This window comes from Lolium rigidum, chromosome 2 (genome assembly GCF_022539505.1).
Source record: "Lolium rigidum isolate FL_2022 chromosome 2, APGP_CSIRO_Lrig_0.1, whole genome shotgun sequence".
In the NCBI taxonomy this organism is placed as follows: Eukaryota; Viridiplantae; Streptophyta; class Magnoliopsida; order Poales; family Poaceae; genus Lolium; species Lolium rigidum.
Window position 1 is genome coordinate 194,237,489 of NC_061509.1, and position 69,215 is coordinate 194,306,703.

Below are 69,215 nucleotides of genomic sequence, written 5' to 3' on the forward strand. Positions count from 1 at the left end.
TGGGGAAGCACAATGCCTTGGGTTTCTTGCTGATCCCCGCCTTCTTCAGCATGTTGATGTCTTGAGTGGAAATTTTCGATCTTTCCCACTCCGCCGCCCCAAGATCCACGGCGGCCATGGAGGATTCCGCGTGCTGTGCCTTGTCAATCGACGCGGTGGCATCAACAATGGCGCAGGGTTTGCAGTTTGGAGGCGAGGAGCTTAGGAGGTTGTGGATCGCAGGAGGAAATTTGCAGATGAGAGAAGGAGGACGGCGCGAGCGGAAGTGCTCAAGGAGGAAGGAGACGATCTTATATAGGGGTGCGGTGAAACGACGAACCGTTGGATAAGGAAAATGTGTGACAGATGATAGCCACGTGGCAACAAGGGTAAAAAAGTAACTCAACGTTGGGGAGTCACGGTGTCCCCCACTTGCACGACGTGTCCAGATAGTGGATCAATTGGGCCCGCATGGCAGCGAGAGAAGACTTGTCGCAAATTTTTGACTAGCAATCGTGGCTATCGTCAGCAATAACGTCACCTTGGCAGAAGAAAAAATTCGACTGAACAGCTTCATAAAAGGCGACACGGAAAAATAATGCTGAGCCTTTGATCAAATACAAGTTTTTGATCAAATGCTCGGGGGCTACTTTGGAAAAAAGGAAAAGATCCGTAATGACAAGATAGAAATGGCGTGAGCCTATGACCAAATACAAATATTTGTTCATAGCCTCGGGGGCTACTCCCATCGGGAGCGCTGTTCGTGCACCCGAGAAATTATAAAACTTCGGGAGATAAAAGAAGATATAGCGGCATAAGGCATGGAGCCTACACCCAAGTACAAGTCCTTGGCTGTAGCCTCGGGGGCTATTCCCATCGGGAACGCTGCTCGCGTGCCCGATGAAATTATAAAAAAGAAAGAAAGAAAGAGAAAAAGAAAGATAGAAGAGCAAAAAAGTATATTTCGAGTTATAATTAACTCTACATACACTCCCATCGGGAGGGCAATATAAGTCATTTTTGACTCGATAAAATGTGCCATTCCAACAGCCGAAAAAGCACTCGACAATATATTCTCAGAACGCCGAAGTTGCGAGCAATTTCTGAATGCCGCAAATTTGCGAAGGTAAGACCCCGGATCCGTTCCGTCGGGCGTGACATCGCCAAAGACCGCGCTCTCGCTACTTTTATCCGTATCAACAGATATGAAGAAAAATCCTAACGGACGCGTTAGGTACCTGATAAATTTTACTGGGACTCGACAGAATGGTAAGACCTTAAGCGGCACCTGTCGAAGTTTACACCAGTATCCCGAGGTCATGTCCAGGGACGTGATCTTTGTTGACGTCAGAAACCCACTGGCGGGCAGAGACGGGCAACACCGTAGAGCCGGGAACAACTAGGGCTGCGGCTGGCCCTAGTCCCTCTGAGCGACGGCCCGCAAAGCCTCCTGGTCGCACGCACCGATGTTTATCACAAGGGCGTGCCACCTGACCTATACCCGGTCAGGAAGGTGTGGATGATGCCTCGCTTAGTTTCCTGCAGGGCACACACGTAAACATTAAATACGAGCCTCGATCGGCTCTTAGGTTATCCTGTGAATCGGCTCAAAGAGCCGATCCACCCATGATTCAGACGGGGTGTCCGAATATATGGTGGTCCTGCTTGATCAATGTAAAGCTAATGAGATCTACGACGATTTAGGGTTTTCACCGCATAATCGGATCATCCTACTCAGGTTCGGGCCTCGCGCTTGCGCACGGTGACCGTAAGCCGATCCTAGACAGGGCCTAAAAACCAACACGAGGTTGATCCCCGGAACATCCGTTCTAGGACTAGCAAACGCCACCCTACACGCCGCCGGATCCTCCGACCCCTTGTAAGGCCTAACTATTGCGGATATTAAACTAATCCTTGTGGAACAAGGAGCAATCGTAACGGATCAGATCTACTAAACTATGATCAAGCGGGGTGCCGCCCCTACGCCTAAGATAGGCGTAGGGCGGCTAGACATGCAAGGGTTGCACTACGAGAGCATGCAAGCATGAAGAACAATGCTAACCCTAACATGTCTAAGATAACTACGTTGCTCGCCATCAAAAAGGCTTCAACGACGAGCAACGCATGAACAACGGGGCAGGCTTAGTGCTGCCTAGATCGCAAGATGCGATCTAGGCAGCATGATGCTTACCGGTAGAAACCCTCGAGACGAAGGAGTTGGCGATGCGCCGAGATTTGTTTGTGGTTGAACGTTGGTTGTTGTTTTATTCCATAAACCCTAGGTACATATTTATAGTCCAGCGGACTTTCTAATGTGGGCGTGCACTAAACCGTGCACGAGATAAACTCTAACTTTTAATCTAGATACAATCTACTATAATCAAAGATACACGGGCAACCTAGCCCAAATTCTCCGTGCAAGGCCGCTTCATAGATCTTCAATGTGTAATCTTCCAAGCCCATCTTGATCGTGGCCCACCTCCCGATTTAGCCAAAATCCGGTGATAACACATGCCCCCTCGGTTTTGGTAATGATAATTTCAAAACCACTCGTTTTTCCTCCGAGGGGTCGTGTCATGGCGTAACAGAACCGTCGCAGCACGCTTCATCATGACGACTTGCCTTCCCAACTTCTCTGCACGATTTGACGGTTTTGGTACCATATCCTCGAAAACTGCTCGAAAATTAAATCCCCATCTCCTTTTATTTAACCGCATCAAACAGTTCTCCTCTTCACCCCCTCCGCATTAGCACTCCAAAAACCCTCCCCGCAACCATGTCTTCTTCCTCTTCCTCTTCTTCTTCATCGGATCTTTCCTACGTGTCCTCTCCCATCCGAGAGTCGACGCCCTCGTGGGGTACGCAAGCGGCGTACGACATCCTCGCCCCAACGAAGTGGGACAAAAAGGACCACGACTCCTCCGTCAGGTCCGAGGATGACAAATCCCTGACCGATGGGGAGAGCGACCCCCGCTTCCTTGCTGACGGGGAACCGGAGGAGGAGAGCGATGACGATCGCTTCTCCTGCGTAGCTTCACCACTTCCGAGGAGGTGAAGGAGGAGGAAGAGGAGGAGGAGGACGAAGACAGCTCCTCCGACGAGCCACCGGCGAAACGCCGCCACCTCTGGCCCGGGAACCTCAGCGACGTTGACAGCGACGACGACGCTGACGAAGAGGATGAAGACAATGAGGGCCCCGTCGGCGGCCGCTGGAGCAGTGATGACGAGCCGGTAGGGAGCAGCGCCGACAGTGGCGATGCCGGCGACGACGACGACGAGGGCAGCAGTGGCCCCTAGATAGGATCTTAGCATAGGGCTAGCCGTAGCAGGCGGGGCAATGTATCCCCCTAGGACTTCCTTTTGAGAGCAATCAGCTCTTCTATGTAAGAAATCTGGCTTATTAATGAAGAAATTCCCCCAATTTTGATTTTGCCGATTCCCTTCATGATAATTTAGCCGATTGTCTTTCGTACTAGTTCTGCCGATTACCAAACTGGTCGATGCCCAAAGAGCCGATAGCATCGCATCGGTCTCTCACGGTAAATTTCGAGATAGATCCATCCGGGCCCAAACCCCTGGCCAAACAAGGCCATGCCATAATCGTGTAAACCCTAGGCCTTTCAGACATTCTTCTGCCGTATCCTTTCCTTCCAGATCCTCTTTGCCTTCAGAAGAGCCCTAGGACGGTTGCCGGGTCAATTTAAACGCCGAAGTCGCCACTTCTGCAGGACAGGCATCACTTCTGTGGTGACTTTTATAATCCTGCTCTGTTCTCTCTCAGCGACCATCGCTCAACATTAAACTGAGATGCAAAGCCAACCGATTTAGCAAAATCGGCTTCCCTATAGCAACGGACCTCTCATAGCAAGTTGCCCCCGAGCCTCAGCCGGGGTGGAAATAATGATGAGGACCCGTAATTCAGGCGAACAGGGCTGAGCGCGACCATGGTCCGAGAGTGCTATCGTGCGTGGCCAATCAATCGATCACCTTTCATCCGTTGACAGTTTATACAGCCGATTCAGCAGGCTAGTAATCTGGCGCTGAGTAGGTGCCCTCAACATAGTTCTGGGCTTGTCGCTGGATCGTCTTGCATCCTGAAACTGATAATTTTGTAACATCAGCACCATTCTTCAGGCAAATCGCAAGGCGGAGTTAGCCGATTCCAACGAAATCGGCTCCCGCAGCGAGAGAACCTCCAAGGTGAGCTGCCCCCGAGCCTCGTCGGGCGAGAATAGCGAGTGAGCGGATCACGTCAATCATCCTCGGTTTCCAACTCGTAACGCCGTAGCCGCCCGTGGCGAGGCTGCAGCAACTTCGGTGAGACCGTCCTCGCATTTCGATGCTCTCCGGACTCCGGGCACGACGTCTCCCGGAAGTGACGAGCTATCGAGTCAAAACTGGGCAGCCGATGGCTTCGTCATTGGCGTTTCCCCTGGCCGCTCCCATTGATTCTTAAGTCGATGTCTGCACATCGGCTATGCTTGAAAATTTTTGAATTTTCCGGCCGACTTGTGTATCGGCCCCCATACTCCAATATCTATCATCCAAGGGTGAGACTGCTTTTCCTGGTGTTTTATCCTTCTATGTGCCCCCCCGAGCCGATTCTGTCAAGAGAATTGATGGTATCGGCTCCGTTGGATCATGTGTTGAACCCGGGCAGACTGGATGTTGAGGATAATTTTGGCCGATCGCTAGAATCGGCCTCCCATTGTCTTCTCGGTGAAGGTTTTGTGATGTCCCTTCACAAACATTTTTGGGGCCGATCACAAGGATCGGTCTCGCCACGTTTATCCATCGACATTTGCTTTTGTTACACGGTCAGGCCGGTGGATAAAACCAGCCTAACCCCGTTCTTTGTCACGTCGATGCGCTCACAGTCGTCCAAATTGATACCTGAGAGCGGCTCTTGGCCTGATGTCTCCCAAATGTCCATGCCAGCTGTTGAAACCTCGACTGAATCATCTGCACGGACGACTTCCACTTCATCTCCATCCCACTGTATCGGGCATTGGTGCATTGTGGATGGAATGCAACAGTTGGCGTGGATCCAATCTCTCCCTAGTAGGACAGCGTAGGTACTCTTGCTGTCGACGATAAAGAACGTCGTAGGGATAGTTTTTCTTCCTACGGTCAGATCCACATTCAAAACACCTTGTGCGTCAGATGCTTGGCCGTTGAAATCGCTCAGTGTTACGTTGGTCTTGATCAGATCCGAGCTGGAGCGTCCCAACCGACGTAGCATGGAGTACGGCATAATGTTGACTGCCGCTCCGGTGTCCACCAACATCTTGTTGACAGGCTGCCCATTGATGCAACCTCGCACGCACGGGGCCTTCAGATGCCTGTAACTCCTTTCCTTTGGCTTCTCAAAGATGACCGGCCGTGGGCCGCAGTCCAATTGCGCCACAGGTGCTTCATATAATCTTGGAGCGCTAAACTCCGATGGAAGAATGAAGACCATGTTTGTGCCAGCCGATGTATCATCATCGGCTTTCTTCTGCTTGGGGCGCCACTCTTTCCTTTGTGGCCGACCTTCTTCGTCCAGGGTTCGCCGGATTCTGGCGGCCAGATCAGGCCGTGCCTTCTTTAGCGTGCGCAGGTACAATCTTTCAACTTCTTCCAATCTACGCAGACGCTGCACCCTTCGCTTTTGGGAACGGCTGAGCCCATCAGGGCACCACCTGGGCCGATGATACTTATCTTCTTCATCATCGTCCTCCAGTTCCTCGAGATCTTCTACCCGAGCGGGCTCAGCATACTTGCTCCGAGGTGGGAGGGGCCCTAGACGCTCGAACACGGACACGTTAGCGGAGTCCTTCTTCCTCTCGTTTGCATTCTCGGCGGTTCTCGATTGTCGGCAATCGGCTCATTCCCGAGTCCCGGACAATGTTTGAAGAACGGACAGCTCCGGTGCCTATCCATGTTATCCTCCCCCTTGACCTTCTTTCGGCGCGACGATTGTACCCGTCGTCGCTTCTATCATGCTGACGGTACCTCCTGACCTCTGCATCAGACCGACAATCCCTTTCATCGTCTACGTCGTAGTGCCGACGTCGGTCGTGCTGCTGCTCATATTTGTGGAGGAGGCGCTCGGAGAGTGGACGCTGATACCGCACGCGACTTATTCCCTCCCCGTCGGGTACCGCTCTGTCACCATCTTGGGGCCGGTCGCGTGGATCGGCCTCCTCTTCATCGTTGCCACGGGAGTGGCTGCTTTCTGCTTCGTCTTTGCCGTGGCGGGTTGCAAGCCCTGCCATGTTGACACCAAAGGAGGACTTTGGCTGGCCTATGGAGTGGATGAGATCCACCATGTTGACGCCGGGCGACGGACTCGAGTTTCTATCGAGCTTGATATCGTGCGGCCGGGTCTTCTCAGAGGAGCCGATGAGTTCGGCTTCGAGGGTTGCCTTGACCTCGTCTTGTTTTCTTTTTAGCTCCTCGGGCAGGTCCTCGTACTTCAGTGACCTGGTGTGTTCTTCTGACGGGGCGGACGAGTCCACTCCATCGAGTGCGCCTTCAGGTGTGAAACCCTTCCACTTGACGCCATGGGAGCGGGTTCGGTGGAAGGAGCCGATGAGTTCGGCTTCGAGGACCGCCTTGATTTCGTCGTGCTTCTTCTTGAGGTCATCAGGCAGATCCGCGTACGTGACCGGAGTGTCTTCCGCCATCTCGGATGTGGATGGCGATGTCGTGGATGTTGTCGACTGTCCCACCGGCGTGCGCGAATGTGTTGACGTCGAAACCCACCGGCGGCGCAGGACGGGCAACACCGTAGAGCCGGGAACAACTAGGGCTGCGGCTGGCCCTAGTCCCTCCGAGCGACGGCCCGCAAAGCCTCCTGGTCGCACGCACCGATGTTTATCACAAGGGCGTGCCACCCGACCTATACCCGGTCGGGAAGGTGTGGATGATGCCTCGCTTAGTTTCCTGCAGGGCACACACGTAAACATTAAATACGAGCCTCGATCGGCTCTCGGGTTATCCCGTGAATCGGCTCAAAGAGCCGATCCACCCATGATTCAGACGGGGTGTCCGAATATATGGTGGTCCCGCTTGATCAATGTAAAGCTAATGAGATCTACGACGATTTAGGGTTTTCACCGCATAATCGGATCATCCTACTCAGGTTCGGGCCTCGCGCTCGCGCACGGTGACCGTAAGCCGATCCTAGACAGGGCCTAAAAACCAACACGAGGTTGATCCCCGGAACATCCGTTCTAGGACTAGCAAACGCCACCCTACACGCCGCTGGATCCTCCGACCCCTTGTAAGGCCTAACTATTGCGAGATATTAAACTAATCCTTGTGGAACAAGGAGCAATCATAACGGATCAGATCTACTAAACTATGATCAAGCGGGGTGCCGCCCTACGCCTAAGATAGGCGTAAGGGCGGCTAGACATGCAAGGGTTGCACTACGAGAGCATGCAGCATGAAGAACAATGCTAACCCTAACATGTCTAAGATAACTACGTTGCTCGCCATCAAAAAGGCTTCGAAGACGAGCAACGCATGAACAACGGGGCAGGCTTGTGCTGCCTTGATCGCAAGATGCGATCTAGGCAGCATGATGCTTACCGGTAGAAACCCTCGAGACGAAGGAGTTGGCGATGCGCCGAGATTTGTTTGTGGTTGAATGTTGGTTGTTGTTTTATTCCATAAACCCTAGGTACATATTTATAGTCCAGCGGACTTTCTAATGTGGGCGTGCACTAAACCGTGCACGAGATAAACTCTAACTTTTAATCTATATACAATCTACTATAATCAAAGATACACGGGCAACCTAGCCCAAATTCTCCGTGCAAGGCCGCTTCATAGATCTTCAATGTGTAATCTTCCAAGCCCATCTTGATCGCGGCCCACCTCCTGATTTAGCCAAAATCCGGTGATAACAATCTTGAAGTAGGTTTTTGCGGATTGCCACTAGAGCAGTTAACTAGTACCTGATCCGTCAGATGAACTAGCCCCAACTACCGTCATCCCTGTACAATATAGATGTTTATGAGAAGAAATATAGAAAAAGTCGAAGCTGTCGAATAAAAATAAACAGTAGAGATTTTCCTTGACCCTACGATTCAAGCAAAATCTCGGGGGCTACTGACATAGGCATCCCAAATGGGCCTGCCGAAGATAGTACCCGGGGTTTATCGAAGGCCCATTACCCGAAGAATAAGAAGATTCGGAAGCCCAAGATATTATTAAGGAAAGCTAGAGTTGTAATAGAAAGTCTTATTTGTAATCTTACAGGATGAGTTAGAAACCTCCCCGGGACTTTGTAACTTGTACAGCACGAATCCCTCGGCTCCGCCTCCTATATAAGGGGGAGTCGAGGGACGCAGAGATCATCGAATCATTGTTTACAAACCCTAGTTTTCATAATCGTCGAGTACTTTTCGGCTGAAACCTTCGAGATCTACTTGCCCTCTACTTCCAACTAAACCCTAGCCTACAATCCACATGCATTGACAAGTTGATACCTTGTCAGTCACTCACACACTTTTTCTTTTTTTCTTTTTGTATTTTTCTTTTTCTTTTTCTCACTATGTAAGGATACTACTATCTATGTAAGTATGTCACACTTCTTTTGCTTATCTTTTCACACGAGCTTGCTTCGAAGCTTTGCTCAACACACGCACACCCTCACGGTCGGGACGCTTGCGCAATGCTTCGCAACACTAGAAAGCCACTCTCGATAGGAAAGGTACGCAAAAGAGGCTAGGGCTACAAGTTAGGAGCAAGTTATACCACTTGATGATGGTGGCCGACGATCTTGAACTTGCTATGGTGGAGGTGTCGAATGAACCGCTTGGATCTTCGGGGTGCCGTCGTCGTTGTCGATGTTGCGGAAGCTTTGTGTGACATAGGCATCCCAAATGGGCCTGCCGAATATAGTACCCGGGGTTTATTGAAGGCCCACTACCCGAAGAATAAGAAGATTCGGAAGCCCAAGATGTGTTAAAGGAAAAGATAGAGTTGTAATAGGAAGTGTTATTTGTAATCTGGCGGGATGAGTTAGAAACCGTCCGACTCTGTAACTTGTACAAAACGAAACCCTCGGCTCCACCTCTTATATAAAGGGGGAGTCGAGGGACGAAGAGATCATCGAATCATTGTCTGCAAACCCTAGTTTTCATATTCGTCGAGTACTTTTCGGCTGAAACCTTCGAGATCTACTTGCCCTCTACTTCTAACTAAACCCTAGCCTACAATCCATAGGCATTGATAAGTTAATCCCTTGTCAATTGGCGCCGTCCGTGGGAATTAGAGGCGTAAGGATCCGATCTCGATGGCACGTTCAAGATCTTCGACATCGTCAACCGGAAGCAACACTATGGATCGAGGTAAACAGATCGCCGCTGGTCTTGTTGATTTTGTTCCTCACCCACCCTCCCGTTTGGATGCATATGCGTATCTGGCGGAGCCCTTGGAGATGACGTTCGGAAGGTTCCACTTTCGCGTCGAGAAGGAAGGATCGTATCGTGTCGAAATTCCGATTTCGTCGGGATCGTCGGCGGTCGATTCTGATTTTTCAAGCTATGCATCGTCAACCGAGTCGAAGAAGAAACTTCGGCAACACGTTACGTCAAGCATCGAGCAAGAGAGAAACTCGCCAAGACCTTCAAGCAACGCATCGTTTGAGTCATCCGCGGACTCATATATAAGCGATGGCTCAAGCGATGTCGACAGCTACGACTTCATCGACAAATCTCTCACAAGGGCAAGGTCTTCATCAATCTCAACAATGATGTCACCGAACCCAACATAGATCTGAGTACAAAATATCATCAGATTTATGCTATCGAAAATCAAGAGGAAACATCGGAGGCTTTCGACGAGTTGGGAAATCCTTTTGTCGATCCCTCAGATCTAAGGAGAGGTATGGGCACTAAATATGTCGGGCCCACACCACGCGTCGAGTCCAACTTCCACAGCAGCTCTGGGATAGAGCGGCAAAAGCCATAGATGGTTCGTAACCAATGACGACAACAGCTACAGCTCAAGAACCGCAAGCTTATCAATATATGCTCGCACGAACCGCCCGAGAAATAGAAAAACAGACATACTGAGTTGAACAGAGAAAGGAGGCAGCTTCGCATCCAAGCAGAGAAGGGCAGATCTAAGTGGACAATCTAGAGTTTCGGGTGATAGCCACAGGGAGGCTCTGAACAGAGGAAGATCAAGGTTGCAACACATACCCGAAGCGTAAAGAGAGTACTTGGTTCAAAACCTCGACATGTCCTTTATGTCGATAGATACAAGAGGAAATATTATCCCTAAGACACCGTAAGCCGGGTATATGGCGACACAAGCTTACATCCTTGCATCCAGTGCCACCCCCAGGAGATCCAAGGGAAACATTATACAACATGGCATTGGCAGGAGTTGGAGCTATGGGGACAGCTGCTCGTAGCAACGCCTCCCGAAGGAGCGGCAAGGCAAAATAGTCCACGACCCGCGGCAAGAACGGCGGCAGCTCCGGAAGGACCAAGTGGAGCAAGAGACACAGGAGTACAAGCAAGGGTCGATAGAGCAAGGCAAAGCGTAAGGGATCATCGGCAGTCCCCGGAGCTTAATGACGAGGATATGTGCGGTCTACCGTGCTTCACGAGAAGAGTCCGAAAACTCGAGTCCCCTCAGATTCAAGTTACCCGATCACTTCAAAAAGTTCGACGGCCCGCAAGATCCGGAGGACTCGGTTAATTGATTACCTCGAGACGGTGAAGCTAACCGGAGGAACTAGAGCAACAGCCGATGCAAAGTATTCAGGTGCACTTAAGTGGAGCCGCACGATCTTGGATCAAAAAACTTCCGCCAGATCCATCGACAACTGGGAAAGTTTCGAGGACGTATTCGTCAAGAACTTCAGGTCCACATGCAAGAAGCCTCGCGTCGTTAGAAGAGCTGAGGGCGTGTCGACAAAAGCCAGATGAGTCAATGAGAAAATACATCCAAAGATGGAACATCATAAAAAACTCGGCAGAAAATATATCTGACGAGAGAGCAATAGATGCGTTTGTCGCAGGAATCAGGCGTGGAGATTTTGTCGAGGACTTGGGAAGGACCAATCCAAAAACAGTATCCGCGTTGATGGAGATAGCAAATAGATGGGCAGACGGAGAAGACGCTGTCCACAATAAACGACACAGTCGCCGTAAGAGGACCGTGGTCGAAATTATCGGCCGAGGCGACGATTTCCTCGGCAGCATCCGAGTTATGACGCCCCGTGGCAAATTTCGGCAGGATTTCGGGCAAATACAGGAGGAAGCAACAGAGATGATTATCGAGAAGCAATGAGCAGCGAAGCGATAATAGGGACGACTCCCGCAACAGCAAAATAGTGGGCCAAGGTTTCCAAGACCTTTTGTGTCTCCCGAAGAAATGTTAAATGGACCGTGCCGAATGCATTTTTTCCTCGATAGCAATGGGAAAAGACAATCAGGACACCCGCGTAAAGATTGTCGAAATTTCCAAGCAATGTTCGGATGTGCGTAAAACGCTCACGCACGAGCAAGCACAGAGAAACCCTCGGGAGCCTAGGAGCGAAGTTCATCTACCGCCACCTCCCGCGATTACAGAGGACAATCGACACCAGCTCGAATAGCGGCAGCACCCGCACCACCACCCTATGTTGATCCTAACTCCAACGGAGCAAGTGTCGATGATTCGAAGGGAAGGCCATCCAATAGAGCTCAAAAAGTAATCTCACGACAGGTGTTTATGGCAGAGAAAATGCCTCCACCAACAAGCTTGAGTACCTTAATTGGTCGTGACAAGATATCGGCTTCACAATAGCAGCATCATCCGCAAGCAAGTTCCTCGACCAGTGGCAGCCAGCACTTATTCTCGCCGACAGCTATTGCGGGCTTTGATGTTTCTCGAGTATTCATAGATGGTGGCAGCAGCTTAAACCTTATGTATGCAGATACATTGAGGAAGATGAACATATCCTTAGCAAACCCGAAGCCAACAGTACACAAGGTTCCACGGCATCACACCAGAAAAACCAAGTTACCCATTGGGAAAGATCAACCTCGACGTTCGCTTTGGAACCCGAGAAAATTATAGAATCGAGAAACCGGAGTTTGAAGTCGTGGATTTTCCATCGCAATACCACGCTTTGTTGGGACGACCAGCATATGCTAGATTTATGGCAGTACCACACTATACATACCTGTTATGGAGATTGCCCGGACCCAAGGGACCAATCACGGTCAAAGGGAGTTTCGCCTTAGCTGATAAGTGCGACAAGGATTTCCATCGGTTATCAGAAACCTTCGGGATGCAAGCTGAATACTTGGCGTCGAAAAGCATGACTGATTACGACGTACTGCCATACGTTGGAAGGCCAAACAAAGAATCAACTTTCAACACAGAGAAAAATTCTAAGGAGGTGCAGCATTCACCCGACAGATCCAAAAAAGACGACATCCATTGCAAACAACATGGATATCGCATAGGAAAGCGCGCTCGTCGAGTTCCTCCGTGAGAACTCGGAAAATCTTCGCATGGTGTCCAGCCGACATGCCAGGAGTACCTGTGGAACTTGCCGAGCACCACCTAAATTTGGATCCAACAACGAAACCAATCGACAACCTTTGCGGCGTTTTTCGGAACCAAACCGCAAATCCATGCTATCGAAATAAATCGACTAGAGGAAGCTGGTTTTATCGTAGAGATATCTACAGTAAGCCACATGGGTAGCTAACCCAGTGATGGTGCCGAAGAAAAACACGACAGCCCTTCGCATGTGCGTCGACTTCACGTGTCTCAACAAACATTGCCCTAAGGATCACTTTCCCTCCCAAGGATCGATCAAATCATCGACTCCACGGCAGGTTGTGAACGTCTTTCCTTTTTGATGCATACTCTGGTTATAACCAGATCAGATTAAAAGAAGATGATGAAGCCAAAACAGCGTTTATTACACCTTACGGCGTGTTTTGCTACAAGACAATGCCCTTCGGTCTAAAAATGCGGGAGCAACATATCGTAGGATGATGCGTAAGTGTTTAGCAACACAGATCGGGAAAACGTGCAAGTATACATCGATGATGTCGTCATAACATCAAAAAAGGGGACAACGCTGATCGAGGATCTCAAAGAAACTTTTGACAACCTCGACAAATTCCGCCTCAAGCCGAACCCGACGAAGTGTTCTTTTGGCGTCCCAACAGGAGAACTTCGGGGTTTCTAGTTTCAGCAAGAGGGATTGAAGCAAATCCCGACAAAATACAAGCCATAGTAACAATGAGGAAGCCAACGAAGTTGAAAGAAATACAGCAGCTAACTGGGCGAGTCGCAGCTTTGAGCAGATTCGTCGCCAGGTTAGGAGAAAAAGCGTTACCATTTTATGCGCTGATAAAGCAAGGAGATAAATTCCAGTGGAACGAAGAAGCCGATCGAGCTTTCGAGGATCTGAAGCGAAAAATATCGACACCACCAATCCCGGTGGCTCCAAAGGAAAAGGAACCTCTCCTGCCGTATATTGCAGCCACACCCCAAGTGGTCAGCACGGTGTTAGTTGTCGAAAGAGAAGAAGAAGGGAAAATCCATGGAGTACAACGACCAAGCATACTTCGTGAGCGAAGTCTTGTCGCCCTCAAAACAAAGGTACCCTCGCACCAAAAGCTAGCATATGGAGTGTTCACGACAAAGACGAAAATTGCGCCACTATTTTTCGGCACACCCGATCATAGTGGTCAATGAAGCTCCTTTGTCAAATATACCGAACAACCCGTGAGTTACGGGTCGTGTCTCCCTTTGGGGAATAGAACTTTCCCTCGGGACATCACGTATGAAAAAGAAAAGCAATAAAGTCGCAAATACTACCGGACTTCATCGCAGAGTGGATGGAGTTGCAAAATACAGGACCCCCGCATTTATCGAGAACCCGGACTATGAACTTTGATGGGTCCAAGAGACTAGAAGGGGCCGGCGCAGAGTAGTACTCATATCACCCGAAGGCGACAAGTTGAAGTACATCCTTCGGATGACGTTCCCTAACGCGTCTAACAATGAAGCAGTAATATGAGGCTCTCATACACGGGATGAAGATGGCGAAAGCACTCGCGGAGCAACTCGATTAAAAATCTTTGGCGATTCACAGCTGGTAGCTCAACAAGTTATGAACCAATGTGACGCAATCAATGATAGCATGATGGCATACAAGGAGGTGTACAATGAGCTCGAGAAGTTGTTCGATGGATGCGAAGTAAATCATATTAGTAGATTGAGCAACGACGAAGCCGACGTTCTGGCAAACATCGGGTCGCAGTGGCCTTGCAGCCCCACCAGGTGTATTTTGGGAAGAGATAACAGAGAGATCCACCGAGTCGACAAAATCAAAAAAGAAGGAGAAGAAACCCCTGGGGCTACCAAGGAGAAGCAAGAGGAAGAAGAAGAAGAGCAAGACCTGGTCATGGTAATACAGTATACCATGGATGCAGCCATACATATCATATATACTCAGGAAAGAAATACCCGACGATCCAAGCCGAGGCAAGGCGAGTAATTCGACGCTCCAAAGCTTTCACAAGTGGTTAAGGGAGAATTATATAAGAGAAGTATCTCAGGCGTCTTGCAAAGGTGCGTCACACCTGAAGAAGGAAGAATAATTCTGAAGGATGTACACGAAGGAATATGTGGCCACCACGCAAGTAGTCGAGCTATCGCAGCCAAGGTTTTTCGGGCAGGATTCTACCGGTTAACAAGCAATTGAGGATGCTAAGGACATAGTACGAACTTGCGACGCGTGTCAAAGGTTTGCCGCAAAACCTCACTCTCCAGCAGCAGAGCTAGCACCAATACCTTTGTCGTGGCCCTTTGCACAATGGGGACTCGATATGGTGGGCAAGTTACACAAATCATGGCCAGGAGGAAAGGAATACATGCTAGTAGCCGTCGACAAATTTACAAAGTGGATAGAAGCGAAGCCGATAAATTCACCGGATGGAGCATCCGCAAGAAAATTCATAAAAGGCCTCGTCTTCAGCATTTGGAGTGCCCCACAAAGATCGTCACGTACAACGGCAAGCAACTTCACATCCAATGAATTCAAAGACTATTGCAAAGAGGTGGGTATCAAGCTGAACTTTGCGTCGCTTGCACATCCTCAAACCAATGGGCAAGTCGAGAAAGCCAATGGCATCATCTGCAATGGCATCAAGAAACGTCTGTTGGGACCTTTAGAAAAAGCTCGACATACCTGGCCTGAAGAATTACCAAGTGTGCTATGGAGCATCCGAACAACACCAAATACGGCGACACAAGAAACCCCGTTTTTTCTGGTCCATGGCGCGGAGGCAGTACTTCCAATAGAAATAGAGCACGACTCCCCTAGAGTCACAGAATATGACGAGGAAGCGTCAAAGACAGGCATTGGAAGACGATGTAGATGCACTCGACGAAGCTCGAGACGAAGTATTATCAAGGGTCACCAAATATCAACAGGACTTGAAAAATTATCACAGCCGACGTTTGCGGCCAAGATCTTTTCAAGTGGGGGACTTAGTTCTTCGGCTCACGCAAAAAAGTCATGAAAAACTCGAGTCACCATGGCTTGGTCCCTATATCGTCACGGAAGTAATTGGAGGAGGAGCATACAGAATAAAGGACAAGAAGACAGGGGTGGAGGAGCAAAACCCCTGGAACGTGGCGCAACTCAAGCGGTTCTACGCCTAGAGCTAAAATATAGTCCTTGTAAAAACTTCAATGTACCGAAACGCCCACGAGTTTTCGGACGCACTCTTTTCCTTTTTCTGGGCACCGAGTGGGGCCGGGAAAGGTTTTTAATGAGGCGGGCTCGTGGTGCTACAATATAATAAAGATAGTGGAGATATACTTCTTATTTTTCGACACGCTCGGGGCTCAAACGCCCAAGTCTCAAAATACATACAATATAGATTCACCGAAATATTTCGCCTTGGTATATTAATACCTCGCCAAATATAAAAAAATTGGGAGACAGCAATCATAAATATAGTGTACACATCAAAAAACATAAGTGCCTTGGTTTAAAAACCTCGCCATGCAAATATAGAACTTCGACATCAAAGATACTCAAAAATGGGTAATCTACCCATAAGGACAAACAAAGATGTCGTATTCCAGCAGAAAAAATAGATTTCAAGGAAGGAAAAATAGTGCGATCTTCGCCTAGTTAAGCTCGGGGGCTTCAACAACATAGAGGACCTCAAGCAACATACAATGAGTTCCTTCGAAAATATGAGATACAAGGTTTCTAACATGATACAAGTCAATTAAATCCCAAGATAGTATCCACCGACAAACCCCCGGTTGTTTTATGTTCAGCATAAGAACCCTTGGTAAAGAACTCGAGTCCATCCGAAGAAGTTCATCTATCATCGACTCGGCCACAGGAGCTACCATGGCATCGATTGAGTCAATATCATTTTTCCGACGCGTTTTCTTGGCCAGTGCAACCAAGCAACAATCTTCGTCAGTCCAACTTTGGGTAACAAATGTTTATCATAATCATGGCAAATCTCGCTCCAAAGAAGTGAGTTGAGCCCGCACAAAGTTATGGATGCGAGGAGCATCTCTCGAATACCTCCAATAATTCGGAAGAGTTTTCGGAACCTCGTTTCGCGGAAACAGATTCCTATAGACAAGGGTTAATGTCGACGTGCAAAAGCCGAGAAAATCGCGCACCCGGCAAGCACGATCTTGGAACCTAACAATTTGTTGGGTCTCGCTCAGGAGTGGCCCGTAACAAACACCCATGATTAAGGGAGAGGTTAACAAGAAGATTTGTCCTCTCATTCACTCTCGCATCTTCGGCAGCAGAATCAAGAACCGAGCCTCGTTAAAAGCGACAGGGCAAGAAATTGGAAGAAAGGCACAAGAAGATAAAGAAGAGGCATCAAAAGAAGGCAAAAACGTACCTAGCATATCCGTGCTAGCTTCTAGCATTAGCTCAAGCATACTATTTTCTCGGGTTGTGGCTCCCTTTGCTTCCAAGATACAGAAGCATCCCTAGCAGCCACAGCCTTCTTCGGCTTGATGAAGAGCAAGTTTTTCTCCTTCGTAGGCTTTTCGAGATTGTTCCATCATGGCCAAAGTTTGTTTCTTCATAGATCGAAGCCGTTGTCGAAGTTCTTGCAAATCTTCCGACAAACGTCCGCTTGATGAACTCTCGAGGAGATTGTGGTCGACTAGTATTTTCTTCGAGAAGGAAGATGCAGTGAAGCAGCTGCAGTAACAAGGAGGAGTCGAGTAGTTATCAAATATTAACCGGAAAAGAAAGGCCCAGGATCAATGAAAAGCACGAAGGGAAATTTCATTACTTGCTAGAAAATTTACATGGGTATTACAAAAGAAAGTTCTCCAGGAGGACTAAGTGAGTAATTGTCGCCAAGGCTAAAATGGCGACAAGAGCAAAAGAAATAGAAAAAGAAACAAGGAGGCATGCAACTAGACCTCCGGCCTCGAGGAGCCGGGAGTCGAAGTTGGCTTAATCCCGAGATACGCCAAGATTTTCTTCGTATTGGGCTTGGCCGCCTTCATCGTTGACTTCCACCTCGACCGTTCTATCCGATCGGTGTCGCCAACCTTCATCCAGGCCGAGAGTCCGTCGGCTGTCAGCAACCGCAGCAACAAGATTTTCAACAGCCCACCTTCATATTTTCATGGCGCATCTTCAGCCCAAGATCTTCCGATGGATTGAAAAGCTTGGCAAGGTCAAGGAAAGTCGAAGGTTCCTCTTTCTTCGGAAAGAAGTAGGGGAACAACGCCGACAAACCCGCACCGGCATTGGCCACGCCTTCACGAATTTCGCGCCCATGCAATTCCAAAAGAGAGAGTGCGTCAAGGAGAGGGTCGTTGACGGGATTTTCCAGATCAAAATCCCGATCCGTTTGGGCTGCCACGCGAGACAAAATATTAGTCGAAAACCAAGATACAGGAAATGCAACAAAATAGAAGAAATTGAGGATATTACTCAGCGTACGTCGACATTGCGACTTCAAACGCTTGATGACCCCTTGCTCACGTGCAGCCCGTGCAGCTTTTTGCTCGTGTAAGGCAGATTCAAGCATCTTTGAGCCTTTGCCGCAATTCTTCGACACTAGCGGCCTTTGCTTTGGCATCATCGCCTTCAGCTCTAGCTTCGCTAGCGGCAAGCTCAGCTCTTCTTACGAGCCGTCTCACTTTGCTCGAGTTTTCGAGCAAGTGTCTCGGCACGTTGGTTAGCCTCTCGCAAGTTTTTCTCGTTGAGATGTGGAAAAGAAAGATCAAAAATAGCGACAGAGCAGCAGGAGTAAAAAACCAGGGAAAAACAGCAAGTATAAAAGTCGTTACCTTCGGCTCGCTCGGCATACTCGCGGTACCCAATAAATTGGGACCCGATGCGGATAAGATCCTTGATCATAGGCTGTCAAAGAAGAAGAAAAGAAGGGGAAAAACTTCGGCATTACAAAAAGTAAGGTTCCATAAAAGCAAAAAAGAGGAAAGATAGATCTCGATAAACTTACATCATCCAAGAGCTGCGACGAATAGCTGCTCGCTTGAGGAGGAGGCTCAACGATCATTTCAACCCTTGCCCTTTTTGGCGAAGGGACAAGGGGGCTCGATGGTGGAGTAGTGGTGACGACGTTTTGTTGGGGAGGCGATGTTTCATCTCCTTCAACTAGCGTGTCTGAAACAAGCACAAGCACGTGACGTGCTTGTCCGAGGAGCTACGTCGAGAATCGGTACTTCTTCTTCCTCATCACTAGTGAACAAAAAGTCGACAAGATAAAAAGCAAGACAATATAAATATTTCGAGTACAAAAAAGAAGGGGGAGAGATAAAGTTGACTTACGAGCCGATGAGGGATTCAACATAAGGATCATAAGCTGCCTTCGGATGAGAAGGAACAACTTCTTCAGCCTTAGAAATGCCGTAATCCTCGGCTTCAGTCCTTTTCCTTTTGTTCTTTGGAGAAACAGCAGGAGGAAGGGATTCAGTCGATTCACTGGCCTCATACTCAACCTCTTTCTCATGAGAAGCCGCAGATTTGTGAGAACCCGCGACTTCACTTTCGTAGAACGTAAGAGCCTTGAGCATCTTCGGCAACTATACCCATTTCTTCGACTTCTCCATCCTCAGGAAGAGGAGGAAGGGAAGCCATAGTAGGGTGATCCTATAAAAAAATAGAGACAAAGGGAAAAATAGCGAGATATTAATACAATGAGATGCAGGAAAAATTCAGAACAAGATAAAAATTCGAGAAGACAAAATACCTCGGGGAGAGGATTGGTGGAGTTGTAGGGTGCCACGCGACAGGAGGAAGGAATAGGATCCTTCTTACTCAGCGAGGTAATTCTTCGAATAAGCTTCTCCAAGTCCTTCACGTAAAGATCACCGGAGAGCCTATTGGCGTCATTGGCACCAGCAGTACGTCCAAAGGGGATTTTTGCGAGCCCGAAGAGGCTGCACTCTAATTCTAAGAAAATAGGCTGTGATTTGGACACCGGATAACTCTTTGCCTCGAGTATTTTGGAGCCGATGAATACGAGACATAAGAGCTTCGTCGCCTTCTTCTCTTCTTCGGAAACTTCGGCGTCCCAGAGTGGCGGCGTTGAATCTTCGCGTTTCCGTCGAAGGGAACTATGTTGTGTTCCACGGAATTGGCGCTTTCTTCGTGTATATAGAGCCACCTCTTGCGCCATCCTTGGACAGAGTCGGGAAATTTGACGTCGAAATAATCGACATCGGTTCGGACACAGATAACTACGCCACCTATGTTGTAGGTGGCGTTGTGCGCGCCATTGCGGCGAAGGCAGAAAATGCGCTTCCAAAGAGCCCAATTGGGAGCGACTCCAAGGAAGCACTCACAAAGAGTGATAAAAATAGAAATATGAAGGATCGAATTGGGAGTCACCGGTGCAACCGAATCCCGTAAACAAAGAGGAGACCGCGGAGGAAATCATGGATTGGGGGAGAGAGGCCACGGATGAGATGATCAACAAAACTAACCCGATACTCCATTGGAGGGTTGGGATAGCTTTCTTCGCCGGGAAAGCGGATGGCGTCTTCCTTCTTCATAAGGCCAAGCTTTTTCATCAGATTGACGTCTTGATTGGAGATTTTAGATCTCTCCCACTCAAGATCTTCAGCAGCCATCGCGGATTCTGGAGTGCTGTGGCGAGTTAGGCGTACGCGCGGTGGCATCAATGGCAATGGGCAGAGCAATGTATGTGAGTGCGGGAAAATCAGAGAGTTGGGCGCAGTGGAAGGATTTGCGAAGAGGAATAGGTGAGCGGCGCAAGCAAGGGGATGAACGGAGGTTGAAGACAGGTTTATATAAGAATTGAGGTGTCGCGGAAAGCCGTTGGATGAGGAAATCGTGTGGTGAGAATCGATCTTCTAGTTACAAGGGCAAAAAAGTATTTTTACCGAGATAGGCGTTACCGTACGTGCGCCGTAAAAGCGGAGGACGTGTGTCCCCCACTTACACGACGTGTCAACGTGGTGGAAACGATGGACCCACAAGGCAGGAAAACTCGACCATTGATAGAGTTGAAGAAAAATTTGACAAGGGAAAATATGTCGACGAGAAAAATAAAAGGAGAATGGCGACAGGATAAGTTATTTGAATACATCGGGAGCTTTTGGTCAGAAACAAGTTTTTGCCCAAATGCTCGGGGGCTACTTTGACAGAAAGTAAAATTTCGAGTATGACAATATAGAAAATGTTGAGCCTACAACCAAGCACAAGTTCTTGGCTGTAGCCTCGAGGCTACTCCCATCGGGAGCGCTGTTCGCGCACCCGATAGAAAAAAAAAAAGAAGAAGAAGAAGGGAAAGAATATCGGGAGATAATGGCAATATAGCGACAAGGTGGACTAAAATGTTGAGCCTACAACCAAGCACAAGTTCTTGGCTGTAGCCTCGGGGGCTACTCCCATCGGGAACGCCGTTCGCGTGCCCGATGAAATTAACAAAGGAAAAATAGAACGAAGCAAGAGAGTATATTTCGAGTTATAATTAACTCTACATATACTCCCATCGGGAGAGCAATATAAGTCATATTTGACTCGATAAAATGTGCCATTCCAACAGCCTGGAAAAGCACTCGACAATATATTCTCGTAACGCCAAAGTTGCGATCAATTTCTGAATGCCGCAAATTTGCGAAGGTAAGACCCCGCATCTATTCTCGCCGGGCGTGGCATCGCCGAAGACTCGCGCTCCGATACTTTTATCCGTATCAACGGATACGAAGAAAAATCCTAACGGACGCGTTAGGTACTCGATAAATTTGACCGGGACTCGACGTAATGGTAAGACCTTAAGCGGCACCCGTCGAAGTTTACACCAGTATCCCGAGATCATGTCCAGGGACGTGATTTTGAAGTAGGTTTTTGCGGATTGCCACTAGAGCAGCTTAACTAGTACCCGATCCGTCGATGAACTAGCCCCAACTACCAATATCCCCGTACAATATAGAATTTTATGAGAAGAAGTATGAAAGTTAGAGCTTTCGAGTAAAAATAAACAATGGAGATTTTCCCCGACTCTATGATTCAAGCAAAATCTCGGGGCTACCGACATAGGCATCCCAAATGGGCCTCGCCGAATATAGTACCCGGGGTTTATTGAAGGCCCACTACCCGAAGAATAAGAAGATTCGGAAGCCCAAGATGTGTTAAAGGAAAAGATAGAGTTGTAATAGGAAGTGTTATTTGTAATCTGGCGGGATGAGTTAGAAACCGTCCCGGACTCTGTAACTTGTACAAAACGAAACCCTCGGCTCCACCTCTTATATAAAGGGGGGTCGAGGGACGAAGAGATCATCGAATCATTGTCTGCAAACCCTAGTTTTCATATTCGTCGAGTACTTTTCGGCTGAAACCTTCGAGATCTACTTGCCCTCTACTTCTAACTAAACCCTAGCCTACAATCCATAGGCATTGATAAGTTAATCCCTTGTCATTGTGGTAGCTGAAATGGCACTCAAACCGAAGTCCAAACACAAGGGGGTTAGTACCAAAACGAAAAACGAAGGTTGCTGTCAAAATTTCGGCCAGGCGGAACTTCCGGTCCTGAGGGGCGGAACTTCCGGTCCAGGGGCGGAACTTCCGGTCCTTCCGGGCGGAACTTCCGGTCGCAATCAGATCTGCGGACTGTTCGTCGATTTGGGCGGAAATCCAGGCCGAAATCCTTCGAATTCGAGGAAAATTTGGCACTAGAAGTTGTGGGAAGGTGGGGGAATTGCAGATCAACACCAAAGACAAGTTTCTATTGGAGCAAAACCACCAAAAACTCAACAAATCGAGAGGGGCTATTTTTTGGGAAAATTTTTGGAAATTTTTTTGGGCGAAATTGGTGGAATTGGGGGATGTGGGGGTCAAATCCGTGGCAACCAAAGAGCTGCTGATACCATATGATGTGGACTAAGTCCTTGGATGTGCCCGATCTTCACGGATTTGGATGGGATTCGTGGGGGAGGTGGATGAACGCGAAGAACGTGGGTGGATGGCGGGGTGGATCGAAGATACAAACGCAACACACACACACAACCGGTTGTTCTTCGTTGGCCCGATACACCAACCCAACGGAATTGCAAGAAAAAGACCCACAAGGAGTAGAATCCCTCACAAAAGGTTGGCAATAGCAATCGATAGAGTTCCAAAGAGGAAAAGAGTGCAAATAGATAGAATTGCAAAAGCAAAAGATCCAAAACACTAGAATTCCTAGAATGGAAGAGATCAACCGCCTAGAAGAGTAGATAACTTCGTAGATTCGTAGATCTAGAAGGGTTTCCCGCGGGAAGGAGCATAGCTCATGTTTTCTCTTACATCAAGTCTAATCTCAGATCTGAGCCAACTAGGCTATTTATAGTAGGTGGGGCGAAGGGATAAGTTACAACTAAAAGTGTTGTTGTACTGAAGTTCGATGGGGCGGAAGTTCCGATCAACTTGGGCGGAAGTTCCGGTCTGGAGGGGCGGAAGTTCCGGTCGGGGCGGAAGTTCCGGCCAAGTTCCGACCTTGTTCCGGAATTGCGCCATTGTCCCGCAGTAACATCCAGTATGGTTTTCGCCGACTTTCGGAACTTGGGCGGAACTTGGGCGGAAGTTCCGGTGGGCGGAAGTTCCGGTCCTCTGGGGCGGAAGTTCCGGCTGGACTCTGTTTCCTGGGCGCTGGAAGGCATCTTGAGAGCATCTGGCCGGAAGTTCCGGTCCTGGGGGGCGGAAGTTCCGGCCTGGGCGTTGTAGCTCCATCTTCATCATTTCCAGCTCTCTCTCCATTGGCTTGGTCTGCATGGCTTGCGTCTTGGTCGATGTACCTGATTGAACATAGGGTATTGGCATGAAGTAGCAAGCCATCCAAAGGAGTATCAAAAGCATACGTGGATAGGAGCGAATTCACCTCATCATGTAGAGCTTTAACTCGGGCTCGCGTCATTGGTCCACTTGGGGGACTTGTTGGTCTTGGTGTAGCGACGTCGGTGAGCGGGGCTACATCAAAGAGCCACCACTCCTTTGAATAAGATCGCTCTTAGTTGCCTTAAGCTCAAGTCGAGCGGTGGTGATGACAGGCACCCTCTAGCCGGCTGTGGTGGCGAGGGGAGGGCGCAGGCTGTTGTGCTATTTCTCGATGCAGGTGATAGGCGGGGTGGATTCCAGATGCGGTGGTTTGGAGTTTGCCTTCATCCTCTGGCCGGCCGTGGAGGCGAGGAGAGGAGTTGTTGCAGCTCTAGGCGATGTGGATCTGGAGGTCACTGGCGAGATGCTCGTGCTGCGTTTTCTGGGAGTTCATCCTCGGCAGCTCCTGATATCTTCTGGCTGCTGAGTCTCATGGCTGATGGGCAGCCACTCCCGCCCTGGTCGCTCTTCAGATGGCGATGGGTAATCTACCTCCAGGCCTGGTTGCCGTTGCGGAGGCTCTCTGGCGCCAAGACGATGTGCTCCCGCTGCTCCACCCCAAGTGGCGTAGTCCCCGGTGGTGAAGCAGATGATCGTGCTTGGTTGCGTCGATGTCGCGGTGGAGACGGAGCAGCTCGTAGCCCTGTCCTTGATTGCTTTTCCTTTTTTAGATACAGGGTGTTTTCTGTAACTTCTATGACCCTGGTTGTAATGTTTTACTTTTCGGGGGTCTTGCTTTTTTTTTTGAAACTTTCACTATATTATGGACAAGCAAGCCGCCTCATTAAAAACCTCTCGACCCCCTTAGGTACCTCGAGAGGAAAAGAGTGCGTCAAGAACTTGCTGCCCCTCATGATATAATAGTTACATCGTCCACCAGTTGTGGGTAGAGAAAAACAGGCGGATTCTCCAGCCAGAGATTACAATTTCTATCCTCTACTGACCTAGCTATAAGATCCGCCGCCTTGTTTGCTTCTCTTGGACAATGTCTCAGAACCGCCGAGTTAAAACCCGCCATCATCAATCTACATTCATCCAGGAAAGCCGTACCCACAATTCTATGCTCCAGAGGGTATTGGAAGGCCGTAACCACCTCGAGGCAATCTGACTCCACCTCGACACTATTACAGCCAATGCGTTCCGCTAAACGAAGGCCATCTCTCACCGCCTGTGCCTCTGCAGTAGTGACGTCAATCACGCCCTCAATCTCTACTCTGCACGCTGCTAGGAATTGACCTTGGGAGTCTCTGATGATACACCCTGTCGAGGCCATCCTAGTCTCCAGATCAACCGCCGCATCCGTGTTAATTTTTACCATACCATTCGGAGGCTTAGTCCATCCTTTTTTGCTAACTCCGCTTCTATTCTTCTTCGCCCGATTGCTGTTGGCCACCATTGCTTTGATTGACAGAGCCAACCTGCTAGGTATAGGCGCTGTGCCTTTATGCTTTAGTTCTCTGCGACGCCACCAGATGAACCAAGCAGCCGTTGCAATTACCTCCTTCACATCGAGACCCCCTAAACATGCTGTCATCGGATGCTTCGACCTTAGCAGGATTTCCAGAACCACACTACCTGACTGATCCTCATCCGCTGCCTTCCCAATGATTGGGTATATACCCAGGGCCTCCCAAACTTCTTTTTCTCTATCACATTTGAACAACATATGAGCAATATCTTCAGCACCCCACTCACAAACCGGGCATTGTCCAGAACCCCCTATATGTTTGTTTGCCAGGACACACATGCATGGAATTATACCATGGAGCGCCCTCCAGGTAAAAATTTTCACCTTCGCCGGGACTGATAGTTTCCAACACGTTTCCCAGACGGGGTTTATTGTTGAGTTTCCCTCCGCATCTCTCCTTCTCGATCGGCTTCCGTACTGGTGTTGCCATTCCATGTGATATGCCGATCGGACAGAAAAAATCCCATTCTTATTACCGTGCCAAGCTATAGAGTCCTCCTCCGCCCATGGCGATAAAGGAATTGTTGTGATCATCCTCACATCCGTTGGGCAGAAGTTGTCTTGCAGTAGTTGGACGTCCCAGCCTCCCGTGGCTGGGTCTATTAGCTCTTCCACCCTCCCGATTAAGGTACCATTCTGTGTAGAAAGGACCCTTCTAGTTGGACTGTTTGGCAGCCAGGGATCGCGCCAAACATTAATACTAGCTCCATTCCCTACTCTCCATATATAACCTCTCTTGAACGTATTCATACCTGCCATTAAACTTTGCCAAGTAAACGATGCACCTTTTTTGAGTTCCGCAGCCAATAGATTTCCAGAAGGGTAGTATTTAGCTCTTAGGATTTGGGCACATAAGGATTCTGGTGCCACTATCAACCTCCACACTTGCTTAGATAGCATGGCCAGGTTAAAACAGTGGAGATCCCGAAACCCCATGCCCCCCTCCTTCTTCGGAGTGCACATTTTCCACCAGGAGTACCAATGCATTGCCTTCTTCCCCTCTTTTTCGCCCCACCAGAAACGGGCGATCGCCGCTGCAATGGCTTTGCATATACCCTTTGGTAACTTGAACACCGACATAGCATATGATGGGATTGCTTGGGCCACTGCCTTGAGCAGTATCTCCTTCCCACCCATCGACAAGTTCTTGGCATTCCAACCGCTTATAATTTGGCATACCCGATCCACCAGGTGTTGGAAGCAATCCGACCGATCAATTCCAACATGAGATGGGAGACCAAGGTACTTTTCTGTCAAAGCTTCAGAGTCGATATGAAGGGCAGCACATACCGCCGCCTTCTCTGTATCCTGAGTATTAGGACTAAAGAATATACTTGACTTTGGGTCACTCACCAGTTGTCCCGAACTGGCACAGTACAAGTCCAACACTTTCCGAACAGCAGCAGCATTAGGCGCAATCGCCTTCATTAGAATCAGAGAGTCATCGGCAAAAAGTAAGTGTGATACCGATGGTGCCCCGCGACACACCCTGACCCCTTGAATACCACCGCTCTCTTCTTCATGTGTTAGCAAGCTTGAGAGTCCCTCAGCACAAAGTAGGAATAAGTACGGCGAGAGTGGGTCTCCCTGCCGCAGCCCCCTTGTAGGAGTAAACGTATCCGTCTCATCATCATTGAACCAGACCCTATAATGAACAGATGAAACACAAGACATAATAAGGTTAGTCCATTGTTCAGCAAAACCCAATCTGATCATCATATCCTTCAGAAAACTCCACTCCACTCGGTCATATGCTTTATGCATATCCAGTTTCACCGCACAAAAACCATTCTTTCCTTCTCTTTTTCCCCTTAGTGCGTGTACACATTCATATGCCACCAAAACATTATCAGTAATCAGTCTCCCTGGGACAAAAGCACTTTGGGATAGGCTAATGATCTCAGGTAGAATGACTTTAAGCCTATTGGCCAGAACCTTCGAAATGATCTTGTAGAGGACATTGCATAAACTAATCGGCCTAAATTGGGTAATCATCTCGGGATCATTCACTTTTGGTATCAAAATGATTGCCGTCTCATTCCATCCTGTAGGGATTACACCTGTCTGCAAGGACTCCAGAACTTCTTTTATTACCGCGTCTCCAATAAAGGGCCAGAATTTCTTGAAGAAAATGGCGTGCATTCCATCAGTACCAGGCGCTTTAAAATCTCCTATAGCAAACAGTGCATCCTTCACCTCTTTGTCTGTAAACGGGGCACTTAATCTCTCATTCATCTCCGCCGTGACCCGAGGTTTAACCTTCTGGAGCAACTCCTGAGACGTTGCCTCAACCTCTGACGTGAACAAAGGGGAGAAGTAGTCCTTTATAATTGGTTTTATCTGGGTATTCCCTTCCCTCCAATTTCCGTCAGCGTCCTTTAGCTTCACTATCAGGTTCTTTTTCTTGCGTGCTCTAGCATAATTATGAAAGTATGCCGAGTTCCGATCTCCATGAGATAGCCAATTGACTCGACTCCTTTGCATTTTATAGACCTCTTCTTGCTCTAGAATTCTCTCAATCTCTACTGTCAGTTCCTCTTGCCTTCTGGCATTCTCCTCTGACAACTCGCCTCTAAGGATTTCCTCTAGTTGCCTAGCAAGATTCCGTAGACGGGCTCTAGGTTTTTTCAGTACCGTGCCATCCCAAGCATGTAGTGCATCTTTAACCGACGCCACGGCCTTTGCCACGTCGCCACTATATTTTCCAATGCCTGCATCCCACGCCGCTCTAACCACTTCCCCAACTCCTTCCTCTAGTAGCCATTTTCCTTCAAATCTCCTCCTCCTAATCTTACGAGACGTCGCCGTCTCCTTATAGTACTCCGTATCCAGCAGGATTGGTCGGTGGTCCGACCGTAGACCCTCTTGGTTAGACAAGCACGCATATGGGAAGAGCTGCGCCCAAGCCTCATTACCACATGCACGATCCAACCTCTCCCTCATCCCTGCACAACGCCGACTCCTCTTCCTTCTCCACGTAAAAGGGTCGCCAATATAGCCAAGGTCTTCTAAACCGCAGTCCGTCAGGGCGTCCCTGAAGGCCTGCATAAGATGCATGGGTCTTGGGTTACCCCCTTCCTTCTCATGACTATATAAGATCTCATTCCAGTCTCCAATAACCAGCCAACTCATGTCAATTTGTCCATGGAGCTCTCTCAGACGCTCCCATGTCTTGTATTTATTCTCCCATGATGGCTCGCCATAGATCCCAGTCAGTCTCCATCTTAAAGCATCATCACCACCATTCACCAGAACATCTATATAATTTGTATGGATCGCCACCTCCTCAATTTTTACTTCATTCTTCCAAAGCATCACCAAGCCACCTCCCCGACCATCACTTTCTGCTACAATCACTCCATCCATTAGTGTTTGGAGTCTCAAACGTTCAACCCCTGTTTTATCCAAGTGGGATTCTGACAAGAACATCACTTGGGGGTTGTTTCGCTCCTGAATTTCACGGAGCGCTCTGACTGCCGCAGCACTACCCAAGCCATGGCAGTTGAGGGCTAAGATTTTCATTGGGACTGGCGGCACTCCTCGAGGGAGCCCGCCAATTTTTCCAAGTTTTGGGTATTTCCATTCCTCTTTGTCCTTGCCCTCTTATTTCCCTTACTGTCTACCGATGATGTGCTGCTATCATCAGGTGTTTCTCCCGTATTCATATCTGTATCCTTCACAACCAGCTGACCAGTATTCTCTGCCTCCTTTTCCGGGTCAACATCACCAAAGTTTACTCGTTTTCGAGCAGTATTGTTTACTTCTGCCATATTTGTATCAATAGGTTTCTTTGGACTAGTGCCAGTATCCTTGAGGTCGTCACTTTCATCGTCATCGTATGTGGACATACCTCGCCCCATTCCTCTGCCTAGACCACCTCTCCCCAATCGTCCTCCACCTCTGTTCACACTAAAACCTCCCCCAAAGCTAGTGCGTGGAGGGTCGGCATAGAGCCACTTTTTAAACTTCAAATCCTTCTCTTCATAAACCCCACGGCCACATTCTTTGAATCCATGTCCCAGTTTCCCACAAGCCTCACAGAAAAAAGCAAGCTTCTCATATCTAACTACAAATAGCTGTCTTTGAGTTTGTCTAATAATTGAGACACACCTTGCCAACGGCTTTCGAACATCATATCTCACCCTAACCCTGACATAGTTACCTCTGATCCCCTCCGTTTTCACCACTATCACTTCCAGCCCCGCACGCTCGACGAGCTGAGTTATGATCTTGGGCTTACAATATCCTTCAGGTAATTCATGGATTTGAATCCATATCTTAATGTGAAAGAGCTCCTTCTCCTCTGCCCTCGAGAGGCCATCATACGGCTCAATGATCACTACCCAGTTACGGAATAACCAGGGGCCATTGTCCACGATCCTCTCCCAGTCTCCCAGGCAAGACGCCTGTAGGGTAAAAAGGTTCTCCCCGATAGCTCTGAACTTCACCGTTTGCGCCAAATTCCATGCGGCCTTCATCTCTCCAAAGAACGCAGCATGGCTGAAGCTCTTCTCCGTTTGGACCCTCGCCAGTGCCATCCACTGGACACTCTCCAATATCTCCTGTTCTACCTCATCCACATCCAAATCGTTGAATTCCTCATCCTGCAGATCTAGCTGCTCAAGCATTGCATCTATTGTCATCGGATCCTTACCCTTCGCTTTCGAACTGCCATCACTTGTCGCCGAACGAGCATCAGAAGTTGACGCCATCTGGACTCAAGGAGTCGCGATCGCGCCGCCCCCAAAAACCCTAGCACGCCCCGCCACCGAAGCGCTCCGAACCAAGGCCGGGTAGGAGGGCTAGCCTCCCCCTTAGTCAGCCCGAGACCAGAGAACGCCGGCGTAGGGACGGATACGGTTCTTAGGCGTGTTGTTTGTAGGTTCTGTTGGACTCGCCGGCGGGATCGCCACCGGGAGGAGGAAACCCTAGAAAGCTAGGGGAAAAAACCGCTTATAACTCTCTTGCTGGAAGCTGTTTCCGGACGATGCTTTCGTTTCTTTTCGGGGGTCTTGCTTGTAAGATGTATTCCACCAACGTCTTTCTAATGCAGCATCGGGGTCTTTCCGGACCCCTCTTATGTTCAAAAAAAAAAAAAAAATCCTTCCTGGGACATTAGATCCAGACCGACCTCCCGATGAAAAGAAAAACAAAAATATCCGGCACAACCTTCCGCTCGAAACAAAAAACGAACCAGGCCGACTTCAGCCAGGCTTGGATCAGTTCAATCTCAACCGCTTGGGTTCGAGACAGTCACGGGTTCGGGCCATGAGGTGCAATAAAGGAATTTGCTAAGGTACTATTTCCCTATAAAACAGGGCGGTAGTCAGCAAAAGGATCCCACTATTTATATCCAACATAACTCGCGTTCCCCACTCCTTTTCACAATCCGGCGAGAAAGATATCAGGAATAATAAGAGATACAAAGAAAGGGGAGGAGGGCGGAGCCGTCGATTTGTCTAGGTCGGCGTCGATTTTGGCGCGGTGGCCATGGGGATACTAGAGCTGATGAAATCGCTGTCCGTTAGAGGCCAGCCGCCGCGGATCTGCCGGACAATTTGTATGCCTCTTGCTCCAAGGCACTACGCATCTTCTTTAATTTGTGACTTCGTGTTTGATGTAATATGAGATCTGAGCTCACACATCTTATTCTTGATATTGTCTTTATTCTTTATAAAAAGTGATAAAACTTAAGATCTGAACTCACCACCTCTTATCCTTAATTTTTTCTAAGCATTACAGTCCCTTATTTTCAAAATAAGTGTCGTCTAAATTTGCATGTATGTAGACGTGTTTTAATTGTAGATACATTCAAATTTAGATAAATTTGCGACACTTACTTTGGAACTTACTTTGGAACAAAGGCATACTAAATTTGTTACTCCCTCTAATCCATAATAAGTTTCGGAGGTTTAGTTCAATTTAGTCTAAATTTGAACTGAATCTCCGACACTTATTACTTACCAGAGTAAATAGCGTACCAAAATGTCTAAGTAGTTGTTGTAGTGAACTCTGTTGTTAAGTTATAGTTTTGCGGCTAAATTTGTTGAATAATTCAACTTATTTGGTCTGGCTCATATATTGATTCGTTGCATTTTTTATGACTGATTGTGAGTTTATGCGGCTAAGTTGTTTGTTGTTTTGTTGGGCTGCCCGCCATTGTCCGTGTCAAACAAGTCTCGTCCTGTCTAATTGCTTAAACCGGGAAGAGTTTTGTTCAGAAGGATTAGTTTGGTGGTCATAGCATAAGGAATTGATTTTGCTGTGATTTTGGTGGAGAGGAATAATGCTGCGGTTTTGTACCAGACTGCTTATATGTGCATAAAGGCTTAATTTTGAGACAGTTTTGTCCATAAGGAACTAATTTTGTGGCTATACAAGTTTGTATGTCTGCAAATACTATCCTTCAGTGATTGTGTAGTTGTGTAGGAGGATCCTCTCGGCTCTTCACTTCTTTTCCTTTCTTGCTTAGCAAGCCGTGATTATCGGAAAACCCATAACTCCCCAAGACCCCCTACTCCCTATCCATCCCAGAGGATGCCAGCGGGCGAAGTCCTCACGGCGGCCTGGCAGCGGTGTGGCCCACGTTCTGATGGCCGGCGTGCTGGATCTCAGCGTGGTGGCGCGGTGGGAGTACGTGGTGGTGCTGCGGGCATCTGCCTGCGCATGAGGTCGAGAGGAAGACGGGACACAGCATTCCTGGTGCTGCAGAGGTGGTGGAGGTTTGGCGCCAAAATCTGGGTGCCCCCTGGCACCTGCATCGCCCCAACCAACCCTCTCCCTCCTCCCACCCCTCTCCCTCCTCCCACCCCTCTTGGCCGCCGCTGTTGGAGGATACCGGCATGCGAGCAGCACGGCTCTATGCTGGCCTGCTAGTTCCCATCTACTTCGACGGCAACGTTTCTACGCTTCCCTCCCCGTGTTGTTGGTCTTTTCCTGCTCACCTACACTGCCATCTCCGGTCTGCTCTGCATGCCGACGGCCTATGGTGTCAACGGCGACGCCTCAGGGTGATGTTACCTCCTTGGAGGTGTTGGCATGACCCTGACCAGACTTCCTCTTCGAGCACCAGGGGAAACCCTAGGTCCGGCCTGCTGGACTGGCCCGCAGCGGCGTCTCAGCGTTGTTCCCTTCTTGAAGGCAAGTGTAGTACTGGCGTTGTTTTGGTACAGCGTAGACTGCTACACAGGGCGTGGACCTCCGAGGCACAATGTAGGCCGGCAGCAGCACTTCCCCGACGAAAGCTACACAAGTTCCAGCCGGTCCCTGCCATTTCACCCGCCGACTCTCTAGGTACATTGGTGCAAGGTATATTGGCATGTTCAGTCCTGGAGTTGCGACCCTCCCTGGAGGCATCTAGCAACGGAGATGATGCTGCCCTATTGCTCCGAGTCTCGACGCCTCACCATTCTTGGCTGGAGGCAAGGCTGGGCGAGGCCTAATGTCGTTGCTGGCTGAAGTTAAGGACACCTCCTCACCTAGTTGTAGTCGCTTGGTGTGGATGGTCGTCTGCGTGTGTGTTTTTGTGTCCCTCCTCTTTGGAGGTTGTACTCCCAATGTCTTCCTTTACAAAGAAATAAGACCCAAATTCTTTTTCGTTTTCTCAAACCCATATGCCCTATTTCATGGAGTTCTATGTTTTAAAGGAAAAATGGCGAGCGCCCATTCTGAAGGGAGTACTGCAGTGGGACGTTTGCGATTTTAGCAGAGTCATGTGTCACACGTAAATGCCCTGTAGCAGCTTCCTTGTGTTTTAAAAATCAAATGATATAGCATCTTTGGTGTTTGCAACTACGCTCCTGACAGTATTCTAGGACTTTCTTCCTGCTGTTTAGTGACTACTAACTGAACTGCAGATAATGGATCCACTTCTTCGGCCTCTACTATTATGGATTCACCTTGTCACCAAGGTGATGGTTCTCAATGTGCTGAAGTAATGGGGTCACAAGTCCATTTTCCAGAGGTATGAGATGCTGATAAATAATGAAACTTTGTAGCTGTAAGTGAAAGAAAATAAAAACATCTTTGCTTCAAGCACTGGACACATTTCTGATTGTTGGGTTGTAGGAATTGGTGATGCATCTGTAATTGGTTAAAAGAAATAAATATTTGTCAACCAATTAGATGTTAATTTGCCCGTATTGTTAATTTCATGGAAGCAAATTGCTGCTGCAACTGTTTTCTAATGCCTTTTGTCCCTGATGATTGTTTTTCCAGGACATCCTTCATCATATACATGCTCTCATGCTTATGAGAGATGCTGCTCGTGCTGCATGTGTGTCTCGTGGTTTTCTGCATTCTTGGAGATTCTATCCCAAACTCATCCTTGATATTAATACACTAGGACTAAACAAGGATGCATCTAAAGGAGTAATAACAGAGAAATTTATCACTAGAGTTGACCGCATCATGCACAATCATGCTGGCACGGGATTAAACATATTTAAACTTGTGACATACCCTTGTTCCAATATTCACCCTAGTTATGTTGACCGATGGCTTGAAATTGCTATTACGCCCGCAACTAAAGAATTGACGCTACAAATGACCCAAGGTGGCGAGATAGAATACAACTTCCCGTGTTCACTTTTATCTTCAGATAAGGGAAGCTCATTGCATTCTATTTTCCTTGCGGAATGTTCCTTGCACTCTATGGTGCAAGTTGGTTCCATGCGTAGCTTGACAAGTGTGGGTTTGAGTTCAGTTCACATTACTGGGGAGGAACTATGTTGCTTCCTGTCCAATAGTTGCTCTTTGGAGTATTTGTGCCTTTCGCAGTGCGATGATATAACTTTTTTGAAGATACCTTGTGTGCTTTTGCGGTTTAAAGTCTTGGATGTGACGAGTTGCAAACTTCTGGAGATGATTGAAAACAATGCTCCAAGGCTCTCCACTTTCAACTATAACGGACGTGTGATACACATCTCACTTGGAGCTTCGTTGCAAGTGAGTAAATTAGGAATGGCTTGTGCATATGAGCCTGACATGCTATATTATGCTTCTACCAGGCTTCCTTCTATTGCACCAAATATCCAATCCCTTTATCTGTCAACACGTGATGAGGTCAGTCTGAGCCTTCTGTATTTACATCTTGTCCTGTATACTTGAAAAGTATCTTAGAATTTTTTTTTTGTGTATCATCACTTCCTTACTTACACATGGTGTGCTGATTTTTTTGGCATCTGTTTCTTCAGACGGTTGATACACCAATGGTGCCTGGTAGATTCCTCCAGCTCAATTACTTGGAGATAGAACTTCTTCGACCAACATATTCCCCGGATTATGATTTTTGTTCCCTGGTTTCCTTTATTGATGCTTCTCCCAACTTGAGGACTTTTATATTGCGTGTAAGTACTCATTTGTCCATGTGAGCCATCAATAACGGAAACAACTAGTAGTTATTTGAAATTATTTTATCTTTGAATATGAAGATGTTTTCCTCATCAGGAAATAGCTTCTGTTGATTTATACCATCCTTTTTAAAATTTCACCTTATTTTTTTTCTTATTGTTTGGTAGTGGTGCAATTGACTATTTGACAAAACTTATTAAGATCTAGGAGTATTGTCTTTATAGTGGAAATATTTTTGTACACCCACGCTTGGGTGTGGATTCTCGAGATTCATGCCCACCATGGTAGATGGAAAGATTCCGTTCTCTACTCTTTTTATCCCAATCTTAAAGCACAATGGACGGTGACGGAAACACCCACACCCATGCGGGTGTACAAAATCCTCTCGTCTTTATAGTAAATAAATTACTTATGCTGACACCATATACATGAACTCTATTCGAATTTTGTTTGCAGTGAACCTATTACTGTAAATTAGTTGAGGAAGTGTGGGCTGATAAACAACAGTATTAATTGAAATCCTTCTTTATTGGAAATTATTCATTGATATGGTGTTGTGCAGATTTTGCTGCCAGCAATAAGGCACGATTCGATCCTCGAAGATTTGAATGTTGATGCATTGCATCCTCGTTGCCTCTCAAATAACCATCACGAAAAGCTCAGGGATGTGATGATTACTGGCTTTTGCTCTGCAAGGAGCATGATTGAGTTTACAAGGCATATTGTTCAGAAAACGTTGTCACTGGAGTGTCTTACGCTAGACACTACCCGTGGTTGTGACAAGAGGTTCGTCAAGTCAGACAAATGTTTGTCAATGAGTGAGGAGGCTCTAACGGAAGCAGGAAAAGCTTGCCTCGCTATAAGAAAATATGTTGAGGGAGCTTTGCCCTCGACTGTTCACTTTAAGCTTATTGAGCCATGCATCAAGTGCCACAGAAAGACACCCTAGACGTGTTTAACTTTCTTATGTTCATTACATTAGGTGAGTCCCGTGTAACATGCCCCCTGGCATAACTCTTATGACACGGTAGCATTGTCAGTCAAGAGTTTCTATCTCGACCTGGGTGTGCAGATCCGTCCTCCAAAAAGCGTTCCTTTCAAAAAAGAATTCAGTTGCGTATAAGGGAGATATAGACAATTTGCTTTACTTGAAAATATTGTTTGAACTTAAAAGCGGGAGTGGTGTGTTTTGGCACCTGGGAGCAAACTTCTTTTTAAAAGCGGGAGTGGTGTGTTTTGGCACTTGGGACATCTATAAGATGGCCAAGTTTAGGGAGAGGAAGACGAGGGATGTCAACGAAGTCAAATGCATCAAGGACGGAGATGATCAGCTTCTTGTGAAGGATGAGGCGATCAAGCGTAGATGGCGGGAGTACTTTGACAACCTTTACAATGGAGAGGCTGAGAGCTCTACCATTGAGCTAGACGACTCCTTTGATGATACCAGCATGTGCTTTGTGCGACGTATCCAGAAGTGCGAGGTTAAGGAGGTGTTAAGGAGGATGAAAGGCGGCAAGGCGATGGGTCCTGATGGTATCCCCATCGAGGCGTGGAGAGGCCTTGGAGACGTAGCGATAGTATGGCTAACTAAGCTTTTCAACCTCATTTTTCGGTCAAACAAGATGCCCGAAGAATGGAGGTGGAGTATTTTAGTACCAATCTTCAAGAACAAGGGGGATGTTCAAAGTTGTACTAATTACCGTGGAATCAAGCTGATGAGCCATACGATGAAGCTATGGGAGAGAGTCATTGAGCACCGCTTAAGAAGGTTGACAAGTGTGACCAAAAACCAATTTGGTTTCATGCCTGGGAGGTCTACCATGGAAGCCATCTTCTTGGTACGACAGCTGATGGAGAGATACAGGGAGCAAAAGAAGGACCTTCATATGGTGTTCATTGATTTGGAGAAGGCCTATGATAAGATACCTCGGAATGTCATGTGGTGGGCCTTGGAGAAGCACAAAGTCCCAATAAAGTACATTACCCTCATCAAGGATATGTATGATAATGTTGTGACAAGTGTTCACAAGCGATGGCGACACTGATGACATTCCAATTAGAATAGGGCTACACCAAGGGTCAGCTTTGAGCCCTTATCTTTTTGATTTGGTGATGGATGAGGTCACAAGGGATATACAAGGAGACATCCCATGGTGTATGCTCTTTGCGGATGATGTGGTGCTAGTCGATGATAACCGAACGGGGGTTAATAGAAAGTTAGAGTTGTGGAGGTGAACTCTCGAATCGAAAGGTTTTAGGCTTAGTAGAACTAAAACTGAATACATGAGGTGCAGTTTCAGTTCCACTAGGCACGAGGAGGGAGAGGTTAGCCTTGATGGGCAGGTGGTACCGGAGAGAGACACTTTTCGATATTCGGGATCCATGTTGCAGAAGGATGGCGATATCGATGAAGATGTGGGCCACCGAATCAAGGCTGGTTGGATGAAGTGGCGCCAAGCTTCTGGCGTACTCTGTGACAAGAGTGTGCCACAAAAGCTAAAAGGCAGGTTTTATAGGACAGCTATCCGACCTACGATGTTGTATGGCGCTGAGTGTTGGCCAACGAAGAGACGATATATCCAACAGTTAAGTGTAGCAGAGATGCGCATGTTGAGATGGATATGTGGCCACACAAGAAAGGATCGAGTACGGAACGACGATATACGGGAGAGAGTTGGAGTATCACCGATTGAAGAGAAGCTGGTCCAACATCGTCTTAGATGGTTTGAACATATCCAACGGAGGCCTCCGGAAGCGCCAGTGCATAGCGGACGGATAAAGCGTGATGAGAATGTTAAGAGGGGTCGTGGTAGACCAAACTTGACATGGGAGGAGTCCGTTAAGAGAGACCTGAAGGTTTGGAATATCGACAAAGATTTAGCCATGGATAGGGGTGCGTGGAAGTTAGCTATCCACGTTCCGGAACCATGACTTGGCTTCGAGATCTTATGGGTTTCAACTCTAGCCTACCCAACTTGTGCCTCTACTATCCCCTAGTGGATTTGGGAAACCCCCACCTTAGATTACCCATCTATTGTATCCCTCCTTATCCAGATCTTTTTTCCATTCTAGTAATTTTATCAATTGAGAATCTCTTGCCTTGCAACTCTATTCTTAGTTGGTCTTTTACTCTTTGGGAATTCTATTTGGATTTGTCGATCTTTTGCAAGAGATTCTACATTTGGTCTTTCTCTCGCAATTCTATCGGTTGGTGGTTCGGGCCAACGAGGATAACCGATTTGTGTGTGTGCGTGTGTTTGTATCGAGTTCTTCGCGTTCATCCACTTCCCCGCGAATCCCCCTCCGTAATCACACTCACCCGGATCAATTCGTGAGATCGGCAACCCACACGGGCTTAGCCCGTATCATATGTTATCAGAGCAAAGGTTGCCACGAATTTGACCCTCCAATTTCACCAATTTCGTCCAAAAAATTTCCCCAAAAATTTTGCCCCAAAAAATAGCTCGAATTTGGATCTCTGGATTTGTTGAGTTGTTTGTGGTTTTGATCCACAGATCTGTTGTCTTAGTGGCTGATCTACATCCCTGCAAAATTTCGTGGTCAAATTCCTTGTATATCTTCGTAATCGACGATTTTCTGGCCAATTTTCCGCTACTCACGAAGAACAGTTCGTCCTGTTCGTGCTCACCGGCACTGCCGGCCGATTCCTGGCGGCACTGCCGGCCCCCATCATCTTCAACCTCCCGCCTGCCACACCTGCGCCCCACTTCCACCAATCATCGGCCAAACCACCACGGCGCCGCGCCTCAGCAGCAAGTCGACCCCGCCTCCCCTGCCGCGCGCCTCCCTTATCCCGCTTCCGTCGCGACCACGCCTGGCCGCTCGCCAACCTCCAAGCTCCAGGCCAAGGCCCGCCGCTCCCCGGCCCATCCTGCGCCGCACGCCCGCACCAAACTCCCCACGCATCGCGCGCGCGGACGCGCCACGCCGCCGCTCCAATCGCTCGCCCGCTTCGCGCCTCGCTCACCCAGGCTGCTCTGCCCCGATCCGCCTCGCCTCGACCTACCGCGGCCAACCGCCTCCTGCGTCGCCCACGCTTGCTATCGCCGCGCGCCGCCAAGCCACTCCCGCTCGCTGCTCCCTCACCAAGCACTAGCAGCAGCAAGCGCTGCTCATCCACCAGCTCGCCTCCAGGCCAACAGCACCGCGCGCAACGTACCACCAGGCCACAGCAGCAAGGTCCGGCTTCACCTGCTCCTCCCGTTTCCATCCACGCAAGAAATCGCTCAGCTCCGCTTGATTCGGCTCGAAGAAATCCAGTCCGGCACTCCCGGCCGAACCAACCCGGCAGTGCCGGCCTAAGAGCATCTCCAGTCGCGTCCCCAAAGCGTCCCCCAAAGGGATTTAGGGCGCGCCGGACAAAAAAAGCGTTCCAGCCGCGTCCCCCAAAGCCCATTTTTGTCCGGCGCGGCCCGATACGGTGTCCGGCGCCCCGAGCCCATCCCCGTCCCACAGGGGACGCTCCGGGGATGCCGGACACAACGAAAAGCGAGGCCAACCGACGCGGGGCCGACCCGTCAGCGGCACAGGGAAAATTCGTCTCACACTCCCGCCAAATCCCGCCGCTCCCGCCAAATCGCGCCTATACCGCCGCGCACGGGCCTCCCAAAACATATCCCGCCGCCGATTCATTTCTCCTATCCCGCCGATTTCTTTCTCCCTCCCGCCGTCCACCCGTCGCCGCTACCCTCTCCCCATTCCATGGCGCCGCCGACAGACCCCCAAAAAGATGGCGAAGAAAGCGGCCAAGAAGCCGCCGGGCAATGCGACGATAGGGGCGAAAGCGCCGCTCGCGAAGCCGCGGAAGGCGCCGGCTGCGAAGAAGAAGCTCGAAGGAATGACCGAAGATCAATGGCAGCAAGATTGCCTGCGCCGGAAGCTATCGACGGCGGAGCGGAAAGGACGGAGGGCGGTGGAGCTGGAGAAGAAGGCTCAGGCGGCACGCCAGCAACAGCACGTAATGGCCGGGTGTATCGCCGCCACCAACGCGAGCCCATGGAGTACGTCCATGCCGGTGTACGTTCCCGGAGTGATCTCTCCGTCGCAAGCCGCCTTCTACAACGACGGCCCCTCCGCCACTCCCGGGTGCGTGACGCCTAACTTGTCGCCGCACTACCGGGATGCGCTGCCGCACGGCGGCTTCAACCCCAACAACCTCTACTCCCCGGCGTACGAGCAGCGCGAGCGGGACCCGGTCCGGACGGCGACCCTTTCACCGCCGCGAGGGTCCGCTCGAATACGACGGCGCCGGTCGCCGAGGAGGACGACGGGGTTGAGGAGGAGGACGACGAGGAAGAGGAGGGGGTGGAGGACGACGAGGAGGACGACGATGAGGACGAAGAGGGCGGCGACGAAGAGGACGACGAGGGTGCCGGTGACGATGATCTCGTGGAGGTAGACGCGGACGGCGTGAGGACGAAGAAGAAGAAGAAGAAGAAGAAGGCGTCGGGCACACGGGGCGCGAAGTGGACGCCTCTGGAAGATCTTTGTCTGTGCGAGTCGTGGGCGACGGTGAGCCATGACTCCATCATCGGCGCCAACCAAAAAGGCGGGAAGTATTGGCCGAGGATCAAGGCCGAGTTCGATGAGCGCAAGCTCATCAACAGCGACTACAATAGAGTGACAATGAAGAGGAGCCAGAAGGCAATGTCGACGCGATGGGCCATCATCCAGGCGTCGGTGAACTCCTTCCATGGGTACCATCAGGACTTAGAGACCAGAGGCGACAGCGGCGCCGACGTCGCCCAACTGGTACGACTCTTTCTTCCATAATCCGTAGCGCCTACATTGTGTTCGATGAAATGACTCTGCTTCCTTTGGTTAGTTTGATAGGGCCATGGAATTGTACTCGAGGCACTCGGAAGGTCACAAGCCGTTCGCGCTGATGCATTGCTATAGCAAGCTCAAAGTCAATGAGAAATGGCGATTGACGCGCCTGTCGCTGTCCAAGGGGAAGGACGCCATTGATCTGGACGCGCCGCTGGCAACTTCGACAGGGCGTCCTACTGGCAACAAGGCTGCCAAGGCCGCCTTGGCCGACGTTGCGTCGTCTGAGAAGACGCGAGCGTCGATCACGAAATGCCTCGCCGACGTCTCCTCGACCTTTATCTCCCGCGACAAGAAGGCCGACCAAAGGTGGGCCGAGCTGCTCAAGAGGCAAGAGGAGAAGCTGGAGCTCAAGAAACGCAGGGACGACATGTCCCTCGCCGAGAACGTCGACGGAGGGAATGTCTCCCCGGACGCGAGCGGCGCACAACTTCTTCAAAGGCCGGATCCTCGACGACATCGAAGCCAAAATGGCGGCGGCGGACGCGGTGGCCCCGGCGGCGGCATCGGCTTCGGAGGCAGCGGCCGCGCGCAGCAAGAGCAGGCCGACGCGTCTTCTCTTGCTACACCTGCGTCGGCCTCCGCGTCGGCGACGGAGCGGACGCACCATGCACAGGAACGGGCGGATCGCGACGAGGTCATCGTGCTCGACGGGCCTGCGTCGACTCGGGATACGACGCCGTCGCCCAACCCCTTCTTCTAATTTGCATGCACCACCGGTCCGTAATATGATCGCGCGCCCGGTACTTTGATCGATCGCCGCTACTCGATCGCGACGAATCGGCGGGAACGATCTCTTTTGAATGCATCTATTTGAATTTCTGATTGGGGGCGGCGTTTGGGGGACGCGGCTGGGGAGCGACGTCCCCCAAAGGCGGCACGAACAAAACACGTCCCCCAAACGCTCAATCCGGCGCGGTTTGGGGGACGCTTTGGGGGACGCGGCTGGAGATGCTCTAAGCACTCCGGCAGTGCCGCTCCTCCCACCCCGGCAGTGCCGCCCAATTCCAACCGGCAGTGCCGGCCTCCAATAGCGCTGCTGAAATTCCTGTTCTAGTTTCGTCCAATTCCGATCCATCTTTTTGCCCTAAATTTTGATAACTTTCCGGCGGCCGTTTGACTCCAAACTTTAACAACATCCTTCAACTACCCCACATAGCCCACGTCTAATTTTTGACGATTTTTGGAGCCCAACTTTTGACCGCTCGTTTTGACCCAACTTTTCGGGCATTGACTTAATTTGCTCGGTTTCCGATTTGGAGTGCATCGGTTGTCTATTCCGCTTCCGCGCCTACATCAACACCGCGACGACGCCGTTGGCACCCCGGATTCCGGCGCAACTTCTTCACCATCATCGACACCACCTCGATCATCGCAAGTTCGTGTGCTTGACACCGCCTAACATCAATAGGTATAACTTGCCCCACCCCTTGTAGCCCCGTTTCTTTCTTTGTGTACCTATCCCATTGAGAGTGGCTTTCCGAGTGTTGCGAAGCATTGCACAAGTGTCACGACCGTGAGAGAGTGTGTGTGCGTTGTGTTGAGCAAAGCTCCGAAGCAAGCTCGGTGAGAAAGATACACAAAAGAAGAAAAAGTGTGATATAGAAAAAAAAAGCTTCTAAGCATAGAAAAAAAAAGAGAAAAAGAAAAAGGAAATACAAAAAGAGTGTGTGTCCACCGATACAAAAGAGTGCAAAGCTTGTGAGCACTAAGAGAGAAAAGAGAAGAGTGGCATTTGTGCAAATCTAGTTGCTTCTCTCATATGCAACCAAGCTACGGTCTCTCTTGTGTTGGCGCGACACCGAGCTAATAGTCTTTGTTAGGACCATCTTGTTACTTGCTCAATTCTTTGGTCGCGCTAACCCCATTGTTCTTCCTTGTGTGTGTTTCCGTGTTTCCTTGACATAGATCATCATTTTTGACATTTGACTTTGGATCTTACCCACATTTGACAATAGACATTTTCTTTGGTTCTTTTCGTTTGCTATCCACATCCGCACCTACCACCATATAGAGTTCTTAGCCTTTTGCATGTGCTTTGAGTGTGTGTGTGAGTACATATCGGTTATTCTCTAACTTGAACCATTTTCTCGATTTTGGTTTGCGAGTTTTGACCTTTTGGTAGTTTTCCTTCCACCACATACATATACACCCTTCCTAGTGAGAGCTATCCAATATGACCCCACAAGAAAAGGCCGAGATGAGAGCCTACTTTGCCGAGCTAGAAGCTCTTGAAGCCAATATGACCACCCAAGACAAAGCCGAGTGCAAATCCTACTTCAAACACCTTGAGAGCAAGAGTGATACACCACATGAGTTGAGTGAGGGCGCTTTGATTTCTAACACATTAACCTCTACTCCTCTTGTGTTGTCTTCCTCTTTGCTAGGTTGCTTGGGCATCGACGACGTCATTGCCATGGAGATGAGGGACTCCACTATATGTGAGATGAGCGACTCCACTATATGTGAGATGAGCGACTCCACTATATGTGAGATGAGCGACTCCACTATATGTGAGATGAGTGCATCCACTATATGTGAGCTTGAGTGCATACACTTCGAGAGCATGAGTGATACACCATGTGAGATGAGAGTGATAGTTGATAGGTCATGTGAGGCCATTTCGAATTCTAACAACTTACCCTCTACCTCTAGTGTGTTTCCTTGTGTCTCATTAGGTCCCATGGATGACGACACGTCGATCACGGACAAGAAGATGTACATGGTGCATGAAGATGATGCTATCACACCATGCTTGATTGAAGATGAACATGGAGGCCATATGGAGCCTACCTCTTCCACAACACCCACTTCAAATGAGTCGGACTACAAAGGTACCTATATGGGTGTTGATGATGCCATGATCCCACTAGTGGACATGATGATTTGTGAGTTCATGCATGATGATGATGATACAATTGCTATTTCATATGCTTCGTTCGTTCCTCCATGTGATGCTTTGCTTGATAACATTGTTGATCATGTGGAATTACTTGCTTGTGAAAATATGATCATGCCATGCGATGAATGTTTCAATATATCTCCCATTGCATGCAACTTGTCGAACAATTTCTCTTTCCCATGTGTTGCTTGCAATGATGAAAATGATCCTATTGCCATGTCATATGCTTCTTTCACTTTCCCATGTGATACTTGTGATACAACTATTGTTGATCATGTGGAATTAGTTGCTTATGATAATATCCCCATGCCATGCTATGAGAGTTTCACTTTCTCTCCTATTGCTTGCAATATGTCGAACAATTGCTCTTTCCCATGTATTGCTTGCAATGAAAATGATGATGCTAATGCTTGTGTTGTGACAACCTTGATGAACAATTGCTCTTTCCCTAGGTTTGTCGACAACCATGATCGAATGTTGAACATGTTTTGTGCTAGATGCTTGCAATACTCTCCCATTAATGCAACCAAAATGTTGAATACTTGCTCTTTCCAATGCTTGGTTTGCCATAATGTTAATGTGCTTGTAAATGAGATTGCCCCCATAGCTCTCTCAAATTTTGGAGACTTTGCATATATCCATGTTGAGCATGTTCCCATGTTTACTCCGCATATTCACCATATCTATTATGATGCTTTGCTTAACGCTAATGGTGATGTGCAAAAGAGATGGACCATCATGATGGATGATGTGTTCATATACCATGCACACACGTTCTTTGCTTTGCCTATTGTGTGTGTAGGTACAAGAATGCCAATGTCAATGTAACATCCCAAAAATTTCAAAGCAAAGAAAATGAATTTCCCTTTTTCCAAATTTTGGAACCAACAAAAACTTTTATTGAATTAAGTTTAAGGCATAGTGATCTTGCTTAATTCTTGTGATTTTGCCATGATTGCTTGTTATAGTATTTTGAAATAACCTTAAACCCTAAAACTCACCCCTCTTTTCACCATCCTAGCTAAAATAAAATAAAAGGAAATTAAATAAGAAAAAGGTATATGTGCCTATGGCTATTTTTACAAATCTTTACCCTAGACCTTTCTACTTTGTTTAGAGGTTTGGAAAACCTTCATACACCCTATCTAGCACTTATCAAACCAAATCCAATGTGAAACCAAAGAAAATAAAAAGAAACTAAAAATGCCATAGAGGCATATGAGAGTAAAATGCAAATTTATGAATTTGGGAATCTTGACCCTAAGACTTGTTGTGAATGGTGGGATCAATTCTATATACCATTTCAACACTTAACAACACCATTTGGGTCTAGCCAAGTCAAATTAAAACTCAAATGCAACATATGCATAGAGGCATATGTGACACATAGCCATAATACCCAATTCTTGCCCTATGACTCCAAACTTTGACCAAATGATGTGAAACCATCTCTCAACCTAATATAACACTAAATTGACCCTAACCCATGTCCAAGTAAAGCAAGGGGAACAATTTACAAAAATAATGAATTTTCACACATCACCTCTTATGTGTTATGGCCAATTTTGCAAATCTTTGAACAAGACCATTTGAAAGTGTTTCAATGGTTTGAAAATGTTTCTAAACTAATAAGAATCACATTAGAGTCAAGAAAAGTCAAATCAATTGGAGGGAAATCAAATAGGAGAAAATCCCCATTTCTCTCACATACACTAAGGGCAATTTTACAAATCTTCATATGAGGCCACCATTGCTTGACCTATGGTTTCTAAAACTCATATATAACAAAAACAAACACAAATGCATAAAAGAAACCAGATTCAAATCAAAGGAAAATTCAAATTTCAAACACATATGATAATGGTCATATGTCACCCTTTTATTTTCTTCCTTACTTTGCACCTCTTTATCTCTCAAATCTTAAACTAAACTTGGTCAACACTTGCCATGTCATCCAAGACCTTGTCAAGGTGAACAACTTTCATGTTGACCACCATTGCTAACCTTGACCAGGTTGACCAGAATAGATTTGACAAGTGAGGACTTTGAAACTATGAGAAGATCATACCAATTTTGAAATCTTGCAAAACTTCACCAAAATGAATACCACCACCACCATTCTAGCACATTAATTGTATGAATGAAGTTCACCAAAAAGAATTTCGAAATTCAAACTTTTTTCTCATGCGGCCGTTTAATCAAACACCTGGCAGGCAGCATCTTTGCTTTATGTTACATGCTATTATCCAGAGGATTTTGGCCTAAACCCCTTTTAACTCGTGATGATCATCAACTCCTGCAACCCCTGCATCAATCCCAGTACCTGCACCGTCGTTTAAAGTGTGGAGAAACACCTAAACAATGCTTGCCGTGCACCATGCCGGCCACCTTTGCACTCGAGCAACCTGAGCCTCTCCTCTCCCCTACACCATGTCTACAAGCATCTATGGAGCACGAGGACACTGCCCATGCCCTGCCCTCGCCCGCCAAGCCACGACATTGGCCGGGCCAAGAACGCCCAGCCCCATGCCAGGACGTGCCAGGCACGCGGTGAGCGTGCACCGAGCGCGCCAGAACGCCACGCGACCAGTCGCCCTCGTCCTCCCCCTGCATCCCTAGGCCTGTGACGAGAACCGCCACCTGCACCTCTACCTCGTAGACGCACTCGATCGACTGCCGCCGCCTTGTCGCCGTCGTCCTCATCTGAGCACCGCCGCGAGTACCGTGGCAGAAGCGCACGCGCCCGAGCGATCCTATCGGGCCCTGGACGCAAAAGATACGCCTTGAGCATCGCCTACAAGATGCTGTCCTCGCCACGCCCTTTCGCACACCGGAGCGGCCGCGCCATGTACACCCTCTCACAGCACCCGTCGGTCACCTCGCCATCTATAAATAGGGGCACCCAGAGCACACTCCCTTCACACCAATCTCCTCCCCTCTCCTCACTGACCCTGCCTGACCACCCAATTGAACCTCAACTCGCCGGAGCCGCCCCAATTGGAAGCTCAGAGCCGCCGGAGCTCGCAGACCATCGCCAGTGATCCACGCCTCCTCAAGCTCCGCCACTGTACCAGGAGCCTCTTCACCCTCGCCAACGCCGCCTCAAACCTCGCCATCGACCGCCGGTGACCTACAGCGCCCTCCGACCCCTAGGTACGCCGCCGGCACGCCGGGATCTCGTCGGAGACGACGAGGCTCCACGGCCGTTCGATCGCGTTCTGATCTAACGGATCACATAACGCGTACCGTTTCGCGGGTTATGAGCCGCTGACGGGTGGCCCCCACCTCGTCAGGCGGCCCGCGCACACGGGCTGTGTTGCTGGGCCGTGCTACTCTGTTTAATTCGTTTCGGCCCATTCTGTTTTCCCGCGTGGCCCAATAATTCAAATATGATCTATTCCATTTAGTTCAAATCCAATGCTGATGCTGAATTCAAATTTGAATAGTTTAAAATCTACTACACCAAATTTAACAAATTTTATATATTCGGAAAGCCCATGAAATTATCTAAACAATGCCACTGGCCTCATGTTCAAATTCGTGATTAAATTCAAATGATAAAAATAACAAGGCAGGGCCTTTTCTAACTTCAAATAAATATTAAAAATTATCTATAAATAATTTTGAGTTGATTCCAACTCTAATAAATCACATTTGACATAATATAATTGTTTATGAAAAAATATAGCATAGTTGTTTTGCATGATCATGGACTAGATCCAAATAATGACTATGGAGCCATTTCTAGTCCATTTAACACATACACATAAACTTATTTAAATAGTATGGGAGCTTCTCTCTCATTTTATTTGTGATCCTAAGTAATTCAAATAGAGGTACTGACCTTGGTCTAATAAGCCTCATGCTTGGTTACTTAGAGACATTAAATCATCTCCATGCTAGTATTAAAATGCATGAGGTGTAGCACCTCATTTAAATTTCCACTCTCAAATAATAAATATGAGCGTTGACCTTGGTCAACCTATACTCATATCTTATTATTAGTTGAAGAGATTAAATCCTAATAAGATTCAATGAGAGGAAATTATTTCCTCCAAAGCATTAAAGAGCTACACTAATAAATAATTATAATGAGAGGAAATTATTTTTCTTTAAAATAGAACAAAGTAAATCACCATGCTAATAAGATGTGATGCTAGCATAGGCTTGTGTGAATCTTTGGTGTGTTTAGTCTAGCATGCAAGTTTGGGTGGTGATTGTATCCTCGTATTCGTTTATAGACGCTAGCACCGAAGGCTACGAAGGGGACGACGAGAACATCTACGGAGAAGAAGGAGGAACATTTTGATCCATACACCAACCAAGGCAAGCTAGACTAATGCAAGTTATAATGTTGCAAGCTAACACTCTTGCAAGTCCCAAGTGCAAAGCTCTACCAGAGCAAGGCACCATCACCATTTATTTTTATGTTTAATAAACCTCTCCCATGTTTTTACCTTGCAAATATGTTGCTTATTGTATTTCAAAGCTTAGTTTTGCTTTATGATTTACTTGGGCTAGAATAGAACAAGAGCATCAAACTTAGCCTAGAAAGCTATAAGCTAGTTAGCACCCCTCATGACTAGTTGCTAGTGCTAACAAATAAAATTGACTACTCTAGATGGGAACATGTGAAATAAAAAGACTTTGAAAACCATGGAATAATGATTCATTCTATTGAAAGATTTTGAAGGTGAATATGATCGGTGAATGAAATGGTGAACTTTACAAAAACCGATGGTTGGGTTCGGATGCGATACCATTCCAATTTACAAGTACCCCCACAATACCCGATTATGGGTAGGGCTTAACTCGGAAGTTTATGTGTCTTAGTATGGGTTCCCTCTAAACAAGTGTCATCGGGGTTATGCCAAAATCTGCCTCCACAACACAAAAGAAACGACGTTAAAGATGAGGTGAATGTCCGGCCCAAGCCTCGTGCGAGTTCCGGGTTGACTGCGGTTTTCACCGGGAGGCCAAGCTCATGGGGAGAGGTGCTCATACTAGCATATATAAGTGAAAGGTTATGGTTGATGATCCGCGTACTGAGTTACGATTATTCAGGGTTACCCCTGACGGATGAAATCAAAAGTTGTGGCACAAGTGTACAACCTCTGCAGAGTGTAAACCTATTCGAATAGCCGCGTCCACGGTTAAGGACGGTTGGAAAGGCCATACTGTTCTGTCATCAGACCATTTTCGAAAATGTGACATATGACTTGTGTTTGGATTTTGAAAGATGAATGGTGAATTTGGCTTGAATCACAACAGAGTGGTGGGAATGACACTAATGTTCCCACTTGAATTAGTTAGCAAATGAGGAGGCTTTTACTAAATGTTTGTGAACTAAAATTGGCTTTATGCAAATAAACTTAGAGCTTAGCACCCCTTACTAAAATTGATAAGTACTTACCTTAGTATTAGTTTGCGAGTACTTTAAAAGTACTCATGGCTTTGTCCCTGGCTATTCAAATGGCCAGACTTTGAAGGAGAACAGCAGTACGAGGAAGATGGACAGCAGGACATCTACGACAACTAGGACTACTCCTGACGTCAAGCGTTGGCCTGTGGATTAGATAGCCACTACTACTTTGCTTCCGCTATTTGTGATGTTCGTTGATCAATAGATCAACTACTATTGTAATATTGGATCATGTGATCTACCTTTGTAAGACGATTATGTGTTGTAATAAATGATGACTCTATGATATTCAACTATTATGTCTCGCAACAACAATATTCCCGGGATTGCGATGTATGGCATAATAGGCATCCGGACTTAAAAATCCGGGTGTTGACAAGTTGGTATCGAGCCATTGTTTGACCTTAGGAGACCCTAGTTAGAATGGACGTCCGAAAAACTTAGTTTCAAAACCAATGAAGTGAATATTTATGAAAACTTATTCTCACTCTTATCCTTGAAATCTTTTCAAAAGGAGAAGTCCATGCTCTACTTTTCCTTGAAATTCTACCTAAAATTTTGCACACTTGATCACTTTAGTAGAACTCACACCTACGCAAGAGTTTGTATCAGGATCCCCTTGTATCGTAGAGCGGTGAATGGTTCTTAAAACCTACGGTGTGTTAGCTTTGTAATGTGTGATGTTTGGTATGAATGAAAAAGTGTTGTTGGTTGTACCCCCTCAACACTACTCAAGTTATGAAACTTTTCAAATTTTATCTCAAACAAACCATAGAAATTCCCCTCTTATCTTATGATCTACCTCATTGTTCAGATGGCCCCTCCTACCCTCAACAACCCCCGTGCCCAAGCCAACCAGATGCACATTGAGCACGCCAAGATGACTAACACCATCAACATCCTTGCAATGGAGCGCAAGGCACTTCGCCATCAGCACGCCAAGAAGGACTACCTCATTGCTCGCCTCCGCGTGAAGATAGCATCACTGGAGCAGCTCATCCCAATACCCAACCATGCCCCCAGAGGCAAGTCCACTGTGACTTGCTATGAATGTGGTCTTACAGGTCATTACTCTAGAAAGTGCCCGATGAAAGCCGCCAACAATGCCCCAAGGACTGGAAGCAATGCTGTACCCATTGCCCAAAAGGACAAGTCAACAGTAACCTGCTATGAATGTGGAACTTTGGGTCATTACTCCAATGAATGCCCCAAGAAGCTTGCTAGGACTGCCTTCAATACCGCTGCAACTCGCCCAGCTGAAGATCTGTGCCACAACTGGAAGGAAGTTTGCCCCAAACTACCCAAACAACCGCAACGGTCATTACTACCGCTTGAATACCACCGAAGCACAGGAAGCACCCCAGGCCATGCCAAGTATGTCTTCCTGTTAATCCACTTGCTCAATCTCTCTTAGGAACCTAACTTTTCTTAAAATCTCGGGACGAGATTTGTTTAAGGGGGAAGGGTTTGTAACGTCCCAAAAATTTCAAAGCAAAGAAAATGAATTTCCCTTTTTCCAAATTTTGGAACCAACAATAACTTTTATTGAATTAAGTTTAAGGCATAGTGATCTTGCTTAATTCTTGTGCTTTTGCCATGATTGCTTGTTATAGTATTTTGAAATAACCTTAAACCCTAAAACTCACCCCTCTTTTCACCATCCTAGCTAAAATAAAATAAAAGGAAATTAAATAAGAAAAAGGTATATGTGCCTATGGCTATTTTTACAAATCTTTACCCTAGACTGATGACCTACAAGTATAGGGGATCGCAACAGTCTTCGAGGGAAGTAAAACCCAATTTATTGATTCGACACAAGGGGAGACAAAGAACACTTGGAAGCCTTAACAGCGGAGTTGTCAATTCAGATGCACCTGGAAACAGACTTGCTCGCAAGGGTTTATCAGTAGTAACGGTTTTATAGCAGTAGCGGTAGTGAAATAACGACGAGCAGAGTAACAGAGACGGCGGTAGTGATTTTAATAAATAGCAGGATTAAAATACTGTAGGCACGGGGACGGATGACGGGCGTTGCATGGATGAGAGAAACTCATGTAACAATCATAGCGAGGGCATTTGCGGATAATAATAAAACGGTGTCCAAGTACAAAGCAATCAATAGGCATGTGTTCCATATATAGTCGTGCGTGCTCGCAATGAGAAACTTGCACAACATATTTTGTCCTACCGAGTCGGTGGCAGCCGGGCCTCAAGGGAAACTACTGGATATTAAGGTACTCCTTTTAATAGAGTACCGGAGCAAAGCATTAACACTCCGTGAACACATGTGATCCTCACATCGCTACGATTCCCTCCGGTTGTCCCGATTTCTGTCACTTCGGGGCCATTGGTTCCGGACAGCGACATGTGTATACAACTTATAGATAAGACCATAAACAATGAATATCATGATGAAACAATAACATGTTCAGATCTGAGATCATGGCACTCGGGCCCTAGTGACAAGCATTAAGCATAACAAGTTGCAACAATATCATCAAAGTACCAATTACGGACACTAGGCACTATGCCCTAACAATCTTATGCTATTACATGACCAATCTCATCCAATCCCTACCATCCCCTTCGGCCTACGGCGGGGGAATTACTCACACATGGATGGGGGAAACATGGCTGGTTGATGTAGAGGCGTTGGCGGTGATGGCGACGATGATCTCCTCCAATTCCCCGTCCGGCGGAGTGCCGGAACGGAGACTTCGGCTCCCGCGACGGAGTTTCGCGATGTGGCGGCGTTCGGAGGGTTTACGGCGACTTCGACTTCTCCCGTGCGTTTTTAGGTCGAGGCCGATAAATAGTCCGAAGGAGGGCGTCGGAGGCCGGCCGAGGGGCCACACCACGGGGCCGCGCGGGCCCCCTAGGCCGCGCCGCCCTATGGTGTGGGGCCCTCGGGCCTCCACCTTAATTGTCCTTCGGCTCCGCCAATATTCTTGGAAAATAGGGCCTTACGCATAAATTCCGAGGATTTTCCCGAAAGTTGGATTTACGCACAAAAACGAGACACCGAACGATTCTGCTGAAAACAGCGTTAGTCCGTGTTAGTTGCATCCAAAATACACAAATTAGAGGCAAAACAATAGCAAAAGTGTTCGGGAAAGTAGATACGTTTTGGACGTATCAACTCCCCCAAGCTTAGCTTATTGCTTGTCCTCAAGCAATTCGATTAACAATCGAGCGATAAAAGAACTTTCACGAACACATTTGCTCATATGATGTATATATTCTCATGCTATGGCTAATACTTAAGCGAGTTCATAATGAAATACATGCAAATAAGATCATCTAACAGCTATGTCAATCATGGAGAGGTACCAACAATTAATAATAAGCATCATGAATCATGTATATAAGCAGGATTGCAATGTTCATAAGAGAGTATGATAAAGTGGTATCTCGCTTGCACGTATTTGATTGGCAAAACATAAATGCCCGAGCACCTCCGGAGTTCATAGAAAGACTAGAAGTAGTGATTGTCAAAGATAAAAGCATCAAAGTTATACCACAATCAATCATATTTTGAGACAAGCATATTATACTAAGAATGACGAGTTGTGCTCTCAAGATAGTGCTCAAAGAAATAATGGAGACACAACATAAAAGTAAAAGATTGACCCTTCGCGAGAGGGAAGCAGGGATTAACATGCGCTAGAGCTTTTCATTTTTATAAATCAGGAGTAAAATTATTTTGAGAGGTGTTTGTTGTTGTTAACGAATGGTAATGGGTACACTAACTACCTCGCCAACCGGACTTCCAAGAGCGGCTCCCATGAATTATTGCATATTTATTTGGCACTCCTTCCAACCTTTCTTTCACAAACCATGGCTAACCGAATCCTCGGGTGCCTGCCAACAATCTCATACCATGAAGGAGTGCCTTTTTATTTTATTTTTATTATGATGATGACACTCCCCCCAACCTTTGCTTACACAAGCCATGGCTAACCGAATCCTTCGGGTGCCGTCCAACAATCACAAACCATGGAGGAGTGTCTATTTAAGTTAATTAATTCGGGATCGGGAATCCCATTGCCGGCTCTTTTTGCAAAATTATTGGATAAGCGGATGTGCCACTAGTCCATATGAGAGTCCGTCAAAAGTAAATGACAAGGTTGAAAGCTAAACACCACATACTTCCTCATGAGCTATGAAACATAAACACAAATTGAGAAGCATTTTGAAGGTTTTAAAGGTAGCGCATGAGAATTTACTTGGAATGGTTTGAAATGCCATGCATAGGTATTTATGGTGGACACTCGGAATAACTTGGTTTTCATGTGTTTGGAAGCACGAGCAGCGTTCCCGCTCAGTACAAGTGAAGGCTAGCAATAGACTAGGGAGCGACAAATCAAGAGAGCAGTAACTGTCATAATTATGCTTGCGGCAAAATAAATTAACGGAGGCATAAAAGTGATACAAGAACTCTGAAGCAATATAGATCATCGAGGCTTAATTGACTTTTTGTTCAGTCATATGCATGCTTGAGCATGTGCCAAGTCGATATAAATGAATTATTCAGAGGAGGATACCACAATGCCATACTTACTTATGAATAAAACAATGCAAGCAAACATCCATGACATGCTACTCATATTAATAGATTGGAGCTAAACATGAGAGATCATAAACTACTAGACTTTCTCAAATAACATATACCTCACATGAACCAACTAAGCATGCTCATATGGATGAGTATATGTACAAAAATGAAAACAAATAGAGTTCATACCAGCCTCTCACCACAATCGGATTGTCGTAGATCGTCATTATTGCCTTTTCACTTGTGTAGCTTGGATAATATGAAATGAAAACCACGCTCCAGCCACCGAAGACCATTGAACTCAAGATGAACTTTACAAACCAAAGAAGAACAGCAAATATTTTTGGTATTTTCGAATTTGAGAACAAGAACGAGAGGAAACAAACAAACAAAGCAAAATCTTTTTGGGTTTTCTTATAGCAAACTAGCAATAGCAAATAAAGCGAAACAAATGCAAGAAACCAAAGCAAACAAATGGCGAAGAGAAACAACAGAAATATTTTTGGTCTTTTTGTGTTTTGGGAAAGAAACAAAGCAAAAACAAGAAATAGCAAACTAAAAGAAACAGAGAAAAGCGAGATGGCAGAAATCTGCCAAAACCTGACAGCAGTACAGAAATCGATTTTTACAAAAATCTTACGTTGCTCAGATCGAAAAGTGTTAAACTAATGAAAGTTAGATAACAACCTGGGGAACCTGCAAAAAAATTGGCAGCTCAAAATAACGCTCTGGCTGTGCGCACGGATTTTTCTAGTAACAGTCCAGAATCTGTTTTCAGGCAGCACTTCCCCAAATATCATCTCCCTCTCATTAGAAAACCACTCAAACGAACAAAACAAATATGTACAAGTATCCAGCAACCATAATATGCAAAGAATGAGTGATGCCGGTATACCTCCCCCCAAGCTTAGGCTTTTGGCCTAAGTGGAGTTCAACCCCAACGAGGGTCGTTGTTCCTCGCGAGTGGGTAATTCATGGAGTAGTCATAGTAAAGCTCCTGTGCAGAAGAAAAGCGTGGAGGCTCCGCATATCCACCATGTTGATGCGAGGAACTTGCTGCATCGGATGATGAGTCGAGGTGCTCCTCGACCTCCGTGTCGTCTCTTGCATGTTGGCCTCCTCTCTCTATGTGTGCATCCAGGTGCACCTTCCGTGACCGACCAATCTCCCCGGAATCAAGGTTAGACAGAACGAGCGCGAGCAATCTTACTAATTTCTCGGTTTTCTTAGTTATTCTCCGGACTTTCTTATAAAATATCATCTTGTAATACAGAGTTACCCAAGTTGGAGGAATCGAAACAAATTCATGTTTAATCATAGAGGCTATGTCAAGTTTTTCTATGGGGAATGGAATATCAAAATGATGAGGTTCTACATTATGAAAAGCTAGTAAACGAGAGGCGATGAGACCTCCACAAATTCCACCTTTCTCACGGTTAGTAGCAAGTCTATAAGCTATCAATGCCCCCAAATTATAAGTCCTACTATTTTGCAGTGCCGCAGCTAGAAAAGCCAAATCCGGGATAGAAAGTTTACCACCAATCTTTTTAGCAAGAACGCATTTGGTAATAAAATAGGCAAAGTAGCGGATAGCCGGGAGCTGGATACTAGTGATTTTACCACTATCACCTAAGAAACTCCTTCCATCGCAAATCATCATGAAGAGGTCCAAGAGTTCTTGTGGCGATCCCCTTATCTTCTCGCATGACCCCCATTGCGGTACTCTAATTGCTGCACAAAAAACACTAAATGGCAAGTTGACAGCTTTATTGTAAATTTTATACTGGACCGTGGGGTTAGATCGCGACCAATTGAACTTAAAGTCCTGCACAAAAGACATAGTTAATTTTGCATATTGTCTTGGCTCTCCTTCAACAAAGTCACTCAGCCCTGCACGAGAAATTAGACTTTGAACATCTTCAAATATCCCCGCGCTTCTCATGAAATCCGCGCACGGGTAGTAAGAGGGGTATACTCCCTCTTCACGATTGACTCTCATAACTTGTTGGACTTCCAACTCTTGCTGGTTCAAGTGATATCTATTCCACTCCATTTTCTGAAATTTCAACAAACAATATAAAAATTTGATTTGGTGACATATAATTGAGGGAAACTACCATAGGAACTTGCTAGAGTACTAATCATGCATCAAAAATAGTTTCTACCTCTTAGAACAAGCATGCAAGCTCACTAAACATGTTACCTACAGCAGCAAAATATTCAAGATATATTCAACCAAACAAAATTCTACTTGGATGGGTGGAGGAGTCACATACCGAAGAGCAAATGTGCCAAATTTCAGACAGAAATCTGGGCTGAGCAAAGAGATCGAGAAATCTGGAGTTCTTGAGCAAAAACACGAGAGAGAGGAACCTGGCACGAGTTTTTTCGGGAGAGAGAAGGTGCTGGAAGAAAGAGATGGCAAAGTGGGGCAAGGAGGGGCCCACACCACAGGGTGGCGCGCCCACCACCTTGGCCGCGCCGGCCTGTGGTGTGGCACCCTCTGGTGCCCCACAGGTCATCCTCTCGGTGCTCCCGGTGCCTCGTCGAAAAATAGGACCAACGGTATAATTTTTGTGAATTTTTGAAAACTTTGAAAAATGCACATTTACGGGTATTTAGTTTATTATTATCGGCCGGGAAATTTTTTGAAATCTCCAAATAACTAAGGAACTTTGCAAATTAAAAGTGCTACGGCAACTAGAGCAAGTGGAGGAAGAAAGAGATGTTGTTTACCTCCTCTATGCATATAAAAAGTATTTGTTAACAAGGTTGATCAAGTCTTGCCACCAAATAAATTTACATAGCATAAGAAGAAATAAACCTCAAATCAATCATGTTACCTTGAATTGTATTGATATGGATCCAATCACGAGAGTTTGATATTCTTCTTTAGGCTCATATATGGGGCAATCAATAGTTCCCACTTTGATAGTTCTCACATTAAAAATAGTATTGACTCCACATACTTTATCAATCTTCTTGGGGAAATAAACGGTATGCTCCCTATCATCAACATTAAAAGTAACCTTCCCTTTATTGCAATCAATAACAGCCCCTGTGGTGTTAAGAAAAGGTCTCCCAAGAATAATAGACATATTATCATCTTCAGGCATTTCCAACACAACAAAATCGGTTAATATCAAGCAGTTAGTAGTAACTTGAACAGGAACATCCTCACATATACCAACAGGAATAGCAGTAGATTTATCAGCCATTTGCAAAGATATATTAGTAGGTATCAACTTATCTAGGTAAAGTCTCTTATAAAGAGAAAAAGGCATAACACTAACACCGGCTCCCAAATCACATAGAGCAGTTTTAACATAATTATTCTTAATAGAACAAGGAATAGTAGGTATACCTGGTCGCCCAACTTCTTTGGAACTTTGCCATTGAAAGAGTAATTAGCAAGCATAGTGGAAATTTCCTCATTGGGGATTTTCCTTTTGTTAGTAACAATATCTTTCATATACTTTGAATAAGGTGGCAATTTAATAGCATCGATCAAATGGATTTGCAAGAATAAAGGTTTCATCCAATCACAAAATTTATTATAGTGTTCTTCTTCCTTTGATTTTAGTTTCTTAGCAGGAAAAGGCATTTGCTTTTGCACCTAAGGTTCTCTTTCATTACCATGTTTCTCAGCAATAAAATCTTCTTTAGTGTACTTTTTATTTTTAGCATGCTTTCAGGTTCATCCTCTACCTCTTCTTTATCAGGAGTATCATTCTTATCATTATCTTTATCATGCTCATTACCACTTTCAGTTTCAGCATCAGAAATAGAAATACTATTAGGATCATTAACAGGTTCAGAGGATTCTACAACATTTTTATGTTTCTTCTTCTTTTTCTTCTTAGAATGAGCACTAGGTTCAATGCGTTGAGAATCTTGTTCAATTCTTTTGGGATGCCCTTCGGGATATAGAGGATCCTGGGTAGAGACACCACCTCTAGTTGTTACTTCATAAGCATGTTTCTCTTTAGAATTATTCCCTAACAAGTCATTTTGCACTTTAGTGAGTTGATCAATTTGAGTTTGAATCATATGAAAATGTTTAACAAGCATCTTAACATCATTGGAGGTTCTCTCTACGATATCATGCAATTCACTAATAGCTCGAGAATTTTCCATTAAATGATTCTCTACTCTCATATTAAAATTTTCTTGCTTAACAATATAATTATCAAACTCATCTAAGCATTGTGCAGGAGGTTTTGAATACGGAATATCTTCCCTAGTAAAGCGTTGAAGGGAATTTACCTCAATCATGGATGAAGGGGGAATTATCTCACATATATCTTCTATGGGAGGAAGGTTCTTCACATCTTCGATTTAATACCTTTCTCCTTGAGAGACTTCTTGGCTTCCCTCATATCTTCATCATTCAATTTAATTAAACCCCTCTTCTTCAATATTGGCGTTGGAGTTGGTTCGAGCGTAGTCCAATCATCATGATTCCGGCTTATTTTAGCCAATAATTCTTCGACGTCGTACGGAGTTCTTTTCTCGAAAACACAACCAGCACAACTATCCAGGTATGCCCTAGACTCAATGGTTAGTCCACTATAAAATATATCAAGTAAATCATGCTTTTCCAAATCATGGTCAGGCCGAGCTCTAATAAGAGAGCAGAATCTCGCCCAAGCCTCAGGAAATTTCTCTTCATCTCCTTGATCAAAATTATAAATTCTCTGCAAAGCAATATGTTGAGCACTAGCAGGAAAGTATTTGCGGAAGAAAACATCAAGCAATTCTTTTGGACTTTTAATAGAATTAGGTGGCAAACTATTATACCAAGTTTTAGAGTCATCCTTTAATGAGAATGGAAAGATTTTAGCAACAAAGTAAGTACGCATCTTGACATCATCAGAAAACAAGCTACTTAGAGTAGATAACTCGGTCATGTGTTCAACGAGCACTTTCTTTTTCAGTACCACAAAAGGGTGTTTTCTCAACAATAGCTATATGAGATAGATCAAGAGAAAAATCATAATCTTTATCCTTAATGTTTATAGGAGATGTGGCAAACTTAGGATCGGGAGACAGGTTTATATCTAACGAGCATGTTACGCAAGCAACTTTTTAATTTTTCTTGCATCGGTAGTAGCATTGCATTTTTCAATAAAATCATCATTAAGCTCCACATAATCTTCATCGGGATCATCACTAAAATAATCAAGTTCGAGGTGAATTAACAGGTGTAGTAGCATTAGGAGTTTCAGTATTTTCAATTTGTCTAGACCTAGCAATTGTAGCATCTAGAAAAGATCCCAATGAACCACTATCATCAAGCACAGCAGAAATATTATCAATATTATGAGAGTTTTCAGATTCAGCAGAAGTACCCGCATGCGAAGCATGTGGCGGTGAAACAAGTTTATCAATCACAGATGGTGAATCAAGAGCGACGAGAGGTATTCGAATTGTACCTTTTCTTGTAGTGGATTGTAATATGGCGATCTTAGTATCGCGAGGTTTACCCATGATGGAGAATTTGCAGCGAACAATATTAATCCAAGTGAACTTCCAAATAAAGCTATGCTCCCCGGCAACGGCGCCTAGAAAATAGTCTTGATGACCCACAAGTATAGGGGATCGCAACGAGTCTTCGAGGGAAGTAAAACCCAATTTATTGATTCGACACAAGGGGAGACAAAGAACACTTGGAAGCCTTAACGAGCGGAGTTGTCAATTCAGCTGCACCTGGAAACGGACTTGCTCGCAAGGGTTTATCGATAGTAACAGTTTTATAGCGATAGCGGTAGTGAAATAACACCGGCGAAGTAACGAGAGACATCGGTAGTGATTTTAATAAACGAGCAGGATTAAAATATCGTAGGCACGGGGACGGATGACGGGCGTTGCATGGATGAGAGAAACTCATGTAACAATCATAGCAGGGCATTTGCGGATAATAATAAAACGGTGTCCAAGTACAAAGCAATCAATAGGCATGTGTTCCATATATAGTCGTGCGTGCTCGCAATGAGAAACTTGCACAACATCTTTTGTCCTACCAGCCGGTGGCAGCCGGGCCTCAAGGGAAACTACTGGATATTAAGGTACTCCTTTTAATAGAGTACCGGAGCAAAGCATTAACACTCCGTGAACACATGTGATCCTCACATCGCTACCATTCCCTCCGGTTGTCCCGATTTCTGTCACTTCGGGGCCATTGGTTCCGGACAACGACATGTGTATACAACTTATAGATAAGACCATAAACAATGAATATCATGATGAAACAATAACATGTTCAGATCTGAGATCATGGCACTCGGGCCCTAGTGACAAGCATTAAGCATAACAAGTTGCAACAATATCATCAAAGTACCAATTACGGACACTAGGCACTATGCCCTAACAATCTTATGCTATTACATGACCAATCTCATCCAATCCCTACCATCCCCTTCGGCCTACAGCGGGGGAATTACTCACACATGGATGGGGGAAACATGGCTGGTTGATGTAGAGGCGTTGGCGGTGATGGCGACGATGATCTCCTCCAATTCCCCGTCCCGGCGGAGTGCCAGAACGGAGACTTCTGGCTCCCGCGACGGAGTTTCGCGATGTGGCGGCGTTCGGAGGGTTTACGGCGACTTCGACTTCTCCCCGTGCGTTTTTAGGTCGAGGCCGATAAATAGTCCGAAGGAGGGCGTCGGAGGCCGGCCGAGGGGGCCACACCACAGGGCCGCGCGGCCCCCCCTGGGCCGCGCCGCCCTATGGTGTGGGGCCCTCGGGCCTCCACCTTAATTGTCCTTCTGGCTCCGCCAATATTCTTGGAAAATAGGGCCTTCTGCATAAATTCCGAGGATTTTCCCGAAAGTTGGATTTCTGCACAAAAACGAGACACCAGAACAGTTCTGCTGAAAATAGCGTTAGTCCGTGTTAGTTGCATCCAAAATACACAAATTAGAGGCAAAACAATAGCAAAAGTGTTCGGGAAAGTAGATACGTTTTGGACGTATCATAGACCTTTCTACTTTGTTTAGAGGTTTGGAAAACCTTCATACACCCTATCTAGCACTTATCAAACCAAATCCAATGTGAAACCAAAGAAAATAAAAAGAAACTAAAAATGCCATAGAGGCATATGAGAGTAAAATGCAAATTTATGAATTTGGGAATCTTGACCCTAAGACTTGTTGTGAATGGTGGGATCACTTCTATATACCATTTCAACACTTAACAACACCATTTGGGTCTAGCCAAGTCAAATTAAAACTCAAATGCAACATATGCATAGAGGCATATGTGACACATAGCCATAATACCCAATTCTTTCCCTATGACTCCAAACTTTGACCAAATGATGTGAAACCATCTCTCAACCTAATATAACACTAAATTGACCCTAACCTATGTCCAAGTAAAGCAAGGGGAACAATTTACAAAAATAATGAATTTTCACACATCACCTCTTATGTGTTATGGCCAATTTTGCAAATCTTTGAACAAGACCATTTGAAAGTGTTTCAATGGTTTGAAAATGTTTCTAAACTAATAAGAATCACATTAGAGTCAAGAAAAGTCAAATCAATTGGAGGGAAATCAAATAGGGAGAAAATCCCCATTTCTCTCACATACACTAAGGGCAATTTTACAAATCTTCATATGAGGCCACCATTGCTTGCCCTATGGTTTCTAAAACTCATATATAACAAAAACAAACACAAATGCATAAAAGAAACCAGATTCAAATCAAAGGAAAATTCAAATTTCAAACACATATGATAATGGTCATATGTCACCCTTTTATTTTCTTCCTTACTTTGCACCTCTTTATCTCTCAAATCTTAAACTAAACTTGGTCAACACTTGCCATGTCATCCAAGACCTTGTCAAGGTGAACAACTTTCATGTTGACCACCATTGCTAACCTTGACCAGGTTGACCAGAATAGATTTGACAAGTGAGGACTTTGAAACTATGAGAAGATCATACAATTTTTGAAATCTTGCAAAACTTCACCAAAATGAATACCACCACCACCATTCTAGCACATTAATTGTATGAATGAAGTTCACTAAAAAGAATTTCGAAATTCAAACTTTTTTCTCATGCGGCCGTTTAATCAAACACACAGCGAGCAGACATCTTTGCTTTATGTTACATGCTATTATCCAGAGGATTTTGGCCTAAACCCCTTTTAACTCGTGATGATCATCAACTCCTGCAACCCCTGCATCAATCCCAGTACCTGCACCGTCGTTTAAAGTGTGGAGAAACACCTAAACAATGCTTGCCGTGCACCATGCCGGCCACCTTTGCACTCGAGCAACCTGAGCCTCTCCTCTCCCCTACACCATGTCTACAAGCATCTATGGAGCACGAGGACACTGCCCATGCCCTGCCCTCGCCCGCCAAGCCAAGGCATTGGCCGGGCCAAGCACGCCCAGCCCCATGCCAGGACGTGCCAGGCACGCGGTGAGCGTGCACCGAGCGCGCCAGAACGCCACGTGACCAGTCGCCCTCCTCCCCCCCGCATCCCTAGGCCTGTGACGAGAACCGCCACCTGCACCTCTACCTCGTAGACGCACTCGATCGACTGCCGCCGCCTTGTCGCCGTCGTCCTCATCTGAGCACCGCCGCGAGTACCGTGGCAGAAGCGCACGCGCCCGAGCGATCCTATCGCGCCCTGGACGCAAAAGATACGCCTTGAGCATCGCCTAGACGTCGCCTACAAGATGCTGTCCTCGCCACGCCCTTTCGCACACCGGAGCGGCCGCGCCATGGACACCCTCTCACAGCACCCGTCGGTCACCTCGCCATCTATAAATAGGGGCACCCAGAGCACACTCCCTTCACACCAATCTCCTCCCCTCTCCTCACTGACCCTGCCTGACCACCCAATTGAACCTCAACTCGCCAGAGCCGCCCCAATTGGAAGCTCAGAGCCGCCGGAGCTCGCAGACCATCGCCAGTGATCCACGCCTCCTCAAGCTCCGCCACTGTACCAGGAGCCTCTTCACCCTCGCCAACGCCGCCTCAAACCTCGCCATCGACCGCCGGCGACCTACAGCGCCCTCCGACCCCCTAGGTACGCCGCCAGCACGCCGGGATCTCGTCGGAGACGACGAGGCTCCACGGCCGTTCGATCGCGTTCTGATCTAACGGATCACATAACGCGTACCATTTCGCGGGTTATGAGCCGCTGACGGGTGGCCCCCACCTCGTCAGGCGGCCCGCGCACACGGGCTGTGTTGCTGGGCCGTGCTACTGCGTTTAATTCGTTTCGGCCCATTCCGTTTTCCCGCGTGGCCCAATAATTCAAATATGATCTATTCCATTTAGTTCAAATCCAATGCTGATGCTGAATTCAAATTTGAATAGTTTAAAATCTACTACACCAAATTTAACAAATTTTATATATTCGGAAAGCTCATGAAATTATCTAAACAATGCCACTGGCCTCATGTTCAAATTCGTGATTAAATTCAGATGATAAAAATAACAAGGCAGGGCCTTTTCTAACTTCAAATAAATATTAAAAATTATCTATAAATAATTTTGAGTTGATTCCAACTCTAATAAATCACATTTGACATAATCTAATTGTTTATGCGAAAATATAGCATAGTTGTTTTGCATGATCATGGACTAGATCCAAATAATGACTATGGAGCCATTTCTAGTCCATTTAACACATACACATAAACTTATTTAAATAGTATGGGAGCTTCTCTCTCATTTTATTTGTGATCCTAAGTAATTCAAATAGAGGTACTGACCTTGGTCTAATAAGCCTCATGCTTGGTTACTTAGAGACATTAAATCATCTCCATGCTAGTATTAAAATGCATGAGGTGTAGCACCTCATTTAAATTTCCACTCTCAAATAATAAATATGAGTGTTGACCTTGGTCAACCTATACTCATATCTTATTATTAGTTGAAGAGATTAAATCCTAATAAGATTCAATGAGAGGAAATTATTTCCTCCAAAGCATTAAAGAGCTACACTAATAAATAATTATAATGAGAGGAAATTATTTTTCTTTAAAATAGAACAAAGTAAATCACCATGCTAATAAGATGTGATGCTAGCATAGGCTTGTGTGAATCTTTGGTGTGTTTAGTCTAGCATGCAAGTTTGGGTGGTGATTGTACCCTCGTATTCGTTTATAGACGCTAGCACCGAAGGCTACGAAGGGGACGACGAGAACATCTACGGAGAAGAAGGAGGAACATTTTGATCCATACACCAACCAAGGCAAGCTAGACTAATGCAAGTTATAATGTTGCAAGCTAACACTCTTGCAAGTCCCAAGTGCAAAGCTCTACCAGAGCAAGGCACCATCACCATTTATTTTTATGTTCAATAAACCTCTCCCATGTTTTTACCTTGCAAATATGTTGCTTATTCTATTTCAAAGCTTAGTTTTGCTTTATGATTTACTTGGGCTAGAATAGAACAAGAGCATCAAACTTAGCCTAGAAAGCTATAAGCTAGTTAGCACCCCTCATGACTAGTTGCTAGTGCTAACAAATAAAATTGACTACTCTAGATGGGAACATGTGAAATAAAAAGACTTTGAAAACCATGGAATAATGATTCATTCTATTGAAAGATTTTGAAGGTGAATATGACTGGTGAATGAAATGGTGAACTTTACAAAAACTGATGGTTGGGTTCGGATGCGATACCATTCCAATTTACAAGTACCCCCACAATACCTGATTATGGGTAGGGCTTAACTGGAAGTTTATGTGTCTTAGTATGGGTTCCCTCTAAACAAGCGTCATCGGGGTTATGCCAAAAGCTGCCTCCACAACACAAAAGAAACGACGTTAAAGATGAGGTGAATGTCCGGCCCAAGCCCCGTGCGGTTCCCGGGTTGATCGCGGTTTTCACCGGGAGGCCAAGCTCATGGGGAGAGGTGCTCATACTAGCATATATAAGTGAAAGGTTATGGTTGATGATCCGCGTACTTGAGTTACGATTATTCAGGGTTACCACGACGGATGAAATCAAAAGTTGTGGCACAAGTGTACAACCTCTGCAGAGTGTAAACCTATTCGAATAGCCGCGTCCACGGTTAAGGACGGTTGGAAAGGCCATACTGTTCCGTCATCAGACCATTTTCGAAAATGTGACATATGACTTGTGTTTGGATTTTGAAAGATGAATGGTGAATTTGGCTTGAATCACAACAGAGTGGTGGGAATGACCCTAATGTTCCCACTTGAATTAGTTAGCAAATGAGGAGGCTTTTACTAAATGTTTGTGAACTAAAATTGGCTTTATGCAAATAAACTTAGAGCTTAGCACCCCTTACTAAAATTGATAAGTACTTACCTTAGTATTAGTTTGCGAGTACTTTAAAAGTACTCATGGCTTTGTCCCTGGCTATTCAAATGGCCAGACTTTGAAGGAGAACAACAGTACGAGGAAGATGGACAGCAGGACGTCTACGACAACTAGGACTACTCCTGACGTCAAGCGTTGGCCTGTGGATTAGATAGCCACTACTACTTCGCTTCCGCTATTTGTGATGTTCGTTGATCAATAGATCAACTACTATTGTAATATTGGATCATGTGATCTACCTTTGTAAGACGATTATGTGTTGTAATAAATGATGACTCTATGATATTCAACTATTATGTCTCGCAACAACAATATTCCTGGGATTGCGATGTATGGCATAATAGGCATCTGGACTTAAAAATCCGGGTGTTGACAGTCAACCTCGATTGAGCACGAGTTGACAAAGAGAGCTCTAGAGAGCATAATACACGTAAGTTCAAGATCGATCCCGGCTCTAATACCTTTCCCATGCTTTGCATTGAACATGCCGAACAATTTCTCTTTCTTATGGTTCTTTTGCAAGCATGATGATGTGATTCTCACCGTTGGTGTTGCCTCAAACAAGTTGACCAATTGCTTTTTCTTTTGGTTTGTTGGCACGCACGGTTGTGCAAATGTTGTTTTGATGAACTTTTTGGAAGATATGTTGTGTGTTGCACCAAATATGAGGACCAATTTCTCTTTCCAATGGTTTGTGTGCACACATGTTGATGATATTTTGGACACTTCCACTTATGTGTTTTGGCCAAATTCTCCTCTTGTTGCGTCAAGAATGTTGAACAATTTCTCTTTCCGATGCCTTGAGTGCAACAATGCACATGAGTTTGTACATGAGATGGACATCATAGTCGTCTCACATCTTGGAGTTTTTGTGTTCCCGCATTTGGAAGATGTTCATATGGAGTTCTTACACATTGACCTTGCACATGCCTTATTCTTGATAAATTTGTGTTGTGCTAATGGTGTTGTGAACATGAATGGACATGTCGTTGATGATATGCTCCTCTATCACGCACACATATACTTTGCTTGGTCTTTGTTTTGTGAAGGTACATGTGACTTGTGGATGAGCGTCAATGAGTGGTTCCGCCCACATACTTCGACGACCCAATATCTATCGATGAGAGCACACCGACATTATGCAAAAGTGACCTCCTTCTACTTGCGCTCTCTTGCTAAACCCGTGGAACATTGGCTATGCTTTGAGTGTTGTTTGGCTTTTCTTGTGCTATTGATAGGGCTCTTGACAAGTGAAGCGAAATTCAAGCGTTGGTGTCATCTACCTCCTCTACACATTCATGAAGATTTATCGTCGAGGACGACTCTTTTTCAAGTGGGGGGAGATGATACGGGGCGACCTTCGGTCTTCACCGCATCATGTGCTTCATCGCCAAGACAGCACGCTAAGGTGAATCTTCTCCTTTACACGTGCCTCGAATCGCCTATTTGGAACGACATACTACTTCATACTCCGTCACATCTTGATGATAGGAACTCGACGACAAGTACGGAGGGAAGAGAGGACGCCACGGAGACCCGAGGACGCAAGGCCGATGTCACGGAAGCTTGGAAGAGAAGGAGGAAGAGGAGCTGGAAGCTCCAGGGCCGGCACTGCCGCCCTACACAGGCCGGCACTGCCGCCTGGGCCGGCACTGCCGCCCTCCCCACGCCGGCACTGCCGCCGAGGTCGTGACCAGTCCCAAACCTAACCCTAAGTTGCCACATGTATGGCTGTGCTTGTATCTTAGTTTCCCCAAACTACCCATCCTTAGTGGTTCACTATAAATAGACCTCCACCCCCACCTTCACGAGGGAGAGATGATGTTTAGATGAATTGGCTTATGCCTCTATTATCCCCTAGTGGATTTGGGAAACCCCCACCTTAGATTACCCATCTATTGTATCCCTCCTTATCCGGATCTTTTTCCATTCTAGTAATTCTATCAATTGAGAATCTCTTGCTTTGCAACTCTATTCTTAGTTGGTCTTTTACTCTTTGGGAATTCTATTTGGATTTGTCGATCTTTTGCAAGAGATTCTACCTTTTGGTCTTTGTCTTGCAATTCTATCGGTTGGTGGTTCGGGCCAACGAGGATAACCGATTTGTGTGTGTGCGTGTGTCGTTGCCTAATCGACGGTACCTCGGAGGAGGGATCCTCACGAGGGGGAGAAGAAGTAGGGGCCATAGGGCGGAGTGCACTCGGGACGGTGGTACGCGATTTACCCAGCTTCGGAACACCTGCACGATGATAGGGCCTCTCGCTGCTTGTCCGGAATTATCCGGGCGCTTTCGCGTTGTTACAATGAGTTGTGGTTGTGCCTCTAGGGCTCCCAAGATCCGGCTTATAAAGGCGCACGGATCTAGGGTTTACATGGAGAGTCCTAGCCGGAATACAAGTTGCCTAACTACGGTACAATGTCTTGCCGTGTACGTCAAGGATCCGCCTTCCTCCAAGTACGTGCTGGATCCGGATACTTCATGGGCTGTCGCGGATCCGGCCTCCTTCGTAGGTCGGTTGAGATCCGGCTTCCTGTTCCTGGGCTGGACTTCATCCTTCATGATCTACATCAACTGGGCCGCCCGATGGGCCACATGCCTCACCACCATCTATGGGCCACCCGGGCTTGCCGGATCTAGGCCATGCCGTTGATATACCCATAAAGTATACCCACAACAGTAGCCCCCGAAGTTCTCCGAGATTCATCATTCCTCCGACTTCATTCAGCTCGGATCCGAAGAGAATCTTGAAGAGCTTCAAAACTTTCAATTGATTCCGGGTTCATTCACTCGGAAGTCCTTCATCTTCAGATCACGTATAACAACGGAGACTCCGCTTTTCCCGCGTACAACCTCCTTATTTCCCGCGCTAAATTTTCGCAGATGCAAATCTTTAGCCGGAACTTTCGGGAGTGCATGGTTAAGTTACCTCCACGTCGTTTTACCGCACTTGACCTAAAACACGTGTCGTCCATCCAACGGTGTGACCGTTCCGTTTCCACCGTCGGATCCGAATCCCGAATCTCCGCGTGTGGCCTATAAATACCCCGCGGCTCGGTAATTCTTCATTCTTTCACCTCTCCTCACCACTTCATCTTCCTCATCGCGCCGCGCCGCCCGACGGATCTAAACTCCGGCGAACCTCGCCACGGTGAACTCCGCGCGCCGCCAGTCCAAGCCTCTCCTCGCGCCAAGATCCCTTCGGTTGAACGGGAAATCCTTCCCGCCGCCGATTCGTGGTCACGCAAGGTGATTTCCTTCAAGTCCGGCGACCTCGTCTTCACCGGAGCTTCGTCGAGCCACCGTGCCATTAACGGTACGTGCGCCGGCCTCGTAGAAGACAAACTTAGCGTAGATCCGGATACTCAAATAATTTGCATGGGTGCAGCCGGAAGCATGCCACTTGATTCATCGCACTGTACTGGTAGCTCTCCGAGTAGCCCGGATCCCAATCCATTAGAACCAATATGTCCGGATCCCATATCATTCCTGCCACCATATGTTTCCGACATTAGACTAGCTCAACCGTTTTCCGCATCTTCCAGCACCGCACCAGGCCGGATCCCCTCCCTCAAAGAGCTTCAAGAAGAACTCGAGGGACAAGCTAGTATGGCAGCCAAAGTACAGGAGGCGGAAAACAAGAGGGCGTCCAAGGCCCGGATCCATGAAGGAGAGCGGGGTCAGTGGTGGCCCTGCGCAACTACTGATGTGGAGCTTAGAGAGCTCCAGAACGAGGGTATGATCTCCACTCACTGGAGCTTCACACGCGATTCCGACGTCCCCAAACCCGAAGCCGGAGAAATCGTTATGACTAAGGCTTGGGTGGAACGCGGATTATCACTCCCTTGCTCGGAGTTTTTCCTCTCCATCCTCAACACATACGGGCTCCAGCCCCACAACATCTGCCCAAAATCATACCTTCTCCTCTCCAACTTCGTAACTCTTTGCGAAGGGCACCTTGGGATCCGACCAGATGTCAAATTATTGCAGTTCTTCTTCCGGGTGAAGAAGGAAACAAAAGACAAAGCAATGGTGAACTGTGGGAGTATGACGTTCATGCTCCGACCTAGCCGCATGTATCCTCCCCACGACTCGCACGAATCCGTCCGGTACTGGAACGCCGGATGGTTCTATGAAAAGAACGCCTCAGTTCCGGACATCCACGATGGCTTGCCCAAGTTCATCAACGAGCCTCCGGAAGAGCTCGCAAGCTGGAGCTTCGTTCCTTCGCTCGCCCAAACCCCTATTTTGGAGAAGGCAGCGCGGAGAATCTCCTGGCTAGTCCATGACGGACTGACCGGAGCCCAGCTCACCCTCAGCTGGTTTTCCCGGAGAATCCAGCCCCTGCGCCACAACGCACGCCTGATGTGCGCTTATACTGGGGCGGACGATCTCCTCCGAGTCACCCGCCATGATCTTCCGGCCGATTCCCTCAAGAGAAGGTTCAAGACGTTGGTGAAGATTCCTAGGGGCCAACAGGTCCCGGAACTGATCAAAGATATCTACACAAACGACCAGTGTCCTCCGGTAAGCTCTGTTCTTTTCGTTGCTTCAAACTTCACAAGTTTTTGGATGTTAACTCTGACTTTTATTCATATTCCTTCCAGCTCAACACTTTGGCGGAGGAAAACTTCCGCACCATTCTTCGTGTCCCTGTCAGCGGCGACGCGGCGTAGGAGGTTCCGGAAGACGAAGAGGAGGAAGAGGAACAGGCACCCCGCAAGGCAGCCCCTCGACCTTCGAAGCGTCCCCGCGCCAAAGCTTCCGACTCAGAAGCCGGAGCTAGCGGCGAGGCCTCCGCCAAGAAGTCCAAGACCGTAAAGCTACCTCCGCTAGACTCGAGGAAAGCGGAACGTGCACGCCTGAAGATGCTTTCAACAGCTGGCAAACACTCGCGCCCCATCATCCCCGGCGCCCCGTAAGTTTCCGAATATGGTGCACCTTTATTTTGGCGAAATTATTTCTTATTCGATCCCTTTCACTTGTTTGCAGGAATCCGAGT

The 69,215-nt window shown here is 46.9% G+C and overlaps 1 protein-coding gene across 1 annotated transcript; it reads left to right on the top strand.

Moving 5' to 3' along the window:
* Positions 1–31,410: 31,410 nt before the first annotated feature.
* On the top strand, positions 31,411–38,492 carry LOC124690432. Its single transcript, XM_047223820.1, has 7 exons — positions 31,411–31,480; positions 32,675–32,781; positions 33,036–33,881; positions 34,013–34,185; positions 34,626–34,638; positions 34,732–34,955; positions 37,685–38,492. The coding sequence occupies exons 1-7, from the start codon at positions 31,411–31,413 to the stop codon at positions 38,490–38,492; spliced, it is 2,241 nt and encodes a 746-aa protein (XP_047079776.1).
* The last annotated feature ends 30,723 nt before the right edge of the window (positions 38,493–69,215 follow it).

Bases quoted from the DNA above. Each gene is read 5' to 3' on its own strand.
- LOC124690432 (XM_047223820.1), top strand. From the start codon at position 31,411: ATGGCCGGCGTGCTGGATCTCAGCGTGGTGGCGCGGTGGGAGTACGTG. The intron at 32,782-33,035 runs GTATGAGATGCT...TTGTTTTTCCAG, and splicing joins CACAAGTCCATTTTCCAGAG to GACATCCTTCATCATATACA. The intron at 33,882-34,012 runs GTCAGTCTGAGC...CTGTTTCTTCAG, and splicing joins ATCTGTCAACACGTGATGAG to ACGGTTGATACACCAATGGT.